The sequence below is a fragment of the Metopolophium dirhodum genome, chromosome 7 (genome assembly GCF_019925205.1).
Source record: "Metopolophium dirhodum isolate CAU chromosome 7, ASM1992520v1, whole genome shotgun sequence".
NCBI lineage: Eukaryota > Metazoa > Arthropoda > Insecta > Hemiptera > Aphididae > Metopolophium > Metopolophium dirhodum.
Window position 1 is genome coordinate 25,465,903 of NC_083566.1, and position 58,713 is coordinate 25,524,615.

Here is a 58,713-nt window from a genome sequence, read left to right on the forward strand (position 1 = left end):
TTTGTATAATAGGTGTTCATACTGTAATGTCACTCAGCTATATTATTGGAAATACGAAACTAAGTTTCAGTGTTTCACTAAAATTCACATTTGTAATATAGCGTGTAAAATGCTGAGTTACTGACATGTGCGTGCACGTGCGGGTGCGCTTTGCTTTTTATTTACACACAGTCCTCACACTAATGATCACTTACTACGCACACATTGACACGACCCGCATGCACACAAATAGAAAATTGCCTATATTGAACTCCTTAGAAACGGTCAGTATGCATACCCCTTAATATGTATATCTTAAACCTTGGTTTGGATCATGAACTAAGATAGTTATTAAATATAGATATTATCTTAGTTCGTGGTTTGGATCCAGTTATTATCAGTGATAAGGTTTGATAACAAGTATGACGTAGAGGACACTATGACACAGAACAAATTGTTCTGTGACTATGATAAAGCGTAATACATAGATAATAAAGATATCTTTTAGCGTTTTCCACCACACTGCACCGACTGCACTGTTGGCGTCTGGTGCACATAATATATGTTTCATCTGGAATACTAGTACGCACTGGTTGACATTGTTTATGTTTCACCTCACTACACTCGGCCAGTTTTTTGCACTGAGTGCATTGATAGTTGCACGAGCTCCAGTCGACGGTGGGCTTTATCATTTTCCTGATAAGTACCAAAGTACCCATCAAATATTTTATTATCTTTATATATCGGTGATGAGTATTGATTTTGTGTTTCATCTACACTTGCACCAGCCTGCACCGAGGACGATTATCAGTGACCTATATCAGTGCAACCTGGGTTCAACAGTGCGGTATGGTGGAAAACGCTATTTATTATCTATGGGCTATGGCGTAATACCATAGAACAATACCGCATCGTTTTGTTTTTATGTTTGGTACAATATTTTTGATATCCAGAAAACGACGTTGACGCATTCGTATTTCATTGCAAAAACTGTGTTGAATTCTATTTGTGTTTGAAGTAATATGTATAACTTGTTCTAGCGATGTCATCATCAAGGAAGAACAATTTACTGGTCAAAAACACCGGCATGAGCCTGAATGACAGGTATAAGATATTGTTCGTCGTCGTAAAGTGTTTGTACAGTTATTGGACTTAAAATTTTGTTAATGTAGGTTCACACAAATACAAAAAAAATCCAAAACAGTGGGGGATGATGAACTGATGAGGAAACACCGTATGCTCTCATTTAATATGGAACGTAGACCTGAAGTTGCAGCTTCATTGTTATTGAATCAAGTATGTTTTAATTTTTAATTACATTGTTATACCTACAAGTATTACACTTACCCATATACTTTTATTATTAAAGGAATTTATGAATAGAGAACGACTCCGAGTACCACTTCCGCCACCCTTACCTCCGCCAAGACCGGAAATCAACAAACAAATGTACAATAGTATTATGCATAATATGATAAGACCGTTAGATAGATTAGGTGTTCCTGTTCATGAAAGACTTTCTGTAGGAAGAGTTCCATTAGTGGAAGATAGAAGGAGAATAAGAAGACGAAGTAAAGTTATGTCAATTTTTAATTTGTATACGTGTTACATAATAAACCATTTATTTTAGGAGGTGCTAAGACTAAAATACGAGAATCTGTTAAGCCCAATTTAAACACAAATGGAAGTAACATAGGCACTACTAAGGTTTCTAAATCTAAAAAACGACAAATATCAAAACAGAGGTAAGTTATGAGAACATTAAATTTATTAAATAAGTATTTAAAATACGTATAGTTATAAGTTTAAATTAATCATTTTAACCACATTTAAAAATTGCTATTAGTAGGTATTAATACATTATTTAAAATTACATGTATAGTTAGTTAAATTGTATAAACAATTATGAGAATTTCCAATAATGAAAAATGTTATTAGGCTTAATGTCAAACGTACTCACATTCATAACATTTTAAAAAATTTTTCGATCAATATACTTGGGGACCTTATTGCATTTGTATAATAAGATTACAACTGAAATTTGGAATGAAATGATCTTACAATGTAATATTACAATAAATAGTTGTTTTTTATACTAGTTAATCCCGTGCACTTTGTGGCCCATTAAATGTAGGTACCACTCAGGGCCATCCTGACGATTTGCAGGGCCCAGAGCAGAGTAAAATTGCGGGGTTTAAAATGTTATTATCGTCAGTTGGCAGTTATGGCATATTATGATTACCTAGGTATAAATGGGCAATGCGCAAATAGACTTAAAAATATAGTACCTTGTACTTACAATAATATGAATAAGTAAATAAATTAGTAACACAACACGCCATATATTTAAACTTAATATAATAATATTCATAAATAAGTCAATAAATATAGTGGGTACCCAATACAATATAAATGAAGGTGGACAAGTGAGTACTCCTCTGCTGTACAATAGTTCTCGTTATAATGAATGTGTTATATTTGAATTCAATAATTAGTCATTGTAAACGAAAAGATTCTGAGCGCAGACGTTGTACAACCTAGCATACTTGTGTTAATAGTCAAATTTAATAGTTAAAAATAATTATCAAAGATTAAAAATATCCCATGGCTATAAATAGCGTGACTTTCCGGTGAACTTTTTCTTTTTGATAGAGGTACAAAAACATGATGGGAACCTTCTATTAAAATTTCTTATGTTAGCTATGAAAAGAAAAACTTTTATGAATTTCTAACCAAAAAATAATTACAAAATTTGAAAAAATGATCAAGGCTATAAAAAGTTCAAAAAGAGTCAAAGTAGTTTGAACATTTTACCATGCATGGAAAATGCTTATACAAAATATATTTGGTGAACTTTTCAAAAGTCTATGGCTTCGTTTAGGAAATACAACAAAATATCAAAAATCGATTAATAGGAATTCGATAATTTACTACTGAATATCAAATATCATAAAAATCTTAAGTTCAAACTCTCATACAAAATTAATGTTCCATTTAAGTAAACCATTTTTTTTTTGTTAAAGGTAGAAACATTTATGTTAAGTCTTCCGTTAAAATTTTAAATCTTAGCAATAAAAAAAAAACTTTTCTAACTTGAAAATAATTTACAAAATTTAAAAAGATTTCTTATGTCTATAAATATCTAAAAAAAAAATCAAAATTGTTTGAAAATATTATTATGTATGGAAAATAGCCATTTTAACATTTGGTGAAAATTTCAAGTGCCATTACAACAAAATATCCAAAATTGATACATAAAAAGGCGGGTAAGTGGATGTCGCTCAGCTGTACAGTAGGTTACAAGTGGGTCACTGTAATGGATGGTGTTAAATTTGAATTCAATGATACAATATCATTGTATAAGAAAAAAGATTCTGAGCGAAAACGGTCAGTCAGCCTATGATATTAGCAAGTATATTTGATGATACTATTGTGAATAAAGTAATTTATAAATAACCTATTTACGTGGAGCCTTGTTTTTAATTTTCAATCCTTAGCTACAAAAGTTGAACATTTTATAAATTTTAAACTACAAAATAATTATTACATTTTAAATTTGATACAATTTGAACCTTAAATGCTTATAAATAAAAACTGTGACTAAGGATTTTTAATATTTTTCAAATGTCATTGTAACAATATAGTAGGAGCCTTGTATTACATTTTCAAGCTTTTTTAACAAACAAATACAATTTTTTTGATATTTATAGAAAAACAAACTAAAAAAAATTGAAACTGAAAATGTCCGTAAACAGCTCAAAATAAGTCAAAATATTTGGAAAATCTTATGGTGTATAGAAAATGCTTATATAAACATTCAGTCAATATTTCATGTCCCTACGGTCATTTGTCTTAGAGTTACACCAAAAACCAAAATCGATTTTCTCGAAAACAGATTTTAACTTTTGACCCCCCAAAGTACCAACTAGATTCACTTTTCTATCAGAAAAGTTACTGTTGAAGAAAATCCAAGCACTCTTACTGTCCTATAAGGTGATGACAGATGAGCTTCGCTCAGAATCTAAAATTCATTAATTTAACAATGAAAATCATAAATCATAAAAAATTTTAAATTTATATGCTGATAAAAAATTAATGTTACTTTCCGGCCTCGCTAGCTCTACCCTGGTCCCACTCTATATGATTCAAACTTTGTTCAATTCGTTATTTAATATTCGTCGTATGGTGTTCAAAACGTCAAAATTTTCATCGATTATCTTGAATCTCAAAATACTTGTGCAAGCACCACTTTATAAAATGTGAATTTTGAAGATGCTTTCTTAGTGCACACTTACAAGGTGGTACGAAGGCACCATAAAAATTGGAAGCCTCTATCATTATTTAGGCTCTATGTTGATCAGTCAGTCAGTCAGGACACGTTCGATTATATTATATTATAGCCATCCCAAGTTCGGACCGGCTTTGCATGTGAGACATACTTGTGATTATGCGAGCAAGGGATTGCGGACCCCTCGAGAGGCATATGTAATTACAAATATTTTATTAACACGTTGTGTACGATATACATGTATAGGTTCCCGGGACAACGGTCAAAAAATAAGCGTTCGAAATACCATTTTTACAAAGTTATATGGTTTTGATCAAATATAATATACAGATCTAAAATTGTATTCAATCATAACCAATAGCTAACTCACAATAAACAAAAAAAATATTATTATTCAGTTTATTTTCTTGCTGGATAGATGGCGCCACTGTTGTATTTATGATATCCAGGTTTCCTATTTTTTCCAGTGGATTTACATAAAATGTTCGTTCATATAAACCTTGTCCTGAGTCCTGACAATACGAACACAACAGAAAAAAAATCAGCCAAATCGGTAAACGCGTTATCAAGTGATGTCATGACAAATGATTAGGGTCCATTTATATATATATAGATATACTATTTAAATATCTCACTATTTTATATAAATAAATAACAAGTACATAAATTGGTATAAAAACTAGCCTCGTAGGGATAGCGAGATATTGAAAATTCCTTGGTACTTTTCAATTAACCCGACTATCATGAGTCTCAATTTTGTTATCTCGGCTACCAGTCAGACTTTATTGTACCATGTAACAACATAGTTAACGGCGAGTTACCTGTGGGCTGTGGCCATCTTGAGGTCGTGTTGTGTAGCAAGTCGAGGGATATTTTCGTTTTTTTTTTTGTCTGAGCGCATAAACATCTAAATAGTCAAAGATTGTTGAGTATTTTGTAATGTTTTATATTGATGATAAAGTTAATTCAAAAATCAGAGTCCAATGTGATTCTATCTAGATGTTCCTCTAAAAAAAAAATAATCAAAATCTGACGATTCTTTTTATTTTTCTTGTAAAGTAATTTTTGAATGTTGAAATATTTTGTTTTTATTCTTCCGCATGGCCTGTCATAATGTACAACATAATTGTATCCACGAAACCCTGTATATAACATTATACATTTAAATATATTACTCGATTAAATGATTATTTTGTTATGTGTACAGAACAAAATAATTTTTATGACAATTCATGTTATTATGTATCATTTTCAAATCTACATAATTGTTTTTTTGTGTATATCTTATAGAGACCAATTTCCTCACAAAGAACAAGTAATTTCTAAAGAAGATTTAGACCAACAGCTAGATCAGTTTATGTCACACACTAAACAAAAACGAGATGAAGAACTGAATAGAGTTATTCAAGAACATTCTTAACAAAATTTGTATGGTTGAATATTTATAATTCAATTATTTGGTAAAAAATATTTCTTAATACTGCCTTATTTAAATTAATATTTCAAGTTATAATTTCTTTTTTTTAATTCATTTCTATAAGTGGTTTAATTTTAAAAGATATATGAAAGCTGTATAAATTAAAGCTACCTTAAATATTTTCATTAGTGTTTAATTTTTCACATACATTGACTGTCTATTTGTAATAATACAATTATACAATTATAAAAAAAATATATGTTTATGTATTAGGACATAAGGCATATAATAATAACGATTAAATTATAAAAATCTTATTTATCGTTTTTATTTATTAAGCATGTATATTTAAAAAAAATAATTATTTTTGGTTAATATTTTATGAATTTATAAAGAGTAATCCGGGACCTTTTCTGATTGTGCTACTGGGCTGAACTTTTCAAAACTTTAAAATTATTGACTGCCTAAAATGATAATCTTTTAGGGTTAATAACCACAAGCACACACATAGAGTACAGCAGTAATGCCCAAGACTAGAATCAAGAACCAGATTTTTCGTTATTAATAAACGAAACAAGCTCAAATTTCACACTAAAAATAAGTGTAAAACATTTTTATATATTTTTTATTTCTATCATCATTATATTTTTGGAATATTTAAAAGAATTCATAAATTAATAAAAATCATAATTTGTAATAATTTTACTTTTTTGAATATTTTGTTTTATTTAAAAAAATTGTAACAAGCCATATGAAATACCTTTGCGGGCCGTGGGTTGGGCATCACTGGTGTATAGCTTCCGTTAATGTGATTTCTTAAATCTGGTGAATTACACAGACATGTATGAGTATACTCTATTTGAAATAAGAACAGTAGTCGGCGGTGACAAGTTATAGTCTTCGATGATCAGACGCATTTTCAGAGGTTTCCCCTCACCAAGTAGACATGAAAGATCAGTGCTCTAAAACAAGCTACACCCCTGCGCATAAGTTGGCCACTGACTATTGTTCTTATTTTGAACAAAGTATAGTAGTTGTATATTAACTACTACTTGTATGCTACTATACTCGGTCCAGTGAGAGAACGCACCACGGCCCGACCATAATCATTCTGGTTTCGCGCATATCTGCCCATCAACCGACGGTGCACTCTAATGACCATCTTCGGAGCACCTAGAGGGGGAAACCAGACTTTATCAACCGTTCGGTTGTCAGTCTGCATGCACAGAACCGGAACGTTCTCTTGCTAGACAGAGTATAGAATAGTCAATAGAGATACCTACTGATAAATAATTTTAGCTTTACCTAGAAAAATGATTCATACTAAAGATAATATTAATAAACATAGAATAGATTGCAGAAGTTCACTAATGTTACTAACAATATGATTAATTCAAACTACAAATAAATATTTATATAATTTTAATTTTATTTAACTTATATAAATACCTCCAATAATATTAAATCGGTCTTAAAACAAGTATTAATGAAAATAATTATTATAAAAATCAGAATACATAATAATTTGTATATATTTTATCAGATTTTTTCATTATTAGTTTATAAATATATTTTATAAATTATGAATATGTAAATAATAAAATATCAAAATAACAGTTTTAAATATCTGTTTTGAATCCCAAATTCTTATCACAGACTTATAACTTACAACAGACTTACTTTGTAACGAGTTTTACAATAGAGTATGTATATTTTAGTGTTTAATAAGGTAAACTGTCTTACACTTTTAACATTCAATATTTTTTTTAAATGATTAGAAAATTTGTTAACAAATAACAGAACTAAATAGTAAATATTAAAAATTAATAAAAAATCTAAAAAATAATATTTTTCTAACTTAAGATTTGACGTTTGTAAAACAGTTAAATAGACAATACAATGACTAAAAAAAATGTTTAAAACAATACTTCGATACTGTTATTTATCACATCTATTACAACCTGACAAAAAACCAATCACCCAATTATAGGAACAAAACAAAAAATTATATAAAAAAAAAAAATTATAAAAAGTGTAAGGAATGTGGCATTTTGGATTCATTTTATACCTATATTTGAAACAATAATCTTGACAGCAGTTTTGCAAGTTAACTGCCGATACTTTAATTACTGACATTATTCCTAGTATATGTTTTTCCACCATGTTTTTCCCATTCTTTATTGAAATCATTTTCTAATATTTCAGCACCCCTCTTACGAGTTAATCCTGTTTCATCCAAACTTAGTTCACACATCTGCATATCATCTTTCCCTGGAATAAAAATGTAACAAACAAGTTTTTATATAAAAGATATCCGTTAACTAAATATTATTAGTGCTATGTAAGTCTTACCGGCATTAAGTAAAATTGCTGGTTTATCAGGATGTAATTCCATTTGTCTAGCAACGTATTGTCCATCAAAGTGCGCATACCACCATCCACGATGCTGATCTCCGCCAGATCCAGGTGATCTGGTAGGTGTACTTGAACGTACAAATGGAATGCGAAAATATCGTTGGCTACTCGTAGGAATTATAGGCTGTACCTTTGTGTTCTGATAATGTTTGACTCCCTTTGACTGATTAGCTAGAAAGAGATTGTAATGTAATATACTTATATTAATAAACAATAACAATAACTTAAATATAATTTCTGTGATTTACCAGTATCCATTATGGAACGAGGCACTCTTTCATTGTCATCCATATAAGTACGTTTTTTGTTCTTTGCTTTCCAAGCGTGGTACACCTTGAGGCGGCGATGAAATTCTACTCTACAAGCCTATTGAAAAAATTCTATCATAACTCACTAGTACAATAAATTAAGCACATTTATTTTATATTTACCTCTAGTAGTTCAATATCACAGGAAGTGTTTATAGTGTCTCTAAGTTCTGAATACTTCCACTTCGACAAATCATATTTACCTGGTGGTTGTTCTATATTTGTAGATCTCCTGTTTAAAATATACACACATTTTCACTTTAGTATTCTTTATATTTATAATATCTTTATACTTACTTTGAGTAGGTATTAGAGATATCTTCAACAAAACTATTTGTTTCTTGCGCCAACCGTAAAGCAAGTTCATGATCACGTCGCTCTTGTTCCATTTGCTCTCTAAACTTAGCTTCGGCTAATGCAGCCTTATCAATCTCCTCCTAAATTTAAAATTGAATCGTATTAACTACATAACTTGTAATATATATTTTAATAAAACCTACTTTTGTTAAGAAAATATCATTTTTATGTATTTCTTCTTCTGCTTTACGACGAAGTTCTATTTCTATTTTTCTATAAAAAAAAATCAGTGTTAATTTTAGAATGATTTTATTTTATTTAAGTATTTTAAAATGATAAAATTAAACATCCAACAATACAAATTGTTTCACTAACTGTTTTTTAATTTGTTCGTCTTCTAATTTAGCATGTTCTTCTTTATCCTTAGTAGCCTTAACTATTTCCATTTCAATTTGTAATTTAGCTAAACGTTGTTTTTCAGCTTCAGCACTTTTTTCGGCATTTGCTTTCTTTCTTAAACTCTCCATTTGTGAATTGGCTGCTTTAACCAAACTATTATAAATATTGTTTATTTCAACAGCTTTGATATTTTCATTATTCTAAAATTATTAATCATGAATTTAATACAATGCTAAAAATATAATTTTTAAATCATTACTCTTATCTTTTTAATAGCTAAATCAAATTCGATTCGCAACTTTTGAGCATCTGATACACAGAGAGCATTATCTTTTTTAATTTGTCCTGCCAGTGTTTCCATTTCATTTAATATGGTCTAAACAAAAAAACACAATGAGAATTAATATTTGATAGTTATATACTATAATTATTGCACTGTTGCATAAACATATGTTATTTTAATACATTTTCAAACATTTGACAATTCTTTAAGAATCTAAGCAACAAGTAACTTAAGATTAATCTGTTAAATTAAATATTGATTGTGCAATATTCCATAAAACTGCTAATAAATTTAATAAATAATTTATTAACTCACTTTCAGACTGTTTATTTTTTTTATTCCCATATATCTAGGCCTGTGTTTCATTTTTGATAAATGCATTCTCACATTTTTTTGAATTACTATAAGATTTGCTTGTCGATATAATATTTTGTTTTTCACTACAACAATAACAAAGTGCATGAGTATGGGAATTAATATTGGTTTATATTTAAAAAAATATTTTAATTTAGTGGGTAAATGAACATTTTAACTGATACAATGTCTTACATTTAATAACAGATAAAGCACACCATTGAGATTGTTTCCAATGTAAAGTAGTCAGATACTTCTGCACCTTTTCGATCATTTGTTTCAAGTTTTCTGGATCTGAATGCATAATTGCATCAAATTCAGCAAACTTTCCTGGTCGAAAAAATACTTTTGATACACCAAATTTGTAATCACCTTCATTAACTCCAACTGCTCTGAATAAAGCCTAAAATATATATAAAATATTATAATAATAAATTATCAATTAACTAATATAGTAATATCGAATATCCATCTATAAGTGATATTAAAATGTGTTATAAAGATGTATATTTCATACTCTTTAATTACTTTAGAAAATATTCTTGGTTCAAGGCGAGCAAGCTTTGGAGGCAGTCTCTGTTTGTACATATCGTATAGTTGTTGAAATGGAGCACGTGATGGAAAACCTTGTTGCATAAGTTCTAATACACTTGTCATGCCAGAACACTGTAACTGGGATAGAATTGATCCACCATCTATCAGGTGGTCCACCATTTTGTCATTTGGTTTAATACATCTAACAAAGTTTGTACCCTATAAAATAATTAAAACAGGTCTGATGACACATTTATTTATTCAAAAATTACTTAACTTACAGTACTCCTTAATTTTTCCATGAGCTCAGCCAATTGACTTTTAAATTTTGATCCAACACTTATGAAGTTCAACTTTCCTTTGTTTGCACATTGTGTGCTGGTAGCAAATAGACTTTGTAAGAATGGATTGTTACTTTCTTGAACTAGACCTTCTAAGTTTGCATGAAGAGCATCATTATTTTTATCAATGAATTGGCTCTGTAAAAAAGCAACAAATATAATAAACCTGTAGGTATTTTACAATTTATATTAGTGAGATAAATGAAAAATTAATTGCAATACAAATTAAAACAAAGTCTATAAATATTAAATGTAATACTTATTTAAACTGAAATAATAATAAATCCAATATTAAGAGAAATATACATTAATGCTTACAGTTCGGTAACATACTGCTCCGGCAAAATGTCTAACCATAAAGCCTTCATCATCTCGTATTTCTCGATGAGCTTTGAGTCTTGAAGCTCTAGCTAAAGCTAGTCTGAAATGCCCCTGCCAACGTTTGTGCACTTCAGTAGTAAAATGTTCCGAACTTTGTTTTGGTAGTTTTGATTCTTCATCCAATAAATTGAATATACCACCATTTTTTGATTCAATTAAATCTGAATATGTACATATATGAATAAATAAAACGTAAGGAATTTTCATACTCATTTCTTTGTAATCAATATTATGGGGATTGCAGCAGACGTATTTTTCAAACATTTTAGACCAATAAGCGGTGGTAAATTACGCATACTTTAGAACGTCTGATTTAAATTTTGTATGCATGTATGAACTCTTTGACAAAATATCTAGGCTTTTTAGGAAGTCGATTTCCAATTTTTAAATTCAAGGCACCTTAAAATTAAGATTTTTTTTTTTGAAAAATCCTATGAAAAAATAGCATTACATTTATATTTATTTTATTTACATCTGATTTTAAATCAAAAAAGTGATTACTAAAGAGCATAATCTAGAAGCTAATTATAGTTATAAATTCAACAATTTTTTAGAAATTACATTTGAACTTCAGGAAGTATGTTTAATTTACTACCACTTTTAGTAGTTTTTATAGTTATGCAAACAAGAATATATTTAATTTTTTGCGAAGTATTGACATGTGTGTGCGAGAGTTGTATCTGGCGGCGGTATTATAGAAATTTTTGGAAACACACACAAATCTTCATTTACTAATATTACACATAGACAGAGCCCAAATGTTCATGTCATGTAAATTGCCTAAATATTGCTCCTTCAAAAGTTCAAACATGATACGCTGGAGCCCCCTCAATACAAATTATTATCTTTCAGGTTATTAAGTCAGCCAGCATAGGTGCTTATCACCTATGTTGATACTATTAGTACAATATAAGTAACTGTATACTAATTAGTGTTGGTTATATAATTATTAATTGTTTTTAGTTATTTCAGTATTAGTTGGCGTGACACCATATTCTACTATAAACTATAATATATTATTTTTACTAGTTTATATTTTTTACCTATACAATCTTGATTGTCAACAAATTCAATTTTTCTTACAGCTAGGCCTTCACGTTCATAAAGCATTTGTTCTTCTTTAAGTATGCGTTCATTGAAAAATTGTTGAAGTTTTTCATTACAGTAGTTTATGCAAAACTGTTCAAAACTATTAACAGTAAAATATTCTAAAAGGGGAATAATAGTGATTAAAATATTTTTGTAATTTTAATATTATACTATAGTAACATTAATTTCTTACCAAATCCAGCAATATCTAGTACACCTATATAATAATTAGATGCCTTAGATGGTATACTTGAATTTATCCTATGGACAATATTATCAAATAGTTTTCCGTATATGGCTTTAGCAAGAGCATCTCTAGCATTATTTGCTTCATATTGCTTTAATGGTACCCTATAATTATAAAATTAAATAGTTCAAAACAACATTTAAACAATTAGGTATTATTGTATTAATATTATTCTATACATAATTACGGTCCCCTTTAGTCCACCTCGATTTGTCATCATTACTTTAGTAATAAGTGCTTGTCGCAGCTCGTCAAAGTCGACAGATAGCAATTTGGCAACTACAGATAAACTACTTTCAGTTTGCTCTGTCACTTTACAACCACCTTTAGTGCTTTCAATGTTTTCTTCAAATTCTATATTTCCTAAATGTAAAACAGCTGCTACAATCGTATAAATGTCACATCTTTCTTTGTTTGATAGCCCAAGTCTACTCAAAGCCTACAATTAATGAAAAAAGATAATCAAACAATTTTAAATCAGGTATTAAAGAAATAACTAACTTCATCCATTGTAGAAAATCCTTTGACATCATCTAACATTGGATCTCTAAGACCCCCTTGTTTATTTTGAAGTTTACTCTTTTGATCATTTTCCAATTTTTTACTAGTTTGGTTGTTGGTAAAATATTGAGTACAGCCTTTTCTCAAATACTAAAAAAATATATGCTATTGATTTGCTATAAGCAATATATATATTTCCTTTAAGCTGACTTACATTAAAAGCATCAGGATTGTCAAGTGATAATTTACCACGTAAATCAGGTGGAGCTCCAGCACACAGCAAATAAAATACGTGGTAGTTACGTTCTTCTGAGCTTTGAATACAAACTCTAGATTTTTCTAGAAGATAATGACTGATATATCCTCCAACAACAGAACATGAACTATCAAAATGAACTTCCATAAATTTTCCAAATCTTGATGAATTATTGTTACGTGTCGTCTTAGCATTCCCAAAAGCTTCTAAGACCGGATTTGCTAAAAAAAAAAATAAACAACCATACTAAGAATAGTTTTTTTAATTAATATCTAACATTTAAAGTAGTTACCATCTAAAATATTTTGGTCAGCCGCTGGTCCATTAGAAGATCCCCACTGGTAGCATAGGTATCGTAATAAATGTTTTGTAGATTCTGTTTTTCCAGCTCCCGATTCACCAGACACAATAACAGACTGTGATTGCTTAAGCACTTTCATATCCCTGAATGATTTATCAGCTAAATACAAATCAGATAATGAGTTTTTATATTTTAAGTTTTTTTATAAATGAATTAAGTATAATAGGTACCTACCAATCGCAAATATATGTGGTGGTAAAACACCAAGAGATTTTCCTTTATACTTCTGCATAACATCAGTTGAATAAAGATTTTTGATTTCTATGTATGGATTGACAGATATCAATATGTTAGCAACATAGGTCTACAAAATTGTTTGAATAAAGGTAATTATTATAAATTATTTTTCATATAACATTGAATAGGTATAACAATGAAAAATGAATTATAAATTAAGTACTTACGTAAATCTTATCTTTTGAGTATCTTTTTTTAACATTGTTTAATAATGTGGCTTCGTTTAAATGCATCAAAGAACCTGTAAATTGAGAATTCATACTAGTCACCATACTTTTCTTAGATTTGTAGTACAATATTATATTATGCTTACAATTATCATCGACATCCTTATCGTCAAAATGAGGGTTGGCTGTATACATGCGATCCAAAGGCAGTGTAAATTGAGCTTTTGATGTTCCCACAGGTTGTACGGTGACCTCGTCCATTCCTAGATCTACAATTGTGGCCAGTATGAAGCCCTCTTTGGGCTCCGGCACCCAGACCACTTGATCCATCCTGTAACACGAACACGGATGTTTATATCAGTCAAAAATTAATTTGGAGCTTGGGTAATCGAAAACCTAGACACAAATTTGAACGGTTAATGACAAATATTATTATTCTATTATGACATAAAAAATGTAACGGAGCGAAGCAGAGTGGCAATGAATATTGACTGTAATCGAGCCAGTTGGAAAACCGATGTCCCGTAAATATTTTCTGCGCACAAACACAACCGTTTACCTTTTGGCCATTGTGGACGGACGATCTTTATTGTTTGGGGTGTGGAACTTATTGTGTCCGACCTTTTATGGCCACATGTGTGTCGTTGGAAACTGAAGAGCGGCAAACGCACCGATCGGTTCCGGGACGACGGGGGCCGCAGCCGACCAAGGCCATTACAATATTATATTGTGGTCCGTATGACGGCCGCCGACGAAAGTTCAACGTAACATTTTGCAGTTTCGCACGACAATAAGGTCGCCGCCCGCCGGTGCAGAGGGACGAAGGGGGGTGGGCGATTGATAGTACTGTATCGGCGGCGGCGGACGAGTTTACTGTATTCGACCCATAACCACGGTCACACCGTGATTACGGTCATAACGTGACGTTATTAACGTCTGAGGTCTGAACGTCATTATATTCTGTGGTGATACCGCGGACTGCGGAGGCGTAGAATATAAATATTGTAGAAAGCGCTGCTGAGATATTATTATATTATATTAGGTACCTATAATAATTATCATTGATTATAAATAATATATTATATGTTTTTAATATATTATACATTAATACATTATAATATCTTAGTCCGTGGCAGAAATACTAGAAATTTAATGTTGCTAAACATTATCCGTGCAGATATGAGATAATAGCCAATAAGTAAGTATATAGTATATACTATATTATATTATTATTATATAAATTCAAATAATTCGATCGTTTATGATTTACGGATTCAATAATAAAATTATGCATTTGTGTATAAATAATTGTCTATACAAATATAGATAGTGGGCAGTAGCTGATAACTGGTTAGGTTAGTGTAGGTAGGTACTGTATAGAAATCTGTGCATAAACCTTAGTATAGGCACAGCACAGGGGCGGTTCCATGGGGAGGGGGCTAGGGGCCGCCCCCCAAGGCCCGAAACCCGTATTTCTAAACAATTATATATTGCTAACAAAATATTACAAACAAAAAAACATATTATAGTATCGACTATTGTAGACACGTAAAAGTATGTAATTATTGGAGGTACGACGTACGTCGGTGTATGACTTGTAGCATGTATCTGCCTATCTGTATGGACTACGAGAATACTAATTAAGTAAAAAAGACTTGAATTTGTGTTGTAAAAACTGTTGTTTTGTATTTGTTATAATAAGTTTGGTGAAAATTATAACTATTAGCCCCCCCCCCTCCCACCAACCAAGTCTCTGGAACCGTCCCTGGCAAAGCATATTAGCAAAGCATCAATATTCTGTGTCTTGTGATACCTTAGATCCACAGGCATAAATAATATTATATAGGTATTAAATACAAGTATTTTTTTTTTTTTAATTGGTCATTAAGCCCGGCAACTATGGCCATTAGCTGTTTGTTTGTTTATTTGTAGGGGAGGATACTGTTGGTTGGTAAACACGTGTGTGTAGTTTTTGGCAGATTATCAAGTGGGCACTCGTAGGTATCTGCCATGCCCGGGTGGGGGATGGCGGCTCTTGTTCTCCGGACACCGTGACTTGTCCAAAGAAAAATGCCACCCATGGCCGAGGAATCGAACTTGGGTCGACTGCGACGCCTTAGTCCGCTCAGCCACTCCGTCCCCCAAAATACAAGTATTATATAAATAACTATATAATATTATAATAACCAGGGTTGGGCAGTATCTTCGATACAAGTATCTAAGATACGTATCTTAGATACATTTGTATCTTGTATCGAGTATTTCATGAATTAATTTAATCGAAAAATACTCGATACATTAATGCGATACTTTGAAAATTTAATTGTTTACGATTATTTTTACTCATCAGAAACCACTTTTGAAAAGTTGGTGGTGTAATGGTTGTATATAAAATATAATATTATGTTACACACGTACTTTGAATTGGACTTAACGTCTGTAAGACTGTACCTTATTTTTCTACCATGTAATAGTACCTACACCTTTCGCGATAAGGTAGGTTAATGAACACGATAAAATTAGTAGATTAGATTTTTACACAAATACTGCCGGCTACACACCTGGTGTTCTGCTTTTTTTAATGATACGGCTAAATCGTTAAATATTCTAAACAATTATCCAATTATAAAAAAACTTTTTATTAGATTTAATACCAGCTTATGCTCCTCAGCACCCGTAGAACGAATGTTTTCCATGGCAGGATTTATTAATAATCCTACCAGAAATAAATTATCCGATATAACCTTTGAAAAACTTGTATTTTTAAAAGGAAACAAAGATAAATTAACTATATAAATGAATGATGTTATGTTACTATTACTATTGAAATTTTTTTAATGTATACTATTGAAAGTGTCAATGTTTTTTATTTTATTTTTCATTCTAATTACTTAATGAAGTGGCCATACCCACAATAATAAACAGTGTTGAGACTTATCTAGATAAATTTATCTAGATAATTATTTAGTTATCTTTTATCTTATCTAGATAAATAGTTGCATTTTATCAAAATAATTATCTAAGATAAATAATTTATCCATCTAGATAAATTTATCTAGATAAATTCATCTCTATACAAAAAATTAAAATACTCATTTTGATTGTCAATTTATTTTTATGATAATTACCCAATACTTTAAATTTGAATTGTCGAGTCATCTCAGTAAAAAAAAATTATGTTCATAATAATATTGTTTATTAGGTAGGTATTATATTTTATTATTGATATTTTCGTTAGGGGCCCGGAAACGGTGCTTAAATATACCTAGTACCTACATTGCATTGTTATCTTGTATTGGTGACTCGTAAACAGTAAATGATTACTGTCTTATAAGTTATTTTTAGGAAGAGTAAGAGCTATATACCACCTATTTAATTGTGTTTTCCTAGTCCCGACGAGTATTGTACCGATGCGGGTCAATTGCGGCAACCAACTGCAATGGGACATGGGTCTTGAATTTTTAATTGGGTTTGGGTATGATTAGTATTTTATGTAATCGAAGCCATGTTGATATTATTATAAATCTTTACGGACTTTACGTAATTATTATTTTATCAGTAATAAACTAATAACTAATAAGTAAGCATATCATAGTAATTATATCATTATGTCATGAGCATAACATAAAATAAATATTCTTTTATTTATTGTATAGTAAATACTTATGCAATGTACATAGTATACATGGTATTAGTACCTAACCTAACCTGGTAACAATAACTTTTTATTTATTAAAAAAATGTATATACTAAAACTATTGTGAATGTTTATACTAATTAAAATTGACAGTGACGAGTCGTGTAAAAAAGGTAGTTTTTTCTTGATATTTATACTTAATATTAAAAAGGTGGATAAGTGGATGTCGCTCTGCTGTACAGTAGGTTACAAGTGGGTCACTGTAATGGATGATGTTAAATTTGAATTCAATGATATAATATCATTGTATAAGAAAAACGATTCTGAGCGAAAACGGTCAGTCAGCCTATGATATTACCAAGTATATTTGATGATATTATTGTGAATAAAGTAATTTATAAATAACCTATTTACGTGGAGCCTTGTTTTAAATTTTCAATCCTTAGCTATAAAAGTTGAACATTTTATAAATTTTTAACTACAAAATAATTATTAAATTATAAATTTGATAAATTCTGTCCAAATTTGATCTTTAAATGCTTATAAAAAAAAACTGTGCCTATGTATTTTCAATATTTTTCAACTGCTATTGTAAAAATATATCAGGAGTCTTGTATTAAATTTTTACACTTTTTGGCCCAACAGATAAAACTTTATTGATATTTATAGAAAAAAAAAACTAAAAAAATTGAAAACTGAAAATGCCCGTAAACAGCTCAAAAAGTGTCAAAATATTTTCAAAATTGTATGGTGTATAGGAAATGCTAATATAAACATTCAGTGAAATTTTCATGTATCTACAGTTATTCGTTTTTGAATTACAAGAAAATAAGGAAATCGGTACATGAGAAATCGAGTGAATATCTAATGTTGTAAAAATATGAATTTAAAACGCTCATAAAAATTTAATTTGACTTTCTTGTAGAAATTTTTTTTTTGATGCAGTTAGACAAACTTATGAGGAATCTTGTATTAGATTTTAAAATCTTAGATTTAAAAAGAAAATTTTTTATGAATTTCTAACTCAAAATAATTTGCAAATTTTCGTGATTTTTCCGTATTTTTTCAAGATTTGAACTTTAAACGTGTATAAAAAAAAACTGTGACTAAGGATTTTTAATTTTTTTCATCTGCCTTTGAAACAATAACCTAGGAGCCTTCTATTAAATTTTCAAGCTTTTTTACCCAACAAATAAAATTTTATTGATATTTATAGAAAAAAAATTTAAAAAAACTGAAAACTGACAATGTCCGTAAACAGTTCAAAAAAAGTCAAATTATTTTCAAAATTGTATTGTGTATAGAAAATGCAAATATAAACAACCAGTGAAAATTTCATGCATCTACGGTCATTTGTTTTAGAGTTACACCAATAACCAAAATCGATTTTGTTAAAAATCGATTTTGCGTAAAAATTCCCGTTTTTCCTTAATTTTTCTTTTGTTTTTCACATCGCTTTTGAAAACTACTGGGAAATTAAAATTTTGACCTCCCCAATGCACCAACGATATTCACTTTCCCATCGAACAAGATACTGAAGTCGAAAATCGAAGCATTATTTCGACTACTTATCGTGTACACAGACACAAAAATAAAAAAAAAAATAAAAAAAAAAACACACATCATTGTAAAATCAATACATTCATCGTTTCACTCAGAATCTAAAATGTTTTTTCAGTTATACCTTAGTTATTGATTAATATATAATGTCTACTGCTAACATTAATTTAAACATATAGCTGGTGTTTATATAATATTGAAGTACTAAGTAGTATCAAAGGTGTAGTCTTAAAATGTTTTTGATTTCAATGTGTTAAAAAAAATTATCTTTTTTTTATCTAGATAAAAATGTATTTATCTTTTATCTTTATCTAGATAAATTTGAATTGTGTTATCTTTTATCTTTATCTAGATACATTTTTGTCCTGTTATCTTTATCTTTATCTAGATAAAAAGTACTTATCTAATCCCAACACTGATAATAAACATAATTTTTAAAAATCCAGTGACTAATTTTATTAAAATGTATTGAGTATCGAGTATCGAGTATCTTGTATCGCGATAGTCCAAAGCCAAGTATCGAGTATCTAGTATCGCGATACTCTAGAGCTAAGTATCGAGTATCTAGTATCTCGATACTCCAAATCCAGGTATCTAGTATCTACTATCTAGATACTGATTTTTGAGTATCTTGCCCATCCCTGATAATAACAATATAGGTATAAACGTTAATAACATTTAAGTTAAGATAACAAGTTATATATTAATATATTATTTAGGTACCCAATACTATATTACCTATATTATTTACTATACATAATACAGAGGCGTGTACAGGAATTTTGGATGGTGGGGGGAGGAGGTTGACATTTTTTCAAACATGATATTTGTTAAATTTAGTGGTATAAATCTAGTTTAGCGCCCAGTTTTTCGGAATTTTTTGTATTAGGTATTAGTGTATTTCGACCATGCAGTTAAGAACGATGATGCAAAAAGTAATTGCCGGAAATCATTAGTTTTAATGGTATAGCCTTACGAAGTTCACGATTTTTGGTGTTTTACGCTACGCACAACGCTATAGTTAACGCGCTTATAACGAATTTTCAATTTTTTTTTGAAACCTAGGCAAATCAACGTTTTAAATTATGGTGCAAAAATAATTCTAACACCGACCTATGGTGGTTTTACATAACCAGTCTAAGGATGTTTTAGATTTTAACTGTCCGAGCGAGCGCAGCGTTGGAGTGACCACGTTGTGGTGTAGGTATATGAAAATACAATTCATATCGACATACTACATACCTACTCTACCTACCTAATTAGTTGTTGATCAATGCCTGAAGGCTGAAACTCCTAAACACTTTAGAGGATTTTATGCCACTTTTTAGTTTAAATGATTTTTTAACAACTTGAAACTATATACAAAAATATTTTGAAAAACATTAATACTTTTTGAGATAATGAGTGTTTTACGCTTAATGAATCAACCTGTATACCGTAGGAAAATCGTAAGATTAATAATTTAAATTATTCACTTGCATTGTGTTATATAGGTAACTATAACCTACTTTAGTTCTAATATTAGGTACTAAGACTATTGTAAATGTGTAAACATAAGCTATAAAAACAAAAAATGTTAATATTGATATTTATGTAGGTACCCAAGTAGATACGGGTTTACCTACCTTAGGTTTTAATAGCTGTGCATAATATTTTCATTAATGTGTAAAAATAAAATGTAGTTATGTTAAAAGAATAAGAACAATTCAATATTTTGTAAATTAGTATAAGTGGGCTGGTACTTTTTTTCCTAGACCGAAACCTCTCCCCAATTCACCCCTGGAGTTACTTACATTTTTCAAAAAGAAAATTTTCTAAAAAGTTAGTGTGTGTGACTTTGTGCTGATAAAATAGTTATCCTGCTTTCCTGTATAATATACGATATACATACCTATAATAATTTGTTAACTCAATTTTTCTAAGCCCTAAGGTATATCAGTTTGAACTTTGAATATTTTATCCCAGTGGATTTCAATAAATTAAATAAATGATGACTTAACTTAAATCATCATAAAGACTAAAATTCATTTTAAGCATTATTATTAATAACATTAAAATCTCAAAAAATTCGTTGACAATTGTTTTGGGGGCAACATTAGTGGAAACCACAATTTTAATCATCTCAAAACTTACTGTATTTATTTTAAACTCTTATTTTAATCGATTTGACAATATACCATCGGTTATTGCCAGTGGCGGTATTTACGGGGGGATGGGGTCCATAGGGTCCGGACCCCCCCCCATTGAATCGTATCTCGTACATGTTAAATGTTGTGTTTTTATATGATTAAGAAAAACAAATTTTATCATACAATACGAAGGATTTTGTAAAAAATTTTCGAAGTTTCAGTTGTCAACATTTTCAATAAATATCGTGATTTTTTTGTTATCAGTTTGGTACCAAAAATGGTTGAAAAACAACAAGTTCATTTTTTAATTCAAATATTTTGTAGTTTTGTACAATGCCAGTATCTACAGCCACTCCAGAGAGATTTTTGACAACCTTAAAAAGGTTGAAAAGTTATCTAAGATCGACTATGAATGAAATCATGTATTTTAGGAAATATTTGTATACAAGTTAAAAGTTATAACATAACTATATTAGATTCTGAGCAGAATGAAAGATCTATTGGTTTTACAATGGTGTTTATTTATTTTTTTTTTTATCATGTATACAAAATTTCTACCAGAAGGCTTCGATTTCAACATATAGTATCATATCTTTTAGTAGATTGGATTAAGATGGTATTTTAAAGAGGTCATTTTTCGATTTTCTCAATAGTTATATTTTAGTGCCACGGAAATAATAAAAAACTCAAACATTTTATATCGTCTTATAAAATATATGGTATATTTATTTAATAAAGAGTAAATGGGTGGTGTGGGGGGGGGGCTTTCTGAAAATTATCTGGACGCTCTTCATGACAAATTCCTAAATACGCCACTGGTATTGCCTTATTGGTCACAACTCACAAGGGGAGAGTGCAAAAATATTATAACTGACTACCACGATTGTGGTATACTGAAAACCGCGTTATCGATAATCACGACAGGCCCTCCTACATAATAATTAGAATAATTCAAATATTATACCCACAGGCTTCTATACTACACGTGTAATATAGAAATCTGTGATTATACATTTATACCTAATAAAAAAATATAACATATAATACTATTGTTACTATTTAAGGGGCCTGCACGTGACCTGTTTTTTGCTCAAAAACATGCCTTAGAGGAAAAACTCTCACGCCTCAACACTCCTTATAGGGTGCTTTGGACTTGGATTTTCAAAATTCTATTTCTAAACCATATAATACGATTTTGAATATGACTAATTTTCACAAGATTTTGTTATTTTTATTATATTTGTTTTAAACAACGAAATTAAAAATCAAAGTCCAATGCGCCCTGTAGAAAATTATCCCCATTCCAACGAAAAAAAATTAATCAAATCAGACCTCTCTACGATGCGTGAGAGTTTTTCCCGTAAAGTGTGTTTTGAGCATAAAATCATTCATTTTATTTTTGGTCGGCGGTGCCGTTGACGTGCGCACAGTCAGTGCGTGCGTAGATAGCCCGGTATAGTCGTACTCGGTACCCGCATACAATCACACTCACACTAATCATCATTGACAAATTACGACTAAATGACATGGGCGGCGGCAACGAAATTGCATATTGCCTAAATAATGCGCCTTATTAAAGATACACGAGCAGACACCTTAACTAAATAAATTCTAGGCAACTGCAGAAGAGGTAGATTTTCCCATCAAAAGGTCTCCACACCGAGCTGTCAGTATACAGTGAATATCATGTATTGCATAATTATATTATAATACGTGCGTTATTAGATATTATTATGTAGGTACCTAAAATATAATGTATAAACTTTAATTAGTAACTACCTATTGTTATTTTAGATTCCGAGCGGTGTGAATGAGATTCTATTATTTTATTTCAATGGTTAAAGTGTTAAATATTTGTTTTTAGGAAAGTTAAACGTAAAATAGTTTTATATTTATAAAGATAATGATAAAAAAGGTGGGCAAGTGGATGTCACTTTGCTGTACAGTAGGTTACAAGTGGGTCACTGTATAATGGATGATATTAGATTTGAATTTAATAATATATTATCATTGTATACGAAAAACGATTCTGAGTGAAGACGATCAGTCAGCCTATGATAATATATTACTAAGTATATTTAATGATATTATTGTGAATAAAGTAATTTATTTACTTATCTAAGTGGAACCTTGTTTTAAATTTTCAATCCTTAGCTAAACAATTTTAAGGTTTTATAAATTTTTAACTACAAAATCATTTAAAAATTAAAAATTTGAAATTTTGTCAAAATTCGAACTTTAAATGCTTATACAAAAAAATTGTGCCTATGTATTTTTATACTTTTCAACTACTATTGTAAAAATATATCAGGATCATTGTATTAAATTTCCACGCTTTTTGACCCAACAAATACAACTTTATTGACATTTATAGAAAAAAAAACTAAAACAATTGGAAACTGAAATGTTCGTAAAGCGCTCAAAACAAGTCAAAATATTTTGAAAATTTTATCATGTATAAAGAATGATGATATAAACATTCAATGAAAATGTCATGTATCTACGATTATTTGTTTTAGAGTTACACCAAAAACTAAAATAGATTTTTCGTAAATATTACCGTTTTTCTTTAATTTTTATTTTGTTTTTCCCTGCGCTTTTGAAAACCTATAGATGGTAGCATGCTACTTTAAAGGACTATGGGTTTTTTTCCACTGTGCAGTATGTTGTAATATTGTGTACAAAATATACTATACTGGTTAACGTGGTATTGCATATTTTATGTATAATTTCTATATGAGTTTTATTATACTGACTATACATAATATATTATTAAACATTTATTTATATTGTAATATTGTAATAGTATGTATAGAAGGTCTTAGGTACTTCTTATGTAGTTATGTACTTATGTATATAACTATAAGTTTATTAAGTACATTATATTATATTATTATATCGTATATGCATAAAAGCGTTAGTGCGTTTCGTTACAGTTGTCAACATCACTGTATATCTATGTATTGTCGTGTGACATGATGCGACTTGACTGAGTACCATGATAAATGATAACAGTGTGTTTCAGCAGGCAGCAATAAGTATACTAATAATAATATAACAATATTGTCATGAATAATAATTGAGTTCTCACGCGAAATGTAATATCATATATGGGAGGTGTCTACATGGCTAATTTTTAACTAAAAAATATTTTTTAAATGTTCGTAATTTTGTGACAATTTAAACTTCAAACGCTTATAAAAAAAAAATAGTACTTGTAATATATATAATATACTTTTAAATTTTTAAAAGAACAACTTATGTGGGGGTAGGTACTTGTATTTAATTTTCAATCTTTTTGACCAAGCCTTAAAATGTTTAGCAGTTAGAAAACTCCGACAATTAAAAAATTTAAAATGCCTACCTAAAAAACTTAAAATTAATCTTAATATTTTGAAAATTATTAAAAGTATAGAAAATGATAATAGTTTAAGTAACGGTGCGGAATGTTTCAAGTTTCTACGATTAATACTTTTTGAATTACAGCCAAAAAACTAAAATATGGTTTGATGAGAAATCATTATTTTACGTGAGAATATCCAATTTAGTCAAAATTTAAAATTCTAACTTCAAACGCTTATAATAAATTACAATTTACAGTGGATTTACGATACTTTTTTTTTCCAGTAGGTATTATTGTTTAATAGTTTGGCCGTTAGGTTAACGGTAAAAAAATCAAAAACTTATAGACGTATATAGAACCTACGAAGTACGAGATGTTATTGCAGTGTCCTTCACGGCTTCAACGTTTCATCTTTTGATAGGTATAGGGCGTAGGTACAAATACGTACACAATACGTCAATACGTGATAGGTATTGTCAACGCTCTACACCGTTATGTAAAGCATAATATATTTTATAATTTATATAATAATGCGTAGCTCACGTTCTACAGGCGACTGCCGTTTTTGTTGTATAAGTTTTTAAATGAAATACGATCACGATTTTTCTTTTCAAGATGATTGCAGGTTATAGTAAACTATTTATTCGTACATAAATGATAGATTTGGGTAATTGTGGTTGTAACTCAGTGTACTTTACTTTTACAATAATATAGGTACTTTAAAATCGAACTACTCTACATTTTATATCAATAGATTAAAATTTACGTGATTGAGTTTAAGCTGAGTCGAGCGTATACGTCTTGAAAACGTACCTGCAGAATCTCAAATGTTGTTCAGCGGAATCACTGTTGAGTTGTCATACCATAATTAATTATCTAGTGCATCTCATCGACATTTATTGATCTTTTAGTTTTAAAGTGAGTTATAACTTTATAAGTTAGAACTACCTACTTATACTTATGTAAAATAATACAATTATAAAATGCTCATAACTCGCTTTTAAAATTTATTTGTTGGCTAAAAAGGCTTGAAATTATTATACAAAGCTCCTACTATATTGTTACAATGACATTTGAAAAATATTAAAAATCCTTAATCACAGTTTTTATTCATAAGCATTTAAAGTACAAATCTTGACAAAATACGGAAAAATCACGAAAAGTAGCAAATTATTTTGATTTTAGAGTTCATATTTTTTTTTTTTATAAAGAACAAACTTATAAGAAAGAATCTTGTATTACATTTTAAAATCTTAGATTTTATTATTTATTTTATAAACGCACATAATATATACAATCTATACAGTTTTGTACAATAAACATATAAGATAAGGGTTAGAAAAACATGGATTTAATTGAATAAGAATATTTATTTTAATATTTTCAACTGTCATTGTAACAATATATCAGGAGCCTTTTATTAAATTTTCATAGGTTTTGACCGAACAAATAAAATGTTATTAATATTTAAAGAAAAAAAACTAAACAAATTGGAAAAAAAATATAGTCTGTAAAACGCTCAAAACAAATAAAAATATTTTAAAAATTTCACTGTGTATAGAAATTGCTAAACTCGTTTTTTCTTAATTTTTCTTTTGTTTTTTCACGGCGTTTTTGAAAACTACCCCATTGACCCCAATGCACTAACAATATTCATTTTCCTGTCGAACAAGATACTGAAGTTGAAAATCAAAGCATTATTTCGACTACTTATCGTGTAAGTACACAGACACAAAAAATAAATAAATTTAAAAAAAAACACATATTATTGTAAAACCAATACATTCATCGCTCCGCTCAGAGTCTAAAAGCATGTAAACAAACATTCATTTTTCTAAATAAATCTTGTCTATTCTTCGATTTCATAACCACTCTATTTCTTTAAAAATAATGACCCGCGATGCCAAAGCGTATCTCAAATTTGGCCCGTTGTGAAAAAAGGTTGGAGACCAATGTGCTAGCCTGTCAGCTATCATCGTACCTACTTATGATTAGATAATTTTACATACGTCTGTAAACACTTTAACCTTTAGTATTATGATTAAATTAACAAATTTAAAATACTTAGTGATTTTTATTATTACACTTAGGTACAATAGGTACATACATTATTTTAGGCTGATAAAAAAAAATACAGTACAATTGGTTGACAATCCTTTTTACTGTTTTTAGAGTTCATTTTACCCAAATATTTATTTATTATAGATTGTACAAGGCCATCGTATCTAAATTTCACAGAACCGTATCAAAATAAATTAACGAAACGAATCGAAAACAATTCAACATGTAAATATATAGCTAGGTATTGTCTAATGTACTACTATACTTTGTATAATATTGTACATTTGTACGTGTACTTATACCTACATAAAAATATGAAATAAATAAATTTGTATTAGTGTACTGTGTATTTATAGTATTATTACATTATTTTAGATTCTGAGGTCATTTCTCGATTTTTCTCAATAGTTATTTAATGCCACAGGAAAAACCACCGACGAATTAAGAAAAACCGCTAAAAATGGTATTTAAATTTCTAACGATTTGATTATCACCATAGAAACGAATAAAAAATTATAATATTATAATATAAATTCAACTTACAGGCTATAATAAATAATAACAATATATAATATCCAGACTGACAAACAATCTCTGGTCGGAATCGTTTTTCTTATAGAATGATATTATATATCATTGGATTCAAGTTTAATACACTCCATTATACATTAACCCACTCGTAACCTATACTGCAGTACAGCAAAGCGACATCCACTTCCCCACTTTTTTTTTCATCCTATACATAAATTATACACTATGTCTATGATAATGGGTTAAGTAGATATACTTAGGGGGCTCAGATGATTTAAAAATGTTAGGAATTACTAATGATCCATCAATAAAATTAACATGTAAAAATGATCAAGTATACTAAATCCACATCTAATATTACATAATATATAGTTTGGAAAAAAATATTTAAGGCTTATTATCCTTAGTATAGGTATAAACATTTAACTCAGAAACAACTTATCAGAATTTTGATTTAGATACATCAAAATGTTCAAGAAAATCACCCGCTAAATAATTTACAGTAAAATGAGGAGGGGGGAACTTAAAAATTCTAGAATTTAAAATTTGAATAAAAATATTATTAAAGAAAAAAAATGAGAAAAGCATGTTTAAAAAACCACCCTGTATACCCTATACAATAAAATTATGAAAGCCATTTTGTTACCTTACAATATGGCCGTTATTTAATACCTATATAAAAATAGTGTCAAAAATAAATATTCGTATCGATAAATGTATAGTATATTTAAATTTGTCAATTTGAATTATTATTTTTGTAACACCTCCCCCCGCTCTGTTTGGGAAATAACACAGGAGTCATTGCTGGTGGATCTAACGGTCGTTTCGTCTGCAAATTACGATGATCATGGGCGTGCGCACAGGGAGACTCTTCACCGTTATATTGTAACAACAATGACATATTGCAGACGTACAATACATACTTCAAATAGATTCTTCCTAGAAACCAAAAAGCACGACGACCGATACATGTTTATTTATGTATTATGTTATAAACTTGTAAATAATAAATAGCTGGTAGAATATTATACCTAGTATACGCTGCGTGAAATAATGCAAACATGTCTTAATAGGTAATACAGTTGTTTTCTCTCGTACGACGATATATAAATATTTTTCTTATTAGTCCGAGTGTAAATTGAATAGATTGTCATATAGGTAAGTGCATAGAACATTTTCACGAATAAAAAATCTGTGCGTCGGTCAAGCATAATTTGTCACTTGTTAGTATTGAACAATTTTGGTCAAATAGGTTAATTTTGGTAAAATTGGTCCATAGGTTAGGTAACATGCATGTTATAAATTATGATTTACGAGTTTATGACGTTAGAACATTATAATATTATAATCCAGCGATGTTTAAACAGTTGCGAGCCGGTTATTATAAAACGCAGGTGTTGGTGTTATTTTATAGCGTACATGATACCTATAATACCTATATGTTATTATTATGGTTATGGTCTGGCGAGTCTCAAGTTAACGGAAAACAAAACAAAAACGAAAGGATAAAACACGCATGTACTGTTAAACTGAAAATGAGCAGACTGAAGCGTTGTACATCGAACACACTACACCTATAACGCATATTATATACGAGTGTTTTATATAATATAATGTGTTTAATCTATTCATACTCGAAAAACTCTATTGTAGAGAATGTTTACGCACCTAAGCCTTGTGTATATCTATATCACTAAACCATCAGTCAGAAAATAAGAGCGCGCATAAAAGTGCGTCGACGACAAACTCGTAATATTCAGCGGCGTCATTTCAGTTTTTAAGCGATGGGGGGGGGGGGGGGGGGGGGTAAAATTTTTACCCATAATTACATTATACAATCACATTTTTATCTCAATACAATAGCCTTCTTACATAATTGTATACATACTATTGACTATCACGATTATCTGAGATAACCGTGGTTAGTGGTTACTGGTTACTATTAGTGGCGTCATTTGAGAGAAGCAGGGTAGGAATTTCCCCCTCTTGTCATTAGTGGCCCGCTGTCCGGCCGGGTATGTGCTAGATTTGGGCCTTCATATAGTAGCTAATAGGTAATATATTTAAGTATCCCTCTACAATCTACATATTTTGTATTAAGGGGCCTCAAGCACGTGACCAGATTTTTGCTCAAAAACATGCCTAACTGGAAAACTCACACGCCTCGTAGAGTGATCTGATTTCGATAATTTTTTTTTTTTTGAAAGATCAACACTTCTTAACGGGCGCATTGGACTTGGATTTTAAAAATTCTATTTCTAATTTTCTAAACCATATAATACGATTTTAAACATGACCAATTTTCACAAGATTTTATTATTTTTATTATATTTGTTTTAACCAACAAAATTAAAAATCGAAGTCCAATGCGCCTTGTAAAAAATTCTCGCCTTTCCAAAAAAAAAAAAAAATTAATCAAAACAGACCACTTTATGAGGCCCAAAATTAGCCCATACCCGGCCCGACAGCGGTCTGATAATGAAAAGGGGTGGGGGGAAATGCCCACCCTGTCACCCAAATGACGCCACTGGTAAATGCCATGAATTTGATATAAATTCCTTAAAAAGTTTGTCGTACGTCGCTTGTCATGTTTTCAAAAATGAAACTATATAGGTTGGTAGGTTTATAGTATATACCTACATTATTTTTTAGTTACTATAATACTACCGCGGTACTTAGAACTCGAGTTTTTAGTGTGTAATGTATAGTTACGTCTCACTGCCTACTGCAGTCTATTATGTACAAACTACAGTCTACAATAAAGGTAGTCGTATTACTATATAATATTATAATATACATACTATATATTATATCTACTGGCTACTCAAGTACCTATATAATATATTAATATATTATTATCATTATATATATATATATATATGTACAACGACGCAATTATAGTGGCACGACAAAGTACTTTCTTAATTTTCACCTAGTACCTATCTACAATTATAATACCTATATAGAAAACGAAGGTAATTATTATTCGAATCGTGTAAAAGCACTCGGTTTACACGCAAAATATAATATGATAAATAAAACAGATTATAGAAAACGAGTAAACCTACTACGGTTTCGCGCAATTCGATAATGTTTATTACTCAATATAATATAATATAATATATATATATATATATCAATATATATTATATATCAATGGTATATATTGGTATTACATCCCGAACGCAGGAACGCTGCACGCCCACGGGCTGCCGCTTCACAATATATACTACCGAGCTGTTTACCTGTTTGATTGCAACGATTCGGTGAGAAAAAAAATAACAATAAATACGCGAATGGTTGTTTATATACCTATTACCTACCTATAGTTGTCGTGACGTTACGATGTCAACGAATGAATTATTTAACCATAAGTCATATAACCGCTATTTTATGTGGGATCGATCCAGGCCGCGTGTTCACCACATTACCGCAGTCTATATTTCATTATTTAAAAATCAAAATGTCCGCAGTCATTACCGACGTGCACGACTGAATACTCACGTTACAGACGAGATGTACCTATCTGAGGTATACTCGTTTGCCGCACTCTGTAGTATTATATTATACAGAATGTCTGCAGAATCCAATCTAAATCGAAACAACCGTTAAATGCGCTGCGGAACACGACCGTAAAAATATAATATAATAAGAAATATATAAATGCGACCGAACAATCGGGCACAATGCAAGTTGTGACGGTCGGTCGGTATTGCTGCGATTAAAATATCATCATTATTTCACAGCATGATAATATTATCATGCTGGATGATTTTCATTTAGATAGTGAAAAAATATCGAGTGAAATTGTATTAATTTTTTATAACTAACTACAACTACAAAATAATTTGGAAATATCAGTGATTTCGATGATTTTATAATAAACTTATTGACTTCATACCATTATTCGAACGCTTAGTATAAAAAAAAATGTTGCATTAGTAGGTATTTTCTGCATATTTTTTAAAGCGCTATAAGTACAATTAACGATTAATCTTATATTACATTTTTTTTTACCAAGCAAAAAAGTATTTATCATCAACATTTAGAGATAAAAAATTTAAAGAATTTCAAAAATTTTAAATGTCTATAAATAGCTAAAAAATTAGTCTAAATATTTTGTTAATCGTCTATAAAAAACTACAATTTAATTCATTTTGAAACCTTTCAAGTTTCTCTTGAAGTTTCTATAGTTTCTATAATTTTTTTATACCAAGTATATATTCACACCACTCCACAATCCACAATAATTAGTTGGCATTTACTTTTAAGGTAAAAAAAATAATATATAATATAAATATTAAATTATAATAATAATATAACTATTATTATATAATATATTTATACTATGCGATGTTTTTGGCCAAAATCAGTTCATAATACCGTACGACTAATAGAAAAACAATTTACTAATATTAATATATAAAATATCGATAGAAATATAGATTGAAGATCGTCTCTTTGCAGAATCGTTTTTCGTATGCAATGGTTTATTATTGAATTCAAATTTAGTACGTTCGTAATGGACCGTAATGATTTACTGAATGACGAGGTCCACGAGAAACCTGAATACAGCAGAGTGATTCCCTCGGTTTTTTTTTTTTAAATTATTTTGTTATTGTTTATATTTATGTAAAAATAACTACTGTTTACAACAATACAGTTTAATACTAGTGTATTAAGCAAATATTTTAGCAGAAGTCCTACATCGGTGTCATATATATTTAATAGGTATGCTGATTTATGCATTTTCATATACCTAGTTGCATGGCTATACATTAACTAGTGAATACTTGAGCCTCGGATATTTCTGCACATAAAAATTTCTTAAATATGTATATTGTATTTGCATTTATGCACTAAAAAAAATATAAAATATGCTTACGACATTTGTATTAAAAATCGTTAAATGTGCATTTTACTTTAAAAAAAGCCACGAAAATATGCACTTCAAAAAAATTATTTTTGTTCACTGAATACTTGCTACTAGTGATAGTCTAGTGTTTTTAATTTTTAGTTCATTATATTTGAATTTTTTTTAAAAGAAGTGTTTATATTTCCAGAATGGTATAGTATAGTGTTGTAATACACTACGCCACTACACTAGGTAGTTAGGTAGGTAGAATAATGATAAATATTATAAAGTACCTTAATGCCTATTTTATGTAAATTGTAAACATATAATTTCAAAGTATCACCAAGTGCCAACCACGACCCAATCAGTTTTATTGAAATATACAGGTACCTAATCTTTTAAAACGTATTTATCACAATCTATGGATGTCTCCACTTGAGATGTTATATCTAATTATACAAATAACTAGTGTATATGCATTCTCATTGTGTAATAAATATGTTATCAAATATTCGTAATTATAATAATAAAATAAAATTTTTATATTCTGTGTATTAGCGAGGAATGTATAGATTTTAATGTGGTATTCCTGTAAGTGTAAAAGCTCCAATTGTATTATAAATATTATTTATATCGATTGAAAATCGTAGCTGGTACCTAATGCTAGGGTAGTTGAAGCTCTCAACAGTCTGAACACTGGAGAGTTAATTTTTAGATTTTCTAAGTACCTAGTTTCCTTAAACGGTTTAAACTTTAAAGAAAACCTCAAAACACAATTTAATAGGTTTTCTGCAGGTGCGATTTTAACCGAACACTGCCATTTTAATGAGGTTTAGATGAATAGTCAAATGGGATCGAAAACGTTTATAACAGGTGATGGCTACTGTTTTAGAGATGGCATTTGCATACTGATCTTAGTGTAAAGTAGGGTTGGAGACGTACAGAGGTCCACATCGGAATGATTTAATTATTTTGTTGATTCTAATGTTTGGCGGTCCACCATATATTTTATAAAAATATTGATTAATAATAATATTATCATATTATATACCCCTATCCTGCGCCATGGTGAGCTACGAACTGGTGAACTGCTTGTCGAACGTCTCATCTACCCCTGCTACGTAAGGTCCTAAATTTACTACCTACTGAATAGTTAAGATACAATTATTATGTACATTTTGTATTATTATGCATTATTAAACAGCCTATACCTACATAGTTGTATACACGGATAAAAAGAACGTTGTTGTACATTAGTATCTATACGAAACGTGTGCGCAACAGACATTATAATTTAACAATGGATTTAGGTTTTTATGGCTTCCTCCGTAGGTACGTGATACGTGTATTATATAATGCGTTAAATACTGAAGTAACGGTCAACGGTGTATTATAGTACCTATAGTATAATATACAAAACAAGACGAACTGAATAAAATAAATTATTGTCATATTATTATATTAACCTGGTTAAGCTGGTCGTTGAAGCCTCGGCGATAAAATAATATTATGGCAGCAGGTGAGAACTGAATGCGAAGAACGCGGAGTATTAATACTTAACAATATTGATGATCACATTTAGGTATACCTATTATTAGAATATTACATTATTGACTCGATCATAGTCGACCGACCATTGAGCAACAATCGGCGACGACAATAATAAATAATAATATTAAAACACACTATAGATACACACGACCAACGAGACAATTTATATAAGTGACAACGAGAACGCGCGCACTCGCACTCACATACGACACTCTGAACGAGTCGCTTCAGTACTACTTATAGTGTAAATCGTAAATGTGTAATACGGTCGACAGAGGACGGACACGTATCGAACCGGTGGCGAACGGGCAGGTTGGTTGGCTAACTACGTGACGGTACGGTGAGCATGATAGTCGTATATTTGGAGGGGATGGACTGGAGTGGATACGGTTAAAGCCCCTCCACCACCTGCCGAAGTATTGACCAAAGCCCCCTCGAAAATATCAATGTTCTATATTATATTATTATATATTTTTATTATGTTCGTTTATGTATAATACGAGACTATTATTTTCTTTTTCGTTAAAATAAGCATTTTCCATTGGACGTTATAGAACACATCGCAATAATATTAGGGACTGAAAAAGATCATAGCCGAAAGACTGTCTATATTTTAAAAACATTTTACTCAATATTAGCACTGTTTTCTGCTTATAACAATCTATCTACCTATTGTACCTTAGGGAGCTAAATAACGACGTTGGCCTGGATCATAGGTAGCAGAAAAAATGTCTCACTGACCACTGTCCATGTCCGTGACGTCATTATGCCGTCCAACAATCATCATTGTTATCAATCGCCACGATGACAGATGACAATAGATGGATATATTGTATTGATACGCGAATATATAATACAATATAACTATCTGCATAAGCATAATATCATAAAATGGGTAGGTGGAAAAAAATATTTTTAAAATGTCATTGCATTTTTATAAGTGATAATTTAAATATATGTTTCAATTTTATACAATTATTTTTTTTTTGAATAACAACAACAATTAAAAAATTTATTTTAATTTTACACGTGAACATTCAATGTTGTCAATATGAAAACTTCAGACGGTCATAAAAATATTTTTGAAACTTCTATAATACTTGAAAACAAAACTTAAATAGAACATTGAATTAAACTCTAAAATCTTAGGTACCTATGAATTTTTAATTACAGAATAATTTGTGAATTTCGGAGATTTTGGCAAATCAAAATTCAACTTCAAACGCTCATAAAAAATATTGTGGATTTATACACTAAATTTTTATATACAACGAAATTCTAAACATTTTAATAAACGTATTTACGGTATTGTATTTTATACTTCCCTGCATCAATCACAAACATAGATATCTTTCTGTTATCGTGATTTGATAACAATGACATTTTTCCTGCTATATGATCCATGATTCAATACACTATTTGTAAATAATAAATATGCGTAAAATCAGAGAACCAATAAGCTCATTCTTGATTTGTGATAAATAATAATAAAAACTATTTTTCTGTTTACAAAGATACACATTTATAATTTGCGTTACTGGACGATCTGCCTCGTGTTTTTCAAACATTTATTTAAAAAAAAAGTCAAATAACGTTAATTTTAATTTTCTATAATATAAGGGCTAAAATGTCAATTAAGGGGGCTCTGAGGAGTTGAGTCCATACAGCTGTGTATGGAAAATTGTTTGATTATGCTATGTAGCTTCCTCTTCACACAGAATTTGATCCCATACACTTACTATACGCCTATATGAATTAATGTGTGCTTCGGACCGTGTTTCCGATTCGCGTCACGCCAGTGGCAGGAAGGAACCACGGCTACCAATTCGGTGGTGGATGGGAGGGTGGGGGTGACTACGTCTGTGTGCTATTACCATTATTTAGGTGTGTCACCGCTTCCGCATCCGGTTGTCCGGTAGCAGCGTGCAGCAACGCTGGGCATTGGCCCAGTTAAGAATTAAAATTTAATAAAAATGTTAAGTCTGATTTTTGGAATTTTTAAATATACCTACTTATATAAACCTATCAAAAACAAATTATTAAGGGGCCTGCACGTGACTTGTTTTTTTGCTCAAAAACATGCCTTACAGAAAAAACTCATACACCTCGGTAAAGTGTTCTGATTTCGATAATTTTTTTTTTTTTTTTGAAAGAGAAACACTTCTTACAGGGCGCATTGGACTTGGATTTTCCAAATTCTATTTTTAAACCATATAATACGATTTTGAATATGACCAATTTTCAAGTTTTGAGCAAGAAATCACTCATTTTATTTTTGGTAGGTGGTGTCGTTGATATGTGCAGTGCGTGCGTAGATAGCCCAGTACCCGCATACAATTGCACTCACATTAATAATAATTATTGACGACTAACACAAGTTCCATGAGCAGGGGCAACGAAATTGCATATTGCCTATATATTGCGCCTTATTAAAGACACACGAGCAGGCTCCTTAATGACAATTTGACGAATTATCATTATTTTGTATGAGTATAAAGTTTTTTTTTTTTTGTGGATTTATCACTTTATGGGAGCCGTATGCTTTCACATTCCTTGGCCCCCCATGCAGCATGGTTTATTTAAATAAGTAGGCATATAAATGTGTACATTGGTTTCGGCTCGCATGGACCATAACATAGCTATCGCTGATATATATTCCTATACTACGAGCTCCATGATGCCTTACACGTCTTTACAATGGCTAGGCCAAATGGGAATAGTCCGGGAAATCCTCTCACATAGTGAATTTTGGAGTTGCAATTTTGCAACACAACAGTGTTCGAAGTCTTCTCGGACCGGCCTAAGCCAGCCGCCCTAGACTACCCGTTCTGAACTTCCTCCTTCTCGAACCGGCTGTAGCCCGCCGCTCTCGCTTCACATGCTTTATTGGTCACTCGTCTGCAGCTTCACCAGCCTGACGAGCTCTCTCCTCTTCCTCTTTGAGGGTCAAAATATGAGCATATAGTTAAAGTATTTGACCTATACTTGCAAAACTATATATTTTACCATCTAGGTATATATTATCATTTTAGACATTTGAACATTTTGACTTTAAATGTAATTACTCAAGGTCAAATACTCAGGGTGTTATTGCTTATTTTTTAAAAACAATATGTTAATTGTAGTATTATAAGCTATATAGTTTTTAGTAGGTACTTGATTAAAAAAAACTTAAATTTATTAATAAATTAATATGTTTATAGTCCCATACAAAATTAATTTTAGTTCAACAAATAAATAGGTCGGTACCTAGATAATAATTTATGAATTAAATAGGTAATAATAATTAAAACAAAATAGTAATATGTAATAACCTTATCAAAATAATATAGGCAACATTCCTAGCACAAAACCGTAGTTTTAACAACGTACATCTAATGAAACGCCTTATCGGCTTTAAATATAAAACCAGTAGATTTCGTCATAAACTTGTTTCAATATTATAATGCTTGATGCTCAATGAGTCATAAAAAAATGAAATTTCAACATCAAATAAAGGAGCTAATACGTCAAATATTTAAATGTAGACATCATAATATATAGTCATGTAGATAATATATTGGTTATTAGGTAACGGTTTGCCGTTTAAAAACGGTTGCAACCGTTCTTAGACAAAATTACTGGGAGCTACTGGCGGTCAAACGGGGGGGGGGATGAGGGGGATAGATCCCCCCATGAATTTTTTTTCAATATTTATAACAATTTATAATTAAGTATATTCTATAGTGCATTAAATTTTGTTCAATTTTTTTTCTAAAAACAAATTATCAACTATTGTAAATTTCGACAAAATGTCAAAACATGTTTATATGAGTTTATATGACATTACTATATTATTATCTAGACTCATATCTAGAAACTTGGATATTATTATTAATATTTAGTTGTTTACACAAAATATAATATGGGAATTATCCCACTAGATGATCGAGAATTCTCAATAACAACCAGCTCTACACGTTTCTAGAACATTGACCCATACTGGCGATAGTATGATCGGTAGGTATATTTTACAATATTACGTACCTCCAGCCCCAGACTGTTTTCGGTCTAGAAGGACATTTAAACATTTCCCCCTGATATATTTTTGATGCGAACATTTCCCCCCCTCATTTTTTTTAAAGTTTATTATTGACTATTAAATAATAAAATTGAATTTAATAATACAATATTATTTATTATCTGATATGAAATAATTTTTTTTTTTAAATATAAAAATATATAATATTATTATAAACATTTTTTTTTCATAAATATAATAGATTATAAATCTATATGTTCGATCCACTGAACTACTTAAAAAATACTTGCGTCCGAAATTATTATCAGTAGGTGAGTTGCGTCCCTCAAAAAAGGTCATAGTCTATTTGCGTCCCGGTGTACCTTTTTTTATAACCTAATTGCGTCCCGAAAATATCAATATAATCAATATCAAAATTTAAATTAAAAAAATACATCGATGTTTATTTTAATTTATAATATAGAAGTATATTAAATAAAAAAAACTCATATGTTATGGTAATAACTTTTGTCATGATATTTATGTTAATAATAATATTAACAATATAAAAAATCATGTTTTACATTTTGTCATGATAATTATAATACGAGTATGTAGTAATAACAAATTGTCAATTATTGATATGGAGTATGTGAAGTAGGATCACTTATTAAATTGTCATGAACATCTAGTTTCATACAGCTTTTATTCGTACATTTCCATCGAAAATTGTTATTCCTTAAAGTTTTATGATATCCAAACGTATAACTATCAATTACCTATATAAAAACCATTAATCGCGACCAATTTAGAACTACATAATTTTTCCATACCTTAAAAAAATTTATAAATATAATACAGTTTATAAACTATCGATTTTAATGATTTTAGTAGATAATATCGATAATAATTATATAGCTTACTAAGTTACCGGTCAAATTTACTACCTGAAAAATATACCTTTTTTTGGGACGCAAGTAACATGCAGCCATTTTACTAAGTATAACATTATATGTACTATGCAACCGTTATGCTGGAGGGACCGAGTGTCCAATTCAGGCCAGCCTAATAGTAATATTTTGACATGATATTATATATTTTTGACAAAACGATTTATATGTTAGTACCTAGGCTTTGCAAATTTGATATTGGATAGGTGAATTAATAATTCCGAATCTATTGACTATAATTCAAACTTGTAATTTATCCAAGTATTTTTTGGACTGTTAGAAAAAAACATGCAAATGCATATAAATTCGAGCCCTATTAATTATAGCCTATAGGTGTAAGCTAAGTACAAGTATTAAATTAAAATTAATCTGGTCTGTGACGTGAGTTTGACTGTATCAATGTAGGTAATTGTTTTGTTATTTACCTGTTATTGCATGAAATATGATTATTCACTACCGTATATGTGACCTTAGACTTTGAGAAACTATAATATTTTTTAAATCAGTTAAATTATGTAATATTTCATTGTTTCATGATTGTTAAGTGGCTTATTTTAATATTAGTTCACTGGACGTTGATACGGCCAGAAAAGGGTTTAGTGGTTAACATAATACTCGGGCACCTCTTTCCCATTGTACACTTTTGGCACGTACCCAGGGCCCCGCGATCGATGGGTCCCCCTCGATGGGCTCTTCTGTTTGCCTGTTTTAATAAAATGATACTCTGTCCAAGTCGTAGCCGCCCCATTATACCTACCACTGCCCTTGACATCAAAAAGTTTAAAGATGGCCGCGGCCCTGATAATACTCATGTAAGGAATAAAATATAAATTAAAACCCGCGAAATTCCGTCAGTAGACGTCTTTTTCCTATTGAACTTTTTAAACAACAGTGAATCAATATTAACAATAATTTAACATAATAAGCAATAACAATTCATATAAATTATTATGGGTATTGATATTTGAAGTTGTTGTGAAATTATATATACCTACATCGGTATATTAAATTATCACTACTAATCAATAACAAATGAAGATTTTAATTAATATAGTGGGTAATTATATTATTAAACAGTACGTAGGTAATAACAGTATATATGACACACTAGCTAGGTAATGAAGACAGTTAGGTACCTAAATGTGAGCATAATCTTATTAGGTAACTCTAAAATAAAACAACAAATATTTTGTTGCATATTATCATTATTCATTTTAATACTGTACGTTGTACCTACAATATAATAATATAATACTTGTAGTGTATATCAGGCCGTATATAAAATAATCAATGTAAAATACTAAAATAATATCAGTGAAAATATGTACTTTGGTATTTTGTTTTCAAATTAGAACACACTTTTGTTGGTTTTGAGTTAAAAAGTGTAATAGATAACTTATACTTTGATATTCGTCAAAAAAATATTGAATCCGCAACGATGTGGGAATATTTGAAAAAATATGATTTAAATATTTTGAATTAATGAAAATAAATTAGTGTAAATATTATTATTTATTTACGTATACTGTATAGTAGTACTGTACAGAATTTTTTTGCTGTACTACTGCATGTATACTTAGGTCCGATTGTGTAACGATGAACAATTAGATAATTCATTATTAAATATATTATAGAACATAAGCGCCCATTTTACTATCTACCTACTAAAAATACGTAAGAATATTTGATATTATTGACTTTCAGCCGGGAGTATATTATTGGTGTTTATACTGTGTACAGGATGTATAAGTGCATATTTTACATAATGTAACGTTATCATTTATATACATTTACGTTATCTCTCTATTTGGGATAACTATACAGTAATGAAATAATTATAAATAAATTAATGGCCGGCTAATAGATATACAACCCAAGGCAAAGTACAAACCAAAATGCCACCTCTCCGATAATTCTATGCCGGGCCCGAGGTGCTCTCCGCTGCGACGACCGTGTACGTGCAGTTTTGAACTTGACACGCTATCGGGAACACGGTTTTTGTAGCGACGATTATCACTTACACCTTAAGGCGCCTTACTTGGCCAAGTCTTGTTGGATCGATTCTGCTCATATCGACGACGACGACGACGAAATACGTTTCGTTTTGCATGAGCAGTGTACTTTTAAGGTAATTCCTTTGATTTTTCAATTCAATGTTAGGCAACGAACAGTAACCGAAATGCCATTTGTAGATTCCAACAATGAAGCTGAAGGACGTGGAATTCGCGCCCCTGTACGTGCCGCTCAAGCGGAGGCTCGAGACGCTCGCGGCCGCCGGATGGATTTACTTGGTGGTATTTGGAGGACTAACCGGATGGGCTGTTTTCTTGTACATTTTAATGGCCACACGGTTTTGGTGGGCAGCACTCATATACGGTTTATGGATCTATCTTGACCGGTCTGTAGCGTCAAATAGCCCGAAAAGGTGAGACGTGAAATAAACACGACCAAAGGTCGTTTAATGATTTTTCGGTTAAAACAATATTATATTATAATAATTATTTTAATCTATATTCATCGCAGTATAGATACGTAAATATAATACACATTTTTTGATATTATTAGCACTAATCGTATTAACATTTCTAAAATTATTTTTTAAACGATACCTACTTTTATACACACAAGAGTACTTACAATAATTATTGAATTACGTTTTAAAAAAAAAATGTTCTAGAAATGTATATGGTAGTTATAAACTATAAACATATAATGTGTATACAGTATACTTCTAAAACTAAAATCTACTAAAAAATTAAATATGGACTACAATTGTATTAAGAACAGAAAGACTTAAATATTTTTGAAATGCTCATAATATTAATTACTTAGGTATACAATTATCAATTTGTATAATATTGGATTATACATTTATCCACTGAAACAATGATAGGTTAAAAATATTAGTACATGTGATAATATCTATACAAAAATTATACAATTTTAAATTGTATAACTGTAAATATTTATTAGCCATTAGGTTATTAACAAGATAGATTTATTGTCAAATGGGTATTACCTTGACAAACAATTGTACATTCATTAAAAACATATACCTACTATATCGGTATTCAAAATTAAAATTTTAACTATTTTTATTAAAATCTTGTACGATTTATACGATGGCATTAAGTTATTAACTACCTATAAAATTTATAAATGTACATTCGAGTTTCATAAAATATTTTTTTAATAATTAAAACAATAAAAATATAGTTCTGATATTGCAATTATATCATATAGGTATAGAACTATATCATTATATCAATAAATATAATGATACATATTTCTGTTTCATTAATAAAATAATTATCTTTATTTTAAAATTAATATCATGCAATATTGTTGTTTTTTTAAATGTTCTGTATTGAAAAATAATTGTTAATTTGCTGTGTTAGTAGTTTTTAGTTATTACTTAATATTGGTACCTACGTAATAGGTCAATATTCAAATATTAAATAAATGGAACCAGGTGCTTGGAGATATTAAACTTATTTCACACCAAAGAAATATTATGAATGAGTTGATCAATATTTAAAATTAAGTATAACGCGTTATGAATATGTAATGAGTAATGACTTAATAAGTCATAAAATGATGTACAAAATCGTTTTGTATTAAAGTGGACCAATGCATACAGTTATAGTTAATAGTATTTTAGATTCTAAACGGAGCAATAAATGCATTGGTTTTACAGTGATGTGTGTTTAAAAAAAAAATGTTTTTGTGTTCGAAGACACATTTTATTATAGAAAAAATGCTTGGAAATTTAATTTCAAGGATTGTTTCTGGTAAAAAATTTGATCTTTTAGGGACATTTATAATATTCAACGATTTCAGATGATTTTTTTTTAGTTTAAAAATATCAAAAAAAACTTTTCGCCAATTCGTATATTGTTATCTATGTACACAATTATTTTTTCAAATATTTAGACTAATTTAAAGTTTTAGACTACGAACTTATCTTTTCGGGTTTAAGGCACCTATAGGTACGTCGGTATTGACTTATAAGTAAATATGATAGCTACTTGCATTATATGAACTGATTTTATAAAAATTACCACTTATATATTGTATATTTGTATGCGATTTGTTTTTAGTAAAAATTAGTTCAACATATTATACCGTACCTCCTGGCTTCTACTAATAAAAAAAATAATTGATTAATAGTGTGTAATATATATATATAAATTATCAAACATCGTTATGAATATAGGATGACGGAATGTCCCCGCTCAGAATTGTTATTAAATATTTAACGCATCCATTACTACAAAGACCTAGGCACTCAATAACGAGGAACACTAAATACCTACTATACACAGCATATCGACTTTCACGGTTTTTCCTAAAATCTTTAATACTTATTTATTATACATTTATAGACGCATGTATTGTTATACTTGTACATATTATATTTTATTAACGTGTATGTTATAATTATATAGATTTCGCTTTGTAAGAAGATTGGCATGGTGGACCCACTTTAAGAACTACTTTCCAGTATCTCTAGTAAAGACTCACGATTTGCCAGCTGATAAATCGTATCTATTTGCCACTTACCCTCACGGTGTATTGTGTGCTGGATCATTTTCTAATTTTGCGACAGACGCAGGACAATTTTCCGAACTGTTTCCCGGTCTCACGTCGTATCTTATAACGCTCAGTTTACACTTTAGCATGCCATTTAGCCGTGAAATTGGCATAGGTTTATGTGAGTATAATAATTTTATCATAAAATATTCCACTCGTTTATCAACCAGTAACGGTGGCGATATTACTTATTGTTTTCGAGATGGTAATATAATAATATGGTATAGGTAGTATTAAATATGAATATATATCGTTACATGCACAGTTATTATGCACTGCGACGATAGAGTACCTTTATCTTGGAAATGTCATAGCACTTGGGTCCGACGCATCTCAATTTTCGTTCGTATTATTTTTGACTTTTCGAGTATCTATAGTTATAAATTATACACAGTAGATATACAGGTATACAATATTATACAATATACATGTAAATGGCCATAAACGGGCACGCTGCTACACAAAATGTTATTTTTCATGTTTCCCCATGTTATGACTTCATAATATTTGAATTTTAAATTACAGTTTAAAATTTTTTATTCGTACATTACCTACCGGTATTACCTGTCAACTATTTTAGTATACTCTCGTCTCACACCGAGACAAGGAGAGAATTCATTCGAGCCCGAATGTTTGAATAAAAACAGACAATTTTGCTGGACGCCAAAATATTTCATTGTTTTATTACACTTTTTTTTTATATAAGTGAAAAGTAATGCCAAGTATCTAAATAATGCGTTATGTGATTCACAAATCAGAGTAAAACGATAAATGAGTATAAAAGTATATAATTTATATAATAATTGAAAGATTGCAATTTGTAACAATATGGTTATTATTATTTATATTTTAGTGTTGGGTATTATATTAAAGGGTGGCATTTTAAAATCTAACTTGGGCGACATTTCGTTAACGCAGCATTGGGACTGTACACAAATATCATTAACATATTGTATACAATGCAATTATATATTGTTATGATTATGATACATTAAAATAATTAATCCAATTTCACAGGTCTTCAAGAATCATCTGAAAAAAGTTTGATGAATTTATTGGATAATAAAAAAGGGAACGTTGCTGTTCTTATGGTAGGAGGTGTTTCCGAAGCGTTTAAGTCTTTTCCAGGGCCGTACCATCTCATATTAAAAAATAGGAAGGGATTTATCCGAGTGGCATTACAAACTGGGTAAATTTTAAATGTCAATATAAAATAATAATTGTTGTTATTATTTATTAAAAACATTAATTTATAGGGCGTCTTTAGTGCCAGTGTTTTCTTTTGGTGAGACAAGTGTCTACGGATTGGGCGAAGCGGAGCCAAATTCATTCTGGGAAAAAGTGTTGAAATTAATCAAATGGAAAAGCGGAAATAAAGTACCAGTAGGACGTGGATTTTTCCAGTATAGTTTTGGTCTTGTGCCCCGCAGACATCCAATTGTTACTGTTGGTGAGTAATAAGTATAATTAATTCTATAGGCATTGATAGTATATTTAATCAATGCTATAGGTATAACTATATTTTAAGACATAGTTATTAGTAGCAAGTATTACTGTACTATTTTCGATTACCTATAATGGTGCAATAATAACAAAGATTTTTTTCGGCTGATTCACTTTTCAACTAAATTTAAAAAAAAGTCGATTCCCTTTTCGACCAAAATCGTACTCTTCCCTTTTTGGCCAAACCAAAAAGTTTAATATTTACTTTATGTTATATTATTTTCTATGTATAATCCATATTATATATAAAAATCACGCAATCAACGTGTTTACTCCAAAAAAACTATTCAACCAATGGCCGAGCCGTCTAACGCGACGGATTCGGCACAGCCGGTCCGAGTTCGATTCTCGACCACCGGGCGGCATTTTTCTCCGTGCAAGTCACGGTGTCCGGAGAACAAGTGCCGCCATCCCCCACCCGGGCATGGCAGATACCTACGGGTGCCCAATCAAAAATTCTGCCAAACCCAACACACACGTGTTCCTCCCCCTACCGACTTAATAACCTACAGTAAAACTAAAAATAGCTAATGGCCTCAGCTGCCGGGCTCAAGATCAATTAAAAAAAAAAAAAAAAATGTTAATATTTAATATTATTATATTTAATAATTATTGATAAAAACTGTATATTATTATTAGTTATTATTTGTTTAAAATATATTATACACATCAAACTTTTTCATTTGGTCAATAAGTGAATCGGCAGAAAAGGTAAGGGCACGATAAAACAGCCATGCTCCAATGACAATAAGACGAGACTGACTCGAATGATAATAATTTTCGTGGTTTCTGACTACCTTATATAACGACCTTATCTGGTAATAATTACCAACGTTGGCATCCGATCCAATGTAATTAAATGTAATTATTTTGATTTAAATCTAACGATAATCAATATTTATTGACATATTTTGTGTAATTGTTCCTTGCGAATAATTTTGTCTAATTTTGTATAATTCCCTTGTGAATATAAAGCTTTTGAATGACGTTCCGGTTAAAAATAATAATAATAAATAAATATTTCGTAAAATTGAGCAATACGTTATGTATTTAGTATTATAGTATGAAATAATGAAAATAGCATAGTCATTTATAAAAATATTAGTTACACCATAAATAAAAACATAGTTAAATAATTATGTAAATTCGTTCTACTACAAGATATAATATGATTACTATAACCAATGTAAAATAGTATGTACGTACTTAATGTGATTATGTTTAATACCTCTTGGAATGGTGTTAAAGGTTTATTATTTTCATTTCGATTCTAGTTAAAAGTTATAAGTTATAACCTTCAAAGCAGAATTTTTATTATATACTTACCATAAACATTTGCATGAAAGTAATACAAACTAAATAAAAAATAAATAATTTTAGGAACTGAGTTTATATAATTGAGATTAATTTAGTGACCTCCAAGATGACTGAATACTTATTTTTTGATGATTTTTTAAGATTAACAGGACTGGAAACGAAGTATGGTGCACGGTATATAAAAAGATCCCACATCGAAAAGTCAACGAGCGATTTTGGCGCCATCTCTTTGTATTTGTATTTTTTCATCAGTTTAACACACTGTTCTATGACTATTCAGCGAATTATTCAATTTTGTCGCCACGATCGCTCGTTAACTTTCCGTAACAGATCTAGTGCAAATGATAAAGGTTAATTTCCAGTCATGTTAACCTTAGTCCGTGGCGTAGCCACACCGCGCAATAAAAGAATAATTTTTCTTAAAAAATCTGAATATTTTGTTTTTGATTTTTATTTCCTATAATAAACCATCCTTTCAATTTTCAAGCATATTTTTTATACAAAATAATTTCTTTATTTCATATCTGCCAGGTGTCCCGTGACACTTTTTTTTCCATATCTATATTTACCTATCTATATTTTGAATGAAAAATATAAAATAAAATAATCATCTGAATATTTTTTAAAAATCTGAATTACTTCCGTTGTGTTGTTTCACTATGAATTTCAATCTATTATCATATCATATCTATCATTTATGTTGGCTAATTATTGAAACATGAAAGGGACAAAATACAATAGAAAATAATATAATATATTTTGACCAATTGATGCGGAGGGAGATGTTAATTTAAATGGCACTTAATAAATTTGTCTCTTTAAGGAATCAACTAGATAACATAATATGACCACCAATTTAGATAATATTATATAAATATTTTTTTTATATATATCAATTACTGACATTTGCTAATTAATAATTATAACCTAACCTTACAGTTAAAATTAAGATTGGATTTAAAATCTTATAGGTAATTAAACATTAGTACATTTTTTTTTTAATATGTAATGCTGCCTTTTCTGTTCACCTTTACTAGCTTACTGTTCACCTTCAACTTACGAAATAAACAAAACTTTTGATCCCATATATGTGATAACTGATAAGATATTACATCATAATTTTATCAACTATTAATGTTATTTTCAGTGGGTAAGCCAATTGATGTACCAAAAATTGTTAAACCAGAAAAAGAAGATATTGAGAAGTACCACCGAATATTTATTGACGAATTGACCAAACTATTCGAAGAACATAAAACTAAATACTCGAAACATCCCGATGAAATGGAGTTGGTATTGGATTAAATAAAATATGTTAAATTATATTTTTTTACAGTCTATTTTCCTGAAAATTAATTTATAGTTATCTGATATTCTTAATGTTGCAACTGTTTACTTGTTATTATTGTATTCCTTTAAATATTTTTTATTTGTATTTAATTTAGTGATTTTATTTAGGTGAATGTGTCTTAACTGTAATTGAGCTCAGTTTTAATTTTGTATTTGAATTATAAAGTACCTGCCAACCTAATTCAAATTATAATTTATGTTTGTTATATTACATAACTGTATACGTATAATACAAAGAGCAGTTAAAGTCTATTGAGAATTTATTAATTATGATATAAACTGTTCAAAATAGATACCTAGGTACAGGTCAGAAATATCTATGTTGCGCACTTGTAAGATGGAACAAATGCCAGAGATACGTTCTCTTAAACAAAAGTGCGTTCCTGATGGTGCAAATGTCTTATTGATGAGGACACGGTTTAAAAGTAGTACACTGTAGGCTAAAATATTATTTTTTTTTAAAAATGATTGAGTCCCCTCTTGATTCTAGAACTGGCCAATTAACACAATGTACCTATGCTACTTTTATAGTAATTATGTTTCAGGAATTGATGGTTACTATATTTATGTTTTAAGGTAATTGGTTACTATTTATCTAATATTCTAATGTATTTTTAAAACAACTTCGCAATATCTATTATCCAATTTAACATTTTAAAACAAGATTAAATGTGTAATGTATTGTAATCATATTATAACATACACTATGTTAATAACTATACCTATACTGCTAAATAAATCAATAATTATATTATTAAAAAAAACTGTGTGTGATAAAATCGGACGTTTCAGTACCTGTATAAACTAGGTACTTAGTACTTTTTCATTGAACATTTTGTAAAAATTAATAAATAAAATAATATAATTTGCCTAAAATACATTTTTTAATTTATGCAAGTTTATACAAGTTTACAACACCTTAAAAATATTATTGGCACACTTGTCAACCTTACTAATAAATACAAGCATACAATAAGTAAATATAATAAATAGATAAGTACATAGGTAATTATGTTACTTTTTTTTGGGTGGGGGTGGGATGGTTGGATACATTATGGTAACCAATTAATTAAAACAAAAATTTAAATATTTACATTCACATAATAATATTATATGTACTATATATATTATTATCCCATTTAAGAGATAAAGAGTGGGTAGGTACTGAAATCTATGCTGGGCATCATGGTTTATAAATATTCACCACGCCACTGGTGGGAGGCTCCCATTGTTCGTTTTTCTTTGAAAAAGGAAGGTATATTTCATTTTACTTACTCCACATTTATTTTAGATTCTGAGCGAAGCGATGAATGTATTGGTCTTACAATGATGTGTGTTTTTTAATTTTTTAATTTTTTTGTCAGTGTACACGACTAGTAGTTGAAATAATGCTTCGATTTTCAACTTCAGTATCTTGTTCGATGGGAAAGTGAATATTGTTGGTGCATTGTGTAAATTAAAATTTAAAATTCCCAATAGTTTTTAAGAGCGCCAGTAAAAACAACATAAAAATTAATGAAAAACGAGAATTCTTACGCCAAATCGGTTTTCCACCAAATCGATTTTGGTTTTTGGTGTAACTCTAAAATAAATTAACGTATATACATAACATTTTCACTGGTTGTTTATATTTGCATTTTCTATACACGATAAAATTTTCAAAATATTTTGATTTGTTTTGAACTGTTTAGGATCATTTTCAGTTTCCAATTGTATTAGTCTTTGTTTCTATGAATATCAATAAAACTTTATTTGTTGGGTTCAAAAAGCTTGAAAATTTAATACAAGGCTCCTACTGTATTATTACAATATCAGTTGAAAAATATTAAAAACACATAGGCACAATTTTTTATTATAAGCATTTAAAGATCGAATTTTGACAAAATTTATCAAATTTAAAATTTAATAATTATTTTGTAGTTAAAAATGTATAAAATGTTCAATTTTTATATCTAAGGATTGAAAATTTAAAACAAGGTTCCACGTAAATAGGTTATAATATATAAATTACTTTATTCACAATAATATCATCAAATATATAGGTACTTAGTAATATAGGCAGTCAGCCCGTCTTCGCTCAGAATCATTTTTCTTGTACAATGATATTATATCATTGAATTCAAATTTAACACCATGCATAACAGTGATCCACTTGTAACCTACTGTACAGCAGAGGGACACCCACTTGCCCACCTTTTTACTACATATTGCTATACATTTTTTTTATCGATTTTACAGTTAGTATCATATTATGTTGATATTAGTTATTTGGTTTGTTTCATTTATTTATTTTCTTTGTACTACGTATGAAATTATAACACAAATAAGGTAGGTATTTAACTTATATTCTTATACAAGTAATAAGTATTATATAACACTCTTAATATTCATATTATATAATTTATTAAAAATTATAATAATTTGGGTATTATGTTGTATTTCAATTTCAAGTTATTATCGTTCTAAATTAATAGGTATCTATACAAAATTAATATTTGACTATATTTTATTACAATGATTTTCAATTTCAATATGAAAATAATAGGTAATCAAATTAATAAAATTGTGACAATATCTTATTTTGGTAACTCATTTTGGAAGAAAATCGCTAAACGGCCACTAATTGAGTCCCCTAACATTTTTTTTTATAGATTTATTTATTGAATAATAATTGCTTTATTTACATTCCATACCAGCGGTGTATATAGTATTTTTTTTAAAGGGGAGTGTTATTAAAACATATAAATTATACTACTATCTATAAATTAAAATATAGTTTAGGTTAATAGGTTATATAAAAAAAAGCAATCAGACAATCAAGACATTCATATATATCATTATATTTACGGAAATAATAATTTCAATGATATGAATATTAATTTTATACTTAATTAGTAATTACAAAATAATGTATATATAATACGTGCTAAAGGGGGTTTCATTTACTCATATCCTTTTGTATTCGCCACTGATCTATACAGCTGTGTACAATGAGTGAAGATGATTGCTGGTACCTATACAAATGTAAAGGAAATCGTGCAAATGGCTTAATGGACATGAGTGGGAAAATCGTTTAACAGAAGCAACACCCGCTATAAGATTGATAGGCACTAGACTCTAGTAAGGTTTTTATTAACATATAATTGTGATTTTTATTTAATCTTCAGTCTTCTTGGTGGATTATTAGGACGGCGATTGATGGCATACGAGAGAGAACGAGGGTTAGAATATTTTGTTTCGAATTGAGTTTTTTGTACCAACTGTTGTTATATAGGTACTTAGTACTTACTATAGGTACTAACTAGTAGCTAATTGTTATATAACTGACTGTTGTGATCTGTAAATCCTTATGCAATGTATTGTTTGTTCATATAACACAGCTAGAGCTCTATAATTATTTTTCGAAGACATATAGACTGGAAAGCTTATATATAAGTATTATATTGGAGTGCCTTGTTTGGTTTGACTCCAAATTTGAATTCCATGTGACCAGAGAGAGGATATAATAAAATTGTTTGGTTAGGTCATTAAATATATATATATATAATTTTTTTTGATTGAGCTTAAGCCGGGAAACTATGGCCATGAGCTGTTTTTTGTTGTTTGTAGGGAGGGGAGCGGTTGGAACGATTGGTTAAAGAAATTATAATAATTGACTCATTCCATATGATATAACTTATAATAATATAATATAATATAATATAATAATAACGCAGGTCTTGAAACCGATATTGGATATCGATTTAGAATACCGGCTTAAATCGTTGAAAACAGAAATCGAAAATATCAATATTGGTAATCATAATCGAAAAATATAAAAACTGGTATTCAAAACCAAAAACGAAATCAAAATCAGAAAAATCAAAAAATAAATACTGATAACCGAAACCGAAATCAAAATAGGAAAATATATTTAAGGTTTCACAAGCCCTGGTTATAACATGTGTGTTTTTTAGGTTTGGCAGAATTGGGCACCCGTAGGTTTCTGTCATGCCCGGTCGGGGGACGGCGGCCTCGCTCTTTGGGCAGTTGCCTGCCCAGAAAGAGGAGCCACCCGTGGTCGAGATTCGAACCGGCGACGGTACTCGTCGGAACTGACGCGGTACTCCGCTCGGCCCCTCCGTCCCTCTAAATATATATTATGAATTAAGATAAATGTATAATACATTTTTTTTAATGGTTTAGGTGCAAGATGCTTGATTGTTCAAATGTTTATTTTACATAAATATGTATGACAAAAAATTAGAAAATACTCGAGAACCATTATGTTACAACTTTTTGTTTTTTATTTTATTGAAAATGTAATACAAAATAATTCGTTCAATATAATGTGGGTAAATTCGTAATAACTAATAAGTAATTTGTATTATAATGTTAGAGGCGTGAGTGGTATTATCATTAATATGTACATTTTATTTATTATAATATGGTGTTTCATAGAGAATTTTATGCACAAAAAATTAAACTTGAAAATATGTTTCACTATAATTATTTGTGAAGATAAATTAATTTTAATCAGTGGTGTATTTTTGGGGAGGGGGGGGGGTCATGGGTCTCGAACAGAATGGAATAATATAATTATTAATTCATAACTCATATGTATTTTTATAATATTATACACTTACTTATTTTTTAGAACACCCTCACAAAAAATTTGAAAATATGCCACTGATTGTACTATATAATATTATATTGGCTAATAATGACATTTAAATGAAAGGTATGAATTCTTGAAACATAAGCCATTGGTGTTTCAACTTTATAGATAAATATATAATATTACTTAAAATTATATTGAACGCTAAAAATAAACTATTGTGTAATGTAAGATTATATTGATTTATAGTTAATAAATCTTGTTCATAACATCGTAGGTAATCCGGATCAATTAGATAAAATTGATATGTGTGCACTGTGCAGTTGGTTTTATTGTAATGATTTTGACATTATAGATACAAAAAAATACAAACTGATGGAGAAGAATGTTGCGAATAGAATAAACATTCTAAATAAAATCTGTAAAAAAACAATAATAAAATATTTATATGTAGTATCAAGTATTATATTTTACACTGAACTACAATAAATATAGATAGGTCATAGATACCTGTACGTATTTTTTTTTATATAAAATATTATGTAACTTATTTAATTATTATAGGCACACACACAAAAACGTTAATATACGAGATGGATACTGTATGTGGTCTGATAAAATATAATTTTTCTTGATTCATTATATTTATTAATTAGAATAATTATTTAATTTTAATGTACTTACTTGGTCTTGCCACTGATTGTCGAGTTTACATTGTTTATAGCCAATTGTTGTAAAAGAGACAGAACTATGAAGCGGTATCCACGTCTGAGGAAACCATTTATTAAGTATGTTATCCAATTTTTTCCGCCACAAAAAGCTTTTACGAGCAACTAAATCACGCATCTATAAATAGGAATTTAAATAGCTTAAAATTTGCTTGATTTTCAGTAGAAATTAGGTAATAGTAATGTCATATTAGTCATAAAAATTCATTACTGCAATAAAAAATGCGTATAAAATTATAAATTGGTCAAATTTGGTTAGGTACCTATGTCTTCGTTTATTTTGAAAACAATAATATAATATACGTTTATGTCTCAGATTATTTTAGTCTAAATTCGATTATACATTATGGAGATATTGGATACTGAAAGTCGTTTTTAATTTATTCCAATTACTAAGAAAATTGTGATAGATTTTCTAGTACAGAAAGTTAGATAAAAAAAAAAAAAAATTAAAAACTTAAAATAAAAGCTGCTCTACAGTAGGATTTGAGAGTAACCCCTTCATCGAGTAGGTCTCACTGTGATGGATACGTTTAATTTGAATGAAATAACAATTCATTGCATACGAAAAAAGTGTAAAGATGGTCATTCTATATAAAAAGGTTTATTAATTTATAGAAATTAATTTTACTATAATAGTAAAATTCTATGTAAACTATAAATAGACAAAAATTTCAAATGTACTGATCTATATATTTTGAAAATGTCATAGCGTACAGTACAATTTGCATGAAGTCCACCAGCACATTTTTGAATCGCAACAAAATGGGTAAAATTGTTATTCTTATTGTTAAAATATCGCGTCACTGTAAATCTATCAACAATATACGTATTTTCTATCTATGAATGTAATTCACTCACAATCTGAATAGTCTTTGTGATGTATTTTGGGATTTTATTGTAGTTTGGGTTTTAGGGCCTGGTTGTCTCAAAATCTTAAAAATACTACCAAACCTAACACTTTAATCAAAATTATAATTAATATACATCGAATTAATTATTGTACAGTTGTAGTGTACACACTACACAGTAAGTTTTTTTTAAGCTTTAAATACATAACTAGTTTAACTAGTTCAGCCTATATGATAATATTAAGTTTCTAGATAAGTTTAAAGTTTTATAATTATATAATAAATAATAAATAATAATATCTAATGGTTACTGGTTATACAATGGTGTTATTTTTTTTTTTATCCTAGGATAAAGCTGTTTATAAAATTTCTACCAGAAGGAGTGCTTCGTTTAGACATAGTATCTTATTGTCTCCGCACAGAATAGTTTTTCTTATACAATGATATTATATCAATAAGTCAAGCTTAATACAATCCATTATACATTGACCCACTTGTAACCTACTGTACAGACGAGCAACATCCACTTACCCGCTTTTTTTTTTTAATTTGGCTTTAAGCAAAATACTCCATGTCTCTAAAATGCATTACAAAAAATATAATTACTTCAATATAGTTGTAAAAAGCTAAATCACTGATAGCTTCCGCATCTTCAATTCTTCTCAATGAAAACGTTTTAATAACAGTTTCTAAATCATGGTCGTATTCTTCAAGTAGTTGGTTCAAAATTGTACAATCTTCGAAGCCCTTAAAATGTAAAGTAGGTGCATAATATGCATATAATTTTATATGCGTAATTTATGTATTTTTTAAATCATATTTTCTTTTGGATTTTATTTTATACTTACAGCATTCATTCCTTGACCATAAAAAGGTACAATAGCGTGGGCAGCGTCTCCCATCAGCAGGAAATTATTATTAACGTGGTATGGATTACACTGTAAACAATACAATATGATAACCCTTTATAAATATACACTAAATATACATTTATTATACATTTTTTGGCCAGCAGCTCCAATAAGAAAAAAGTATGTAATTTTAAATTTTAAAAAAGCACTAGCTTACTTTAATAGAAATAAGAGTTCGTGCTTTTCCATTTTTCACTTGGTTTAATAAATGTTCTGGTTGAATCAAATCCATAAAATCCTTAAAATACTCGTTAAAAAAACGTAAAATGTCTTCATTTTCTGATTCTAATATCATTGGAAATTGATCCATTGGCATGAATAAAGTGCAAGTCCAAGATTTATCTTTATTCGGTAATGCTATCAACATAAATGTACTTCTCGGCCAAATATGAAGATGTCCTGGAGTTAAGGTATCCTACAATTTTTCAACGTTATTTCTTATATTATAAAATATATTTTTTTGTTTTTCCTTACTTTTGTTGCAGCTGATGGTAAGCTTATTTCAAAATAACCATGATCTATATATGTCTGTGAAAAATTAAACATTGGCTGACGAATCATATGTTTACGAACTACGGAATGAGCCCCATCACATCCAATAATTACGTCTGGTTTTACAGTTTCTTGTTGGTTTTCTAATGATCTAAAATAAGTATGAAATTATTTTTACAAATGATCTTACAATATTAAATCGAATCATAATAAACTTACTTTTGAAATGTTAATAGTTTAGCATTAAAATCAACATCGACGAGTTTATGCGAAAAGTTTAATTTCACATTTGGATATTTTTCGAGTTCTACAAACAAAATGTGATTATTTTTATTGGACTATTTAAATAACCGAAATATTAAACACATAATTACTTGTTAATAAAAATCCATTGAGTTCTTTTCTGCTAACAGAGTATAAACACTGAAAAATATAAACCGACTCAATTGTTATAATTAAATCGTTTTTTTTTTTTTTTTTATATTACTTATCATAAAGACAATAAGTTATCTTGACTTAATCAACAAAACTTAGTAATAGTAAAAAATACATTATTTAACACTATGAAACAAATTATACTAATTGTTTGTGCTAGGAAACTAATTTTTAATACTTAGGTATACCAAGGAGTTTGGATTCTGAGCGAATGCAAAATAGTAGATATATTTTTAATCAAATGTTTTATTATTATTTTTGTAAGTAGGTATGTCTATCATTTTTTTTTTGTTTTCTAGTACCGAATGGTCTGATTCTCCTGTTTACCATGTTTTTAGTACATAATTGTTCTAGAAACTCTCACAAATTATTTATTATATTAATACACAAATAGAATTACATTTTGAGAAAACTGGAGCATTTTTGGGGAGTCTATATAAGTATTTTGAATAATATTGCAATTTTTCTCATTACTCTGTTACATTTGCAATAGAGTTTCACTCAGAAAAGTTTTGGTTTGATTTTGATTATTTGAAAAATTGTGACGGACTTTTTAAATTTATTTTTTATAAGCTACAAATAAAAGAGAATAATCTTAATGACTACGAATCAATATTTAATTAGTAATAAAAATTATAGTTTATGCGACTAGTTAATACAAAAATGTACATAAAAATGGTACCTTGGATTTGTTAATATCATACATAATGCTATATTTATGGCCATCAATTGAATGGATCATTCGACCATACATAGGTTCTGTGAGTTCTTCAATAACAATATTATCGAGTCCGATAAATCGGAGAGCGTTAATGCCTCTTTCTGACAAAGCCAAGTTTATAGAACGTCCCGATGTTGATTTATCAAGTCTAATATCTGTAATAATATTATTTTATATAATATGTAAGACGTAGGTATTTATGCACACATAATAAAATACTTATAATTTTTTACTGTTATATCTTATTAAAACTTAGATGGTTGTAGAAATAGTTATTATTTAAACTTAAACAATTAAATACCTACCGATTTATTTTTCCATGCAACTTTAAGTATATTTTCCATTTTTAATGGTGAAAAATATTTTGATATCACTGTTCAAATTTTTTATTTCATTTTGAGTGATCATTATAGTATTATACTACCATTTTAAATCAAAGGAAATATTGTGGATTTTTTTTCCGGTGACAAATTTAGATGTCTAATAGGGTGTAACCAATTTGCACCAATATTGACCCAACACAATATAAGCAAAATTTTTAATATGGATCAATATTTTTTAAATGCGTTTATAATTTGCACCAGAGTTCAATTCAACTAGATTATTCTTTTGACACTACATACACGTTTCGATAGTGGAGTACGAGATACTGAGATATGAGAAGTACTAACACAGAATAATATTACCAATTTAAACTAATTTTGTGTTGCTACAATTTTATATTTACCCGACCAGCGGACAATGAGACGTTTCCAAGTTAGGAACTGAAAATATTAACTTAACAGACAATACATTACGACATAAAAATCCAAGTATAGAAATATACAACAAAATAAACTATAACAATTAATATTATAATATATTTATTTTTTTTTATTGTTAAGTTATCTTAGTTGTATTCTAGTGGCTTTAAAAAAAAAAATTGTTGTTTATATTTGAGTTGTTGAGATATGTTTACCATGAGCCCGGTCAACGAAGTAAGCTAACGACGAAATAATCGAATAGGTACTTAGATATTAATGTTGATGCAGTTTACAAAACATATTTTTGGCTACCTACGGTGTTACATACCTTTATCTTAGAGCACATTACAGACTGCCATCACTCGTCAGATATATGAATATGTATTAAGAAATAATAATTTTAAATAAAATAAAATTCTGAAAATTTCGAAATTTTTTCATCTGCGATTTGTATTAGTTAGTAGGCGCACCTACCTATATTATATATAAAGAAAATTATCGTACATAGATAGTCATTATTATGAATCAATTTCATAATGAGTTCTTCTTTTAATAATGTTAAAATTCTACAATATTTACGTGTTTATATGATGAAAACTAAATTTGAGAAAGTGATTCACAATGGCTTATGTCCATTTGGCATTGTAAAATTTTTGTAGTGTTGATAATTTTTTTAACAAACAAAATTAACGAACCTTCAAAAAATTGTGTGTTATAGTATTATAATATATCAGTACTTGTCAGACAGTTGGTATATGTTTCTATAAAAACGGTTTTTATACCAACACTAATTCAGTGAAACGTGTAACAGATACCTATATAGTATATACCCACAGCCTATAGGTATATTAAATGATTTATAGGTATTTGTATAAAAATGGTATTACACCAATAGGCAATAATATATATTGTTTTGTAATAAACTTATTCACCATATATATTGTGTAGGTACTGTTATATTTAAAACTACATTATAACAATGGTCAATAATTAGAGTTTAGAGTACCTAGGTAATTTTCATTATCTACGAAACGGATTTACATGTTTTAATACTTGAAAAATAGTTTACCTGTTCGACTTTCGTAGACGGTAACGTCATATCCATTTTCTGCCATAAAACATGCACACAACGACCCAACCTAAATAAAAATGCATTAAACTTTTAACGTTATTATAACTTAATTTTAATAAATATTATTTACTGGTCCGGCTCCAATAATAGCAATTTTAACTCTTGAATGAGTAAACATCTTATCAGGTTCTAATCTACGTGAAAACTAAATTGAACTGAAGACTTTTTACTAGACAATTTTATACATAATATCGTAATTTATAATGTCCGTTTCAAAGAGGGGAACTGTTACGTAATGTTGAAAATAATACCAATACACCCATCAGCGTAGAAACCGTATAAAACGTATTGCAACAAATGTGAAGTTGTATCTATGTCCTCTGAAATAGTATATCAAGGTGTGCTTCTACAGGAGCAGTAAAAAGAGCTTCAATTCAATCAAAAAAAATTAGATTTCGATAATACTTTGGGGAGGCCAAAAATAAATATGTCCAGTATTTTTAAAAATAATCTAGAAAAACCAAACAAAAAAAGCGGGTTAGTGGGTGTTGCTCTGCTGTACACATGTCCGGACTTAGGATTGTGGGGGCCCCAGGGCACATAATACAACGTTGACAAACTTACTGCAAAAGGTACTTGTTTTGTGGGCACTTCTTGTTAATTGAATCTTGTGGGGGCCCGGTGCCTCCCCCCACCTATACAAGTGGGTCACATCACTGTAATGGATGGTGTTAAATTTGAATTCAATGATATAATATCATTGTATAAAAAAAAACGAATCTGAGCAAAGACGGTCAGTCAGCCTTTGATATTACTATAAGTATATTTGATAATATAATTGTGAATAAAATATTTTTATATAACCTATTTACATGGAACCTTGTTTTAAATTGTCAATCCTTAAATATAAAAGTTGAACATTTTATAAA

The 58,713-nt window shown here is 29.3% G+C and overlaps 4 protein-coding genes across 6 annotated transcripts; 2 read left to right on the plus strand and 2 right to left on the minus strand.

Moving 5' to 3' along the window:
- Positions 1–568: 568 nt before the first annotated feature.
- Positions 569–6,001, plus strand: LOC132949756 (uncharacterized). 2 transcript variants are annotated; one of them, XM_061020813.1, is made up of 6 exons: positions 569–826; positions 1,020–1,083; positions 1,152–1,275; positions 1,349–1,550; positions 1,610–1,724; positions 5,558–6,001. In XM_061020813.1, exons 2-6 carry the CDS (start codon positions 1,022–1,024, stop codon positions 5,685–5,687), a joined length of 633 nt encoding a protein of 210 aa, XP_060876796.1. In that variant the 5' UTR covers positions 569–826; positions 1,020–1,021; the 3' UTR covers positions 5,688–6,001. The 2 variants fall into 2 exon arrangements, with proteins under 2 accessions (XP_060876796.1, XP_060876795.1); XM_061020812.1 differs by lacking the exon at positions 569–826 and adding an exon at positions 889–910.
- Positions 6,002–7,198: 1,197 nt separating this feature from the next.
- LOC132949754 (myosin heavy chain 95F) lies at positions 7,199–33,634 on the minus strand. Of its 2 annotated transcripts, none has more exons than XM_061020810.1 (23): positions 33,437–33,634; positions 14,001–14,185; positions 13,855–13,928; positions 13,625–13,754; positions 13,382–13,549; positions 13,048–13,310; positions 12,834–12,983; positions 12,512–12,771; positions 12,279–12,436; positions 12,040–12,204; positions 10,934–11,157; positions 10,556–10,753; positions 10,269–10,493; positions 9,936–10,143; positions 9,702–9,826; positions 9,363–9,479; positions 9,080–9,303; positions 8,908–8,977; positions 8,705–8,844; positions 8,531–8,639; positions 8,348–8,465; positions 8,037–8,270; positions 7,199–7,955 (listed from the first exon to the last, which is right to left on the minus strand). In XM_061020810.1, exons 2-23 carry the CDS (start codon positions 14,182–14,184, stop codon positions 7,807–7,809), a joined length of 3,693 nt encoding a protein of 1,230 aa, XP_060876793.1. In that variant the 5' UTR covers position 14,185; positions 33,437–33,634; the 3' UTR covers positions 7,199–7,806. The 2 variants fall into 2 exon arrangements, with proteins under 2 accessions (XP_060876793.1, XP_060876792.1); XM_061020809.1 differs by lacking the exon at positions 33,437–33,634 and adding an exon at positions 14,414–14,697.
- A 127-nt stretch (positions 33,635–33,761) lies between these two features.
- LOC132949755 (2-acylglycerol O-acyltransferase 2-A-like) lies at positions 33,762–47,486 on the plus strand. The gene is made up of 7 exons (XM_061020811.1): positions 33,762–33,833; positions 40,336–40,599; positions 40,664–40,896; positions 42,920–43,185; positions 44,082–44,253; positions 44,321–44,514; positions 47,032–47,486. Exons 1-7 carry the CDS (start codon positions 33,777–33,779, stop codon positions 47,187–47,189), a joined length of 1,344 nt encoding a protein of 447 aa, XP_060876794.1. The 5' UTR covers positions 33,762–33,776; the 3' UTR covers positions 47,190–47,486.
- Positions 47,487–51,497: 4,011 nt separating this feature from the next.
- LOC132948559 (kynurenine 3-monooxygenase) lies at positions 51,498–58,053 on the minus strand. The gene is made up of 11 exons (XM_061019074.1): positions 57,915–58,053; positions 57,782–57,851; positions 55,931–56,124; positions 55,188–55,236; positions 55,033–55,120; positions 54,796–54,964; positions 54,479–54,736; positions 54,259–54,348; positions 54,017–54,157; positions 52,516–52,677; positions 51,498–52,250 (listed from the first exon to the last, which is right to left on the minus strand). Exons 1-11 carry the CDS (start codon positions 57,960–57,962, stop codon positions 52,161–52,163), a joined length of 1,359 nt encoding a protein of 452 aa, XP_060875057.1. The 5' UTR covers positions 57,963–58,053; the 3' UTR covers positions 51,498–52,160.
- Between the last annotated feature and the right edge of the window lie 660 nt (positions 58,054–58,713).

What these genes read in the sequence shown, in the direction of transcription:
- LOC132949756 (XM_061020812.1), top strand. An exon ending in AAGGAGAATAAGAAGACGAA is followed by an intron (nt 1,551 to 1,609) that starts GTAAAGTTATGT and finishes CATTTATTTTAG; the next exon opens with GAGGTGCTAAGACTAAAATA. An exon ending in CGACAAATATCAAAACAGAG is followed by an intron (nt 1,725 to 5,557) that starts GTAAGTTATGAG and finishes TATATCTTATAG; the next exon opens with AGACCAATTTCCTCACAAAG.
- LOC132949754 (XM_061020809.1), bottom strand. An exon ending in GATTTTCTACAATGGATGAA is followed by an intron (nt 12,772 to 12,833) that starts GTTAGTTATTTC and finishes CATTAATTGTAG; the next exon opens with GCTTTGAGTAGACTTGGGCT. An exon ending in AGCAATTTTACTTAATGCCG is followed by an intron (nt 7,956 to 8,036) that starts GTAAGACTTACA and finishes TTTTTATTCCAG; the next exon opens with GGAAAGATGATATGCAGATG.
- LOC132949755 (XM_061020811.1), top strand. Translation starts at nt 33,777, where the DNA reads ATGTGTAATACGGTCGACAGAGGACGGACACGTATCGAACCGGTGGCG. An exon ending in CGAGTGGCATTACAAACTGG is followed by an intron (nt 44,254 to 44,320) that starts GTAAATTTTAAA and finishes ATTAATTTATAG; the next exon opens with GGCGTCTTTAGTGCCAGTGT. An exon ending in ACATCCAATTGTTACTGTTG is followed by an intron (nt 44,515 to 47,031) that starts GTGAGTAATAAG and finishes TGTTATTTTCAG; the next exon opens with TGGGTAAGCCAATTGATGTA.
- LOC132948559 (XM_061019074.1), bottom strand. Translation starts at nt 57,962, where the DNA reads ATGTTTACTCATTCAAGAGTTAAAATTGCTATTATTGGAGCCGGACCA. An exon ending in AAACTATTAACATTTCAAAA is followed by an intron (nt 54,965 to 55,032) that starts GTAAGTTTATTA and finishes TACTTATTTTAG; the next exon opens with ATCATTAGAAAACCAACAAG. An exon ending in ATGGTCAAGGAATGAATGCT is followed by an intron (nt 54,158 to 54,258) that starts GTAAGTATAAAA and finishes TTACATTTTAAG; the next exon opens with GGCTTCGAAGATTGTACAAT.